The 72089-nt window shown below is 42.7% G+C and overlaps 2 protein-coding genes across 6 annotated transcripts in view; both read left to right on the forward strand.

Annotated features, from left to right (window-relative positions):
* Nucleotides 1-2512: 2512 nt before the first annotated feature.
* Nucleotides 2513-40565, forward strand: Acmsd (aminocarboxymuconate semialdehyde decarboxylase). The gene is made up of 10 exons (XM_031381046.1): nt 2513-2587; nt 11875-11919; nt 13196-13292; nt 17100-17149; nt 18752-18988; nt 24432-24525; nt 28767-28862; nt 31127-31299; nt 39289-39387; nt 39685-40565. Exons 1-10 carry the CDS (start codon nt 2531-2533, stop codon nt 39745-39747), a joined length of 1011 nt encoding a protein of 336 aa, XP_031236906.1. The 5' UTR covers nt 2513-2530; the 3' UTR covers nt 39748-40565.
* Nucleotides 40566-47250: 6685 nt separating this feature from the next.
* Ccnt2 (cyclin T2) overlaps nt 47251-72089 on the forward strand; it is a 34748-nt gene continuing 9909 nt past the window's right edge. Inside the window, exons 1-5 of one of the 5 annotated variants that reach the window (XR_004121843.1) lie at nt 47251-47481; nt 48185-48266; nt 66475-66603; nt 68203-68263; nt 70287-70349. Coding sequence is in view for 3 of the 5 variants with exons in the window: in XM_031381026.1 (XP_031236886.1) it covers nt 47324-47481; nt 48185-48266; nt 66475-66603; nt 68203-68263; nt 70287-70349 (493 nt within the window). In the remaining 2 variants the exon portion in view is untranslated. The other 4 variants (XM_031381026.1, XM_031381032.1, XM_031381037.1 and 1 more) reach the window with 4 other exon arrangements.

Raw genomic sequence — 72089 nt, forward strand, 5'->3', positions numbered from 1 at the left:
CAGAATAACATGAATGGGGGAGAGAGGGAGAGGCTGGGATGTGTGCAGAGGCCATGAATTCCATCCAAACCATGTAAATGGGGCCTGGTACTACAGGCTATTGGTCCCAGCCCTCAGAAAGAGGAAAGAGGGGGACCAGGAGTTCAAGGTGATACTCCAGTATTCAAGGACAGCCTAGAATACACCAGACCCTGAAGAGAGAGAGAAAGAAAGAAAGAAAGAAAGAAAGAAAGGAAGGAAGAAAGGGAGGAAGAAAGAAAGGAAGGAAGAAAGGAAGGAAGGAAGAAAGAAAGGAAAGACTGTATAAAATGGATTTTAATAATTTCTATTAATTATTAATATGACCCAGGCAGCCCCCCCAATAACTGAGGCAGAGTCAGTCCTATGGATTTATTAATCAGCTCTTGCGCAATTACTGGGAGAATTTCCCCTAATCTATCTTTCTATATGCTAGAGTGTTAACTCCCCAGCTGTGCTCCACAAACACTTGCTGTTTAAGTCTCACCTGGGGTTACTTCTGTTCCAGCAGTCTGTCCTGGGGGTAGGGGGGGTGGCATTTCACTTGGGCACATGCTCCTGGTCCATCAAGTTTAATGGAGACCTCCTGTTCTCCCCCTCTTCCTCTTCCACTCCCCTTCACCCTCCTTCTCATGGTCCCTACCTGTGACCCCCAGCCTGGTAATTGAAACTCCACCAACCTCTATTCTCCCCAGTAATTGGCTATAGCAACCTTTATTTAACTGATAATTCAGGGAGCAAAGTTTACATAGTGTCACACCCACTCCAGTGGAGTCTGCTTGATGGCAGTCCCTGAGGCAAAAAGCATCAAGGAAACTGATCTCCTGGAGTCTCCTTTCTAGGATGAGAAAAAGTAAATACAGAATGAAGCAGTAAGGGCTGGTTCACTCCAGGCTCGTCTTGGCGACATGACCGTAAGCCCCACTTCATGCTCCAGTGGGCACTTGCCTGAACCACCCCACTTACCCTCCATGATGGTTGTTTCCTGTCTCTAATGCACAGGCTGTATACAAAGACCTATTATTACAGGAAGCACATCCCCTTTTCTTATTCACCCTTACAGACTCAGCAGATGACACAGATGAAAATGAAACTTCCCAGGTCTGGAGAGATGGCTCAGCAATTAGGAACACTTAGCTGCTCTTCCAGAGGCCCCAGGTTCAATTCCCAGCATACACACTGTAGCTCACAAGCATCTATAACTCTAGTTCCATGGGATCTAATGCCCCATAGCCATCCATAACTCCAGTTTCAATGCTTCTTTCTTTCTTTCTTTTTTTTTTTTCAAGACAGGGTTTCTCTGTATAGCCCTGGTTGTCCTAGAACTCACTTTGTAGACCAGGCTGGCCTCAAACTCAGAAATCCACCTGTTTCTGCCTCCCAAGTGCTGGGATTAAAGGTGTGTGCCACCAATGCCTGGCTCAATGCCCCTTTCTTATCTCTGGGGGCACCAGACATGCATGTAGTGCATAGACATACATGTAGGCAGAACATGTATGCATTTAAAATAATTTAGAAAGACAAGAAAAAAGAAACTTCCCTTACCATGTTTCCAACATGTTAAATTTCCATGAGCAAGCCAATTTTTAAATATGATTTAGCCGGGCATGGTGGTGCATGCCTTTAATCCCAGAACTTAAGAAGCAAAGGCAAGTGGATCTCTGTGAGTTCAAGGTCAAACCTAGTCTACAAAGTGAATTCCAGAATAGCCAGAGCTTTTACACAGAGAAAGCTTGTCTCAAAATAAATAAATAAATAAATTTAAAGACCTGAAAAAATAGCTAACTGGATCAAAAAACCAAACCAAAAAGGCAGTAAAGTGAGTTACTTTGGAATAATAAGACCTAATGTAAGAAGATATGAATTGGAGATAAATCATTTTTCTTTAAAACTCCCCTGAATTATTTTATGTCTAAATACATGCTAGTTGTTTTTCTAATAGAATGCATCTTAATAGATTTTAAATATCAAAACACAAAATTAGTCAATTTTCCTCCCTGGAGGCAGGGTCTCATGTACAGGCCAGCCCTGAACTTGCTATGGAGCCCAAAGTGGCCTTGAACTTCTGATCTGCCTGCCGCTGGTTGATGTGGTGCTGTGACTAGAGCCCAGAACTTCGTTCGTGTTAGGCGAGCCTTCTGCCAACTGAGCTACATCCCCATCTCCAAATTCGTCAAGGTTTGAGCTACTACTGAGTCAAGGCAGCATGCTGTACCTTTGACCTTCAAAGCTGAGTACACTCCTGTTTTCTCATTGAGATTTTTTTTTTTAATTTTGTGCTGAGTCCTGGTTACCAAAGAATGCTGGCCCAAAGCCAAGAGGACAAACAGAATCTTGAACTTCAACAGGGCAGTTGGCATGAACCAACTGGGCTGGCCAGGCCTCCTGACTGGTACCTGAAGCTAGACATAAAGGGGCAGAGGAGTCAATGAACTCTGATTTTTCATGACAGTCTCTCGATATCGGAATTTTCCTTTTTGTATATACACGTGTCTCCTCTGGTCCTGTGAAGATGAAAATTGACATCCACACTCATATTCTACCAAAGGAATGGCCCGATTTAGAAAAGGTAATAGTAACTTATGTATTGAATTCTTTCTGGACCTTTTCTAGGGTCTCCCAACATCTATGTTCAAAGATCTCTCTCTTCTTTGGAGATAGAATGGCATGGAGTTTTTTGCTGTTTGGGGGAGTGATTCTTAAATGACTTGGTAGCTCTAATTTCCTACTATTTAAAGATGACTTTTACATTACTCTCAACAGCACAATGGGTCATAGAAATAAGGGCCTTCTTGGAGCTCCTCTTTTTCCCTCACATGACACATCCTGTCAAATTCCTGGATGATTTAAGTCAAGCAGCTTTGCTGCCTTTTAAATAGTGTGCTCAGCTGCTGGAAGGCCACTGCCAACTACAGGATCAAAAGTCATGGTTGCAACTAAAAAACCATTTAAAAAAATAGAATGTGGTCGCTTTCCAGAAGGTTTAAAATAGGTTCTAGAAGCACCAGGAGATAGCTTTGTGAAATGTCTTTTCAGTCTATTTCAGGACTCTGTCTGAAACCTTTCCTGTCTGATCTTTAAGCAGTGAACCCTTGTCAGGGAGACCTGGGAAGCAGGTATCTTAGAAATATCTAGAATTGGTGACATGAAATATTTGTATAATGGGTGTCTATAAGAGTGCTCTCTGTAAAAAGAAATGAGGCAGGATGGACCTGTGGGCATGGCTCAGGATAGTGTTTGCCCAGTATGTGGGAAGCCCTGGATTTCATCTGAAGCACTGAGAGGGGCTGGGGGCGGGGGGTGGGGTGGGGGAGTATGTTCTGTGCTTCCCTAAGGATCAAAATTTCCCTTAAAGACTTATTGCTAAATGTGTGTGTGTGTGGAGAGAGAGAGAGAGAAAGAGAGAGAGAGAGAGAGAGAGAGAGAGAGAGAGAGAGAGAGAGAGAGAGAGGCAGAGAAGGAGAGAGAGAGAGAGAAAGAGAGAGAGAGAGAGAGAGAGAGAGAGAGAGAGAGAGAGAGAGAGAAATTTGTAAGAGCATACTGTGTACTCACAGAGGCCAGAGACATCAGATCCCTCGAACTGGAGTTGCAGGATGCTGGTAACTCAGGTCCTCTGGAAGAGCAGCACACACTTTGTTATCTCTTCATCCCACTCCCTTGAAAATTTTGAAACTTGGTGAGGAAGACAATTACATAGTGCATTCCAGACTGGGAAGGGAGGGAGGGAGGGAGGGAATGAGGGAGGCAAAGGTACTGAAAAAGGAAGGGGGAACATGGAGGAAACTTGTAACTACCTAGAAATTAATTTAGGTCAGTATCTGGTTTTACCCAATCTGTTATATTCTGAACTACTCTCTTATTACTAGTAATTTCTTAATTTAAGATGGGGAAAAAAAAATGAATGAACTCAAACACTAATGAAAAAGTGGTTCATTGTGCATGCAAATTTTCTTCACACTGTTAATCTTGTATAAAAATGCTAACCGCAGGCTTAGGGTGTACCTCAGGCAATGGGCATATGCCCATGCACCAGGCCCTGGGTTCAGTCCCCAGCACTGCATAAAAGGTCCATGCCTACTGTCCCAGCATACAGGAAGTGGAGGCAGGCGGATCAGATGTTCAAGGTCATCCTCCGTGATGTTAGAGTTTAAGGCTTATATGAGACCCTGTCTCAAAGGAGAAAGAAAAACACTTTTGATCTCAAGCATTTCTTTGTCCACTGGTAAATGAGCTGGGCTGCCTCTGAAAGCCTGCCCCATCATGGCCAATGGAAAAAGAGATCCTGGGGGCCTGTCTGCTAGGGAACTTCTTGTCCTGGTCACACCTTATAAAAGTGTAAACAACATTTCACGATATTAATGATTTTATGAGAGGCATATCCCAGCCTGACTTCTGTGGAAACCACAGGCAAAGTCCTTCTTACAATGCTGTTTTCAACAGCTTATAATGAACACTATAAGGCACATCTGATGAACACTACAGTGAATAGATTAAGTATGAATTACATTGCACTCCCTAAACTGACAGTTTTAGGAAAACATAGACACACATACACACACACACACACACACACACACACAAATTCATGACAGCCCCAGGTCTAGCAGAAGCAAGGAGTATTAAACTCCAAAGTCACAGTTTTTCATTTTGTTTGGACCTCTTAAAGCAAACAAATACAAAGCCACACAAAAAATGCCCAGGGCTCCCATGGTGGCCTTTGTCCCGAAGCTTCTCCGTGTGTCCCAGTCAGGACTCCTTTTTACCAAGATATTTTTATGCTACCCAAGATATAAACAGGCATGTAAATTAAACATTAAGACAATTCTTTAATATATATTAAGGATAAAAAGCCAGTTTTCATACTACTGAGATGAACATGTTTGTGTTTATATAAAGAATTAAGTCTTGGTTGAACATTTGACACTGCAGGACATAGTACATCATCAATACTTTTCAGAATTGATTTTATTCCTATAACTATCAGTGCTGAGAATGCTATAGCCCACATATATGTAGTACAGAATAGCAGAAGTATTATTAGGGACATTCCACAAAGAATTGAGAATTCTGTCTTAATCCCAAGGCAAAATTCTTTGAGCTGTTTTATGAAATTCAAGGCAGCAAATGAAACAGCAAATTTTTGTTTGTTTGTTTGTTTGTTCATTATTTTAAGACAGGGGTCTTTCATATAGCTCAGGCTGGGATCTCTAGGTAACCAAGGACTCCTGCTGTTGCCTCTTGAGTGCTGCAGTTTGAGGCATAAGCCAGCATGCTAGTTTATAAGGTACTGGGATTGAACTCGGGACTTTGTACATGCAAGGTAAGCAGTCTGCAAGCTGAGCTACATTCCCAGCCCTGGGATAGCAATACTTACAACAAACACTCTAACACAGAACAATCTAAAGGCACACTAATAGCATACTTACAGGTTGAAGAGTGACGGGCAGAAAATACTGGAAGTCTTTCTTTTCCATAATGAATCCATTACATTTCCCTAAGAGCCAGAAACTATATGTACAGTAGTCACTGCAATGGATTGATTCTCAGCGGAGGTGTTTCGGGAGGTGTTCCTTGGTGTTGCACGGTGTGACAGCCTGCACAGTGCAAAGTGCATAGGTTGTGTGTTCAGAACTTTCGGAGAAGTTGCACAATGCGACATGGGCACTGCCTGCCAGAACCACCATGGACTCGTTACATACGTACCTGACTCGGAATTAATTTTTGATCGCTGAATGTTCTGCTGTTACCAAACTTTTTTACAACACCCATTAAGTAACCACCACATGAGATCATGACCCACGGTTTAAGAGTGGCTTCTACATGATCCTCCTCACATTTACTTTCCTTGAGAGAGTGGCCAGCATGACACCCACCTACAGATTGTCATACCAAGAGAGTTCCACGATACATGGTCTCTGCCTTTCTGTCCAGATGGGAATCTTGAAAGGGCTTAGAAAGTTCTGTGGTCTAAATGTTATGTCCTCTCCTAATTCACATTGAAACCCAAGAATACACAGGTGGGGCTTCAGGAACCAATTAGAGCAAGAGGAACTGAACTGTTTTTATAAAACAGGCCAAAGGAAAGAACAGTCTCTTAACTAGAGTGTGGATCAGCTAGCTCCTTCATCTTGGATGTCCCAGCTCTCTGAAACTACAAGAAACAAAAGTCTGTGTCTATAAGCCTCCAGTGGATGGTATTGTATCAGAGTAGCCCTACAGGACTAAGACAGAATAAATCAAAGAGGAATTTTCAATTCCTGTCACATCCAGGCATACTACACAAAGAAGCCAATGTTTCATCCAATCTTTGCTCTTTTACTCTCTCTCTACCATCCCCCTTTCTCTCTCCATCAGCCCCCCTCCACACTGCCCTAAGACAGGGTCCCATTATGTAACCTGGGTTGGCCCCCGACTTATGATTCTCCTGCCCCAGTTTTCCTGAGTTGCTCATTACAGATGTGTGTGACCACTGCAGCCTACTGCTGCACTCGTACTGTGGGACTTAAACTTAAAACCAACCTCCGCATCTCCCTCCCATGAGTTTAAGCCGATGTCTCTGGGGGAATACACTCTCTGGCATCGTTGGAAAGAATGCTCATCTTCCTTCTAGGTCCCAGTAAGGTTCCCCGTTCTGAGCACAGAACACCATTTCCAGCTCAACCCTAAAATGAGGACCCTCCCTCTCTCCATCGTGAAGACCCAGAGGAGCCTAGAGTTAAGCCTTCTTTTTGCAGGGAGGAGAAAGCGTTCCGGAGTAGACTGCCACATTCTCACCTCCCTTCCCTTGCTTCCTACCCCACTAGACTTTCTCCAGCTGAGGCCAAGAACTGGGCATCTATAGCTGACAGTTTCCAAGGGTCCCGCCTGCTGGACCTGAAAGTCATTATTTAAACTCCCTGGAAAAACTAAGAGATAAAAAAGAAATTTGGAGCTACAGAGATGTGCATCCTGGAAACTTCCTAAGCATGCATCTTGGTGACTTTTTATGCCATCTCCCCCTCCTGGCACCAATTCCATTGAAAGAGTAGTCAGTTCCAGGAACCGGGCTTCTTACCTTGAAGTCTCACATGCTTGCAAGCAGACAGAGGACACTTAATGAGAATAAGAGCAACAGTAATAGTCCTAATACTTAGTACCTCTGGAGATTTAAAAAAAAAAAAATAGAGCTGAGGAGGTACCTCAGTCGAGGACCTGTGTTCAGTCTAGAGCCTATGTAACAATCCAGGTGTGGGGACATGTATTTGTAATCTAGCACAGGAAGGTAGAGACAGACTGATCCCTGAGGTCTCCTCGCCAGTCCCTTTAGTCTCGTTGATGAACCCCAGACTGATGGGAGATTCTGCCTCAAAAAACAAAGTGGATGGAACCTGAGGAGAAATGATACTCTACATATGCACCTGTCCATTCATACATGTATACCCACACATGAGCACACACAAGCCCAAACCACACACGTGCATACCCATGCATGAGCACACACAAACACAGAAAGGTCAACAGATGAGTGTAAAATGTCACAACATATGTAATTAATATCTACATTATTAACCAAGCTTGACAGATGAGGTCCTTGGTATTCAGAAATGAACCCAGAGCTTTGTGGTTCCCCACCCCCCACCCCCTGAACAGTCTCGTCCATCCAATGGAGAAAACCGGCCCAAGACATATCACTACTTTCTCTGTTCCAGTGTCCTCCCCGACACCAAGCTCCCCCCACCTTCTCTTGTTCATATAAACCCTTCATCATGGGGTCACAACCCACAGGTCAAGCAATCAGTCAGATCTTTAACATAGTAGAAGTTTCCCTGGGAGTGATGGTGGTTAGCCAGTTTTGAAATAAACCCCAATGGCCATGATTCTCTGAAGGATGGGAGTGAATTGAAGAGAGATATGCTTGTGTGATGCTGGGGTCGCTCTCTGTATTCCGTTATTTCTAGTCTATATCAAGTCTATGTTATCAGAGTAGAATGAGTTGAATTGTGTGTGTGGGGTGTGTGTGTGTGTGTGTGTGTGTGTGTGTAGTTTGCTCTTTTTTGTTTTTTTTTTTTTTTTTTTTTTTTTTTTTTTTTTTTTTTTTTTTTTTTTTTTTTTTTTTTTTTTTGTTTTTTTTGTTGTTTTTGTTGTTTTTGAGACAGCATCTCATCTATGCTAGACTGGCCTTGCACTTGCTATGTAGCTGAGGATAACTTCTGATTCTCCACAGTTCTGGAACCATTGGTTTATACCACCATGCCTAGTGTATGCAATGCTAGGGATGGAAGCCAGGTCACCCAGGTTACCTAATGCTAGACAAGCACTCTACCTACCGAACCACATCTTCTGCCCCTCCCCCCAGAGTGGGTATTAAAGTAGCATTGACTACAGCAGAATAATCTTTATTTCTCCAAATTGTTCTTACTAGGGAAAATATTTTAAAATGCCTGTCTCTGATCTTTCCTTACAGTTTCTTCAAACTTTCCAACAGGATAGTGAAAAGCATAAGCCATTGCTATTTTGTTTTGAGAATCTTAAGTGTTTGGGGAAGAACTAATATCTCCTCCTTTCAAACCTGTTTTTTCTTCTTAAATATTAATAGACACACCCCCACAACCTCCACTCCCTTGTGCAATGAAGGAAGAAAAGAGCAGAGTCAACATATCTGGGATGATGATTAACTAATAGTTACAAAGTAGTATTTGACAGATCTTTTGTTTGTCACGTGCTGGTGGTGATTTCAATCAGAGGTAAGGTCTGTGCCTTAGTCAGGGTTTCTATTCCTGCACAAACATCATGACCAAGAAGCAAGTTGGGGAGAAAAGGGTTTATTCATCTTACACTTCCACATTGCTGTTGATCACCAGAGGAAGTCAGGACTGGAACTCAAGCAGGTCAGGAAGCAGGAGCTGACGCAGAGGCCATGGAGAGATGTTCCTTACTGGCTTGCTTCCCTTGGCTTGCTCAGCCTGCCCTCTTATAGAACCCAAGACTTCCAGCCCAGGGATGGCACCACCCACAAGGGACCCTACCCCCTTGATCACTAATTGAGAAAATGCCCCACAGCTGGGTCTCATGAAGGCACCTCCCCAACTGAAGCTCCCTTCTCTGTGATAACTCCAGCCTGTGTCAAGTTGACACACAAAACCAGCCAGTACAGTCAGGATTCATCTTTTTTTTTTTTTAAATTCACTTTACATCCCTCTCACTGACCCTCCTCCCAGCCACCCCCTCCAACAATCCTTCCACCCCTTCTCTCCTCCCCTTGTCCTCTGAGAGGGTAGATATCCCTCAACCCTGGCACATCAAGTCTCTGTGGGGCTAGGCGCATCCTCTCCCACAGAGGCCAGACAAGGCAACCCAGCTAGAAAAGCATATCTCACAGATGGGCAACAACTTTTGGGATAGCCCCCATTCCAAGCAGCACATCTGCTACATATGTGTGGGGAGCTCTAGGTCCAGCCTTTGCTTGCTCTTTGGTTGGTGATTCAGTCTCTGAGGGCCCCCAAGGGCCTAGGTTAGTTGACCCAGTTGGTCTTTCTGTGGAATTCCTATTTCCTTCAGGGCCCTCAATCCTTTCTCCAGCTCTTCCATAAGAGTCCCCAAGCTCCATCCACTGTTCGGCTGTGAGTCTCCGCATCCCTCTGAGTCAGCTGCCAGGTGGAGCCTCTCAGAGGACAGTCATGCAAGACTCCTGTCTGCAAGCACAGCAGAGCATCATTCATAGTGTCAGGGATTGGTGCTTGCCCATAGGATGGGTCTCAATGTGGGCCAGTTATCGGTTGGCCATTCCCTCAGTCTCTGCTCCATCCCCTATGCCTGCATTTCTTGTAGACAGGATAAATTTTGGGTTGAAAGTTTTGTGGGTGGGTTGGTGTCCCTATCTCTCCCCTAGGGTTCCTGCCTGACTATTGGAAGTAGCCTCTTCAAGTTCCATATCCCCACTGCTATGAGTCTCAGTGAAGTCTCAGCCTCCTGTGACCCTTCTGAGTGAGATTCAAGCATCCTCACTTGGGCCTTCCTTCTTCTTTAGCTTCTTTGGGTCTGTGGAGTGTAACATGGTACCTGCATTTTATGTCTAATATTCACTTATCAATGAGTAGATACCATGCATATCCTTTGGGGTCTCTGTGACGTCACTCAGCATGATATTCTCAAGTTCCATCCAGTTGTCGCAAAATTCATGATGTCTTTGTTTCCAATAGCTGAGTATTATTCCATTGTGTAGATATACCACATTTTCTGTATTCATTCTTCAGTTTAGAGATATCTAAGTTGTTTCTGGTTTTTTGGCTATGACAAATAAAGCTGCTACGAACACAGTTGAGCAAGTGTCCTTGTGGGATGGTGGAGCATCTTTTGGGTATATACCCAGGAGTGGTCTAGCTGGATCTTGAGGTAGAACTATTTCACAGTTTTCTGTAAAACCAAGAAAGTAAATTCCAGTGACTAGAGGTGGGGTGACTCAGTGAAATGCTTGCTTTACAGGGGGGAGGTCTGAATTACATATTCATAACTTATGTTAAAAAGTAATCCTGCAATCCTTGAACTGGGGAGGCAAAGACAAGTGGGGCCCTGGGGCTCCTTACTTAGCAGAAATTCTGTCTCAAAAATCAAGGTGGATGGTGTCTAAGGGGCAACGGCTAAGGATTCCTCTGGCCTCCATCTACACATGCACCTCCACACACATGTGCACCCACAGAAACATACATGTACTTTGTTGTTGTTGTTGTTGTTGAGACAGGGTTTCTATGTAACTCTGGATATACTGGAACTCACTCTGTAGACCAGGCTGGCCTTGAACTCAGAGATTCACCTGCCTCTGCCTCCTGAGTGGATTAATGGCCAGAGCCACCACCAACAGGCTTCGTACGTACATGGCATTTTTACAACAGACCATCTGAGATGGAAAGACAACAGATTTGTGGGAACAGAACTAAATTGTTTCTGGAGAATCAGGACTCACTCTCTGCAGTTACCAATGATAGGATCTTGGCTCAGGAATCCATAGGGGAAAATGCTTTGGGTTAGTCTATAGAGTAACTTTTTCCAACAGTGATATGGTGAAGCCCATGGTGAAAGCTGCTTCAGGCTAGTCTATGGGGATTCCAGATGTGTGTCATGGTACCCAGCTTTTTAACATAAGTTCTCAGGTCAAACACAGGTCCTCTGGCTTATATTACCAGCTGAACTATCTCCTCATCCCATAATTTGATTCTAAACTATGATTCTAAGAAAATAGATCTTTTTCTTTTTTTTCATTACTCGGGAGTTCTATTGGGCACATGATGAAGGCGTGAAATCCCTCAAGAAGTTAAAATATCGTTTAATAGTTGAGCAAAGTAGCACATACCTGTAATCTCAAGTACTCAGAAGACTGAGACAGGAAGATGGATTCAGCCAGGAAGGAAAACATCTGAAACAACAAAATTAGCCTCCTCCTCTTCCTCTGCCTCCTTGCAAATCACACAGGGACTCATGAAGCCCTGCTGGTCTCAAACTCACTATATAGGCAGGAATGACTTTGAATTCTTGGCTCTCCTGCTTCCATCTCCTGGATCCTGGGATTAAAGATGTGAGCCACCATGCCCAACTTATTTGATACTGGGGTTAAAACCCAGGACTTTGTGCATGCTAGGCAAGCACCCTATCAACTGAGCTCCATCCCTAGTCCAGACATAGGAGTTTCTCTTTCCCTATAAATTTATCAATTTAACGGTAAATTGATTTAATGAAAATACTGGATAGGTATGGAGAAGAGAACACATAGGAAGATGATGTCTGATAGGACAGAGTTTGGGACCCTGAGTCTGGAAGATGCACCTTGGCTACAAGCCCCTCTTCTTTACTGATTAAGTCTAACTGTGATCCTCCTCATTGCAGAGGTTCGGCTATGGAGGCTGGGTTCAGCTCCAACAGCAAGGCAAGGTGAGTTTCTCTCAGCATATACCTGAGGGTGACCCAGAGGTGGTGTGCCTGGCTTAACTTCTTGTAGGCTGGGCATCCAAAAGAAATCAACTCTTTTACCCTGGCATTAATTTTGTGGTAGTCAAGGAAGCAACCATCTAGTTTCTAAGACACAGTGGGGAAATTGAGGCGACGTCAGACAGCAGTACCAGCGACATAAAAAACAGAATTGAATCTCTACTACAAAATCTCTTTTAACTTTTTTTATCTTGTTACGTTTGCCCTGGAACCAATTTTAGCATTTACTGCTCTGTCCCAGGGAAGTGACTCGGCCCTCTCTATTGATTACTATGTGTATTAAGATGAAACAAAGTAATTGATTTGTTAGGACAAATCAGATGATGATGTTGAATCAGTTGGACCTGCACTGTTACACAAACTTACTTCCACTGCCCATATATTGCTTCCCTAGAAAGCCAGAGTATGGTCTCTTTCAAAGCTCCTTTTCAGTCCTATCACATCACAGATGTACTTCCTACACATGGGTCACCCTCTGGGTCTCACTGCTGGTGGTTCGGGTCAGCATGACGATGAATCGGTAGTCACAAAGCTAGAAAGGGCCTACGTCTGTGTTCAGCTGCTCACACCCACACAGCAGAACCCTTCAGTACCAAACGTCAAAGGCAGGAGGCAGAAAGTCTGAGCTCCAGAAAGCAGTCAGATTTTTATCTCCAGGCTGAGTGGAGGGAAAAAAAAATCCCTAAAACTGTACGAGAGGAGAAACATGTTCCATAGCATTTAAGAAAAGATTAGTCCAGGTTGGGGACATGATTCCATCAGTAAATGCCTTGCTTTGCAAGCATGAAGAGCTGAGTTCAATTTCTCAGTACTCGTGTTAAAAAAGCAAAACCACACATGGTAATGCATGCCTGTGATCCCAGCATTCACGGTAGAGATTGGAGGTTCCCTGAGGACCTCTGACCCACCAACCTAAAGAGGGAGGGAGGGAGGTGGAGGGAGAGAGGGAGGAAGAGAAGGAGGGAGAGAGGGAAGGAAGGAAGGAAGGAAGGAAGGAAGGAAGGAAGGAAGGAAGGAAGGAAGGAAGGAAGGAAGGAGGGAAGGAAGGAAGGAAAAGAAAACCAATGGTAGACCGCAGCGGGGGAGGGGGGGATACTGAGATTGACTACACACATCCACATACATCACATGTATGTGCTTGCCACCTGAATGTTCACACTCAGGAACACGGGATTTATCCGGGCATGTGGCCTTGGCTGATGTGGCTTTTCTGACGCAGGGAGAAGCAAAGATGATAAAAGATGGCAAGGTCTTCAGAGTGATCCAACAGAACTGCTGGGACCCGGAAGTTCGTATCAGAGAGATGAACCAGAAAGGTACTCCCAAAACGCTCTCAATGCTTCCGGCTGACGGAAAGCAACACCTGTCCTTCCAGTGGTCATCGCTTGCTATTATTTATGGGATAGCAACTTCCGGTTCCCTTTTCCCTGCCAGCCCCGCTGTTACTGCTTCCTTAGAGAAAAGAGGGCGGTTCCAAGCCAAAGCTTTTAGAGCGTGGATTTGGAAGCTTTAAGTTCGTTTCAAAACAAAATGGTGTATCCTCAAAATGGCAAAGGTGCATTTTATTACTTAAAATATTTTTAGTTCAGGTCTGGAAATGGCTGGGTGGGCAAAACACTTGGCACACAACTGTGCAGATCTGAGTTAGATCTACAGACATCTATGAAGCCAGATGTAGCGGTGGAGGTGTCCATAATCGCGGCACTTCTGTAGTGAGATGGAAGGCAGGGGCAGGAGAACCCCAGAAGCTCACAGGCAGTTAGCCTGGAGCACTGCAATCGCTATGCACCAGAGGTGAGACGGCAACTGAGACAGAAAAAAAAAATCTTCAAAATCCCGTGGGCAGCCAGCAGCAAGGAACAAGAGGGAGGCGAGGACTGATACCTAAGGTTGTCCTTCGATCTTCTCCTGCATGCTGTAGCGCAAATGATTGATATACCTATGCGCATGTGCGCGCGTGCACACACACATACACACATATACATGCACACATGTACATGAGCATGTTTATACTCACGCACAGGCACACATACACATGCACACACACAAGTATGTATAAACACACTCATGGGTACACATACACATTCACATACACACAAGCATGTACACACACATACACGGGTACACATACACACACACATACTTACGCACACACACTCATGCAGAGGCACACACATACATGCACACACATACACATGCACACACACACATAGCAGAATTTTCCCTATCCAATTAATTTAAATATTAATACAAGAAGCCTGTGACTAGACAGGGGAAAGGGAGGCAGAGCTAAGAGTTGCAGAGACAGGGAGCAAACAGGGAGAAGGGAAGAAAGAAAATGGAGGATGAACAGGACAATTCAAATTCCGCGTGGCTTTAAATAGCCACAGGTAGCCATAATATCATATAGGGATAGAATAATTGGGATAACTTGTCTAATCTAGGTGGGCAGCTTGTATCATTATCAGTTGGCTCTGAAATTATTGGGGGGGGGCTTGTGAATTGAGAATTTATTTTATTTTATTCTTATTTTTATTTTTTGGTTTTTTTGGTTTTTTGAGACAGGGTTTCTCTGTGTAGCCCTGGCTGTCCTGGAACTCACTCTGTAGACCAGGCTGGCCTCAAACTCAGAAATCCACCTACCTCTTCCTCCCAAGTGCTGGGATTAAAGGCGTATGCCACCACTGCCCAGAGAGAACTTATTGATACATAAATCTGAGTGATTAATTATAAGCTTCTAGAGTTTTGATTTACTGGGTTACTGGAATCTGGGACTGCCAACCACAGGGGGTTTATGACTGAGAAGATACGAGCAGCTAGGAGACAGGAGAACCAGAGAAGGGAAGACTGCCAACTGGCAAGACCACTGGGCAGAGAGTCACTGGGTGCAGGGCAGGAAAATGCTGTTCACTTTAATATTTCCCGCAAAACACACACACACACACACACACACATCTCCTGTCAACTCCCTTCCTCCCTACAAGTCCCTTTCATGCCCTTTTCTTTTGTTTGTGATCCCCTGATTTTTTTTCTTTGGTATTTTCGAGACAGGGTTTCTCTGTATAGTTCTGGCTGTCCTGGAACTCACTCTGTAGACCAGGCTGGCCTCGAACTCAGAAATCCACCTGCCTCTGCCTCCCAAGTGCTGGGATTAAAGGTGTGCGCCACCACCGCCCAGCGTGATCCCCTGATTTTTAACCAGAGTCTTCTGTGTGAACACAGTTTTAAAAGATGCACAGGGATCTGATGGGCTCACTATTAGCTATTCAACTGAAGACAATAACTGTCCTTTCCCCAAATCAATCAGTGTTTCCCAATAGTCCAGCAGGTGTGGGTATGGACCAGAGAGCCCTACTGTAATGTCAGTCTGGAACCGCCTCTTGATAGCACCAGCCTGTGCAGTCAACAGGGCTTAATTAAGACTTTTGAGATAGGGTCTCATACATAGTCCAGACTGGCCTTGAACTCATTATGCATATAACTGAGGAAGACCTTGAAGTCTTATTTCTCCTGTATTCGCATCTGGAAGTACTACAATAGTAGGAACTAACCACCATGCCCAAGCAGAATTGTATTGTATTTCAAAGTCCAGGAAAAAAAAAAAAAAAGAGTTGCCCTGGCAGCACCCAAATCTGGAAGTTTAGAGTCTAGTGGCACGCGCTTTTGCCCAGCGGCTGCTTGATACCCAGTGGTTAAACACGTACCCAAGTAACACATTCAAATTCAGCTTCATAAAATCGGGAACCAACTCTGTGGGCCACTCTGCAGGACACCTATAGAGCCCTGGATCTCGGTACACTGGGGTTGTTTGGGGACGGGGCTTGGAGACAAATGTGCTTTCTACAATCTCTGATGAAGAACAATTCACTGTAAATGTGAAGAGAGAGCAAGGGCCCACCCTCTCAAGAGGAAGACAGTGACTTGGCTGACTGGTGTCAGAAATTGGTTGTTTACGCACAGAAGTGCGCATGTCTCCTTTGGGTTTTTTTTTTTTTTTGTTGTTGTTGTTTTGGTTTTGGTTTTGGTTTTTGTATATTTACCCCAAGTACTGTCTTTGATGTAATGCTCATGATGACCCACTTTACCCCCTGCACACAGGTCTAAGCACCTGACACAAATTTTTTTAAAGATTTATTTATTTATTTATTTCATGTATATGAGTACACTGTAGCTGACAGGTAGCTGTGAACCTACATCTGGTCGTTGGGAATTGACTTTTAGGACCTCTGTTCATTCCAGTCAACCCCGCTCACTCTGGTGGACCCCGCTCGCTCAATCCCTGCTTGCTCTGGCCCAAAGATTTATTTATGATTATAAATAATTACACTGTAGCTGACTTAAGACGCACCAGAAGAGGGCGTCAGATCTCATTGCAGATGGTTGTTAGCCACCATATGGTTGCTGGAATTTGAACTCAGGACCTTCAGAAGAGCAGTCAGTGTTCTTACCCACTGAGTCATCTCACCAGTCCCCACCTGACACAGATTAACTCATTTAGTTCCTACAAATGACCCCTGGAGGTAGGCTTTCTTCAGATCACAGATTTTAAGATTCTAGAATCCTAGACTCTGGAGCCAAGCCCTGGGGACTGAGGGCCATGAGACTTTAGCTAGACTAATTTAGAAGCCCAAATAAGGGACTTGAGAGATATACTTGACATGTATGACCTACAATGGAAAGCTTGGGAGGGGGGGGAAGGAGGGAGGGGAAGAAGAGAAATGGAGATCAGAAAAAAGATGAAGAAAAAATGACAATAGAGTAGAAGAGCTGGCTGGGCAGAGGAACGGGGAGAGTGATAAGAGGCAACTATGATCAAGATACAGTTCTGATGGTACGCATATAACATATGTATAATTAGCATATGCTACTTTTTTTAATGATGGAGAAATATCTTGCCTAAACAACGTTTTGCCACAAGGAGGGTAGAAGAAACCTTGGCAAATAGACTCAGGTCGTTTTTCTGGAATGTCCAATTTTCTCCTTGCTGTAGAGATGAAGATAGCGGAGAGGGAGAGCGTCTGAGGGAGGAGCAGTGAGGGAGAGACAGCAGGTTGAGCCTGAAGCTGCCGCTCTCACCCTGGGAAAGGCTCTTCCCCTGACAGGTGTCTTTCCTTGTCTTCTAGGAGTGACAGTGCAAGCTCTTTCCACGGTTCCTGTCATGTTTAGCTACTGGGTGAGTGTGAAACCTCCCTGGTCCATCTCCCTGGTGGTGAAGGCCCATATCCAGCTCCCCAGAAGGCGACAGATGACTTACACCTTCGAATTGGTCCCATCCATCCTCTCCCCTAATCGTCCTCCTCTTTCTTCCTTCGGTTGGTTGTTTCTGAGAGAAGCTCTCCTGTAGCCCAGGATGTCTTCCAACTTGCTTTGTAGCTAAGGATAACATTGAACTTCTGTTCCCCTGCCCCTGTCTTCCAAGTGCTAGGATCACAGATAGGTTGCACCATGCCCAGTTTATGCAGTGATGGGATTAGAACCCAGGGCTTCTTACATGCTAGGCAGGCACTCTGCCCACCTGTGATGGAGCCATATTCCAGCTTCATCGGTTCCTTTGGAGGTCAGTAGCGTATTCCCCCTGAGACCACCCCCCTTAGCCATGTCTTTGCTTCAGGACAGTAGCCTGTATGTGGCCATCAGGCCCACATCTAGATTCACCCCACGGATCAGTTGTAGACTAAGACCCCACCAGAGCACTTAGCATTACAATAGACGGCAAGGACAAACCTTAAACTTATGTCTCCTGAGGAAATGGACAAAAGAGAAGTCCTAGACACCTCGCCACAAGTCAACCGTTCTCAAGCACTGAGTGTCAGGGTTGATTCTGAGGCATGGGGTGGGGAGGTAACTTTTGGTACAGAGCTAAGAATGTGTTCGCCTGGTAGGTGTTGTGGTTGACATGTGATTTAGAAGAAATGCAACCACCGACCACTCCCCACATGATTTCACAAGTCGAGCGGGAGTCCCTGGGTCCTCTGTGCTTCTGATTAGATCACTCCATAAAATAAAATGTCTTGACACCTCAGTGTGGGGTCTGGAAAGATAAAGTGCTTGCTTTGCAAGAGCAAAGATCTGAGTTCAATCCCCAGAACCCACATAGAGAAGTAGGTATGGGAGCTGGAGAAATAGTTCCGTGGATAAAATAGATCAGTGGCTACTCAAGCGCGAGGACCTGAGTTCTGATTCCAGAACATACTTTAAAAAGGCGAGGCCTGGTCGCACTTAAGTCTGTAACTCTAGTACTGTAGACACTGGAACTACGGGGGCTCACTATAGCCTAGGGACAGGGGCACAGTGGGGTTGAGATAAGAAAGAGCTCAAGCTCATCTACCACAGGGTCAACCGGAGGGCGTGGGAGGACAGATGAAGACAGGACCTATACGGGAGTAAGGCTGGTATCCTTCAAGGAGCCAAGACAGAGCTATCTCGATGGTAGCTTTAGACACTGGGAAGGTCTCGAAGGCTTGTCTGCTGCTGATAGTGGCTCATCCTCGTTCCCAGTGTAAGCTAGAGTAGCCTAGTAGTTAGCGCATCCAGCTCAGAGATGCTTCTGGCCTCTGTTCTAATTAACCAGCAGCATCCCGGGAGTTCTCTTTGCTCTCACAGACTCTGGGTCTTCTGTGGCCAGCACCTCTCTCTCAGTCCGTGCCTCAGCTTCCTAAGGCATAAAATCATTACAAAGGGTGAATATTTTCAGCCAAGAGGCCGTGTTGTTTAGAACGAACGTCTAACCGGGTAGGTTTTGACTGGCATGGAACCTTTTCCTCTTCTCTCCAAGGCCAAACCCAAGGATACTTTGGAGCTGTGCCAGTTTTTAAACAATGACCTAGCTGCCACCGTTGCCAGATACCCTCGGAGGTTTGTGGGTTTGGGGACGTTGCCTATGCAAGCCCCGGAGCTGGCAGTCGAGGAGATGGAGCGTTGCGTGAAGGAGTTAGGATTTCCAGGAATCCAGATTGGCTCCCACATCAACACGTGGGACCTGAATGACCCGGAACTCTTCCCAATCTACACTGTGAGTATAAATGCTTTCGCTCTGCCCGTGTGCACCCGCACAGCCTTGGGCAGTGGAGAAACCAAGAAGGAAGCATTTCCCCAGGGAAAGGGGGCAAGAGACAACAGTGATTTTAGATGTTAGGTAGGAGATGTAGAAACCTACCAAAAATCCTCCCAAGAGTGGGCCATTCTACAGACGGGAAGATGAGACACTTCCAAGGCCTGCTCTGAGGTAACTCTGATGAAATCTCTCTCCTGCATCACATTTTACCCCGAAGCCTAAGTGCCATCCTCATCGCTAGCACTTTCCATAATCAAACACACACACATACACACACACACACACACACACACACACACACACACACTTACTTTTCTTTTTGCTATGGAAAAAACTAATATTTTTCAAAAAAAATGAAGTAACTTTGGAGAGACTGTAGAAATACAAATAGTATAAAAAGGGAAATAAACGTACCAGTCATCCAGCCAAAGACAGGAAACACTGTTAATATGTTATTTCATTAATAAAAAAAAACTCTACATATCTATATTTTAGCAAAACTGGAATTCTGTGACACATGTGATCTTATATCCTGAGAATTTACAAATTAACATTATGCATGTACATGTGTGTGGCATGCATAGTTCTATTCCTCACTGCATGTGTGTGGGCACACATGTGTACATACATGTGGATAACATCAGGCATCATCCTCGATAGCTCTCCACCTTATTTACTGAAGCAGAGCCTCTGGCTGAACTTCGAGTTTGCCTGTTTCAGCCAGTGCAGCCAGCTCACCCCAAGCATCCCCTGTCTCCACCTCCCTAGCACTGGGATTATAGGCAGGGTGCTACGCTTGTATGTAGGTTCTGAGAATATAAACTCTAGTCCTCACATGTGTGTGACAAGCATTTACACCACTGGACCAGCTCCCCAGCCTAATGAAGATTATCTGAATGGGTGATTATTTAAAAACTTCAGAATATTCCAGTGTACTGACATGTTTTTATCATCAGTCCCCAATTGACAACCTTAGGAAGAAGCTGGGCCTGGTGGTGCAGCCTTTAATCCCAGCACTCGGGCAGAGGCAGGTGGAACTTGAGTTCTAGGACAGCCAGGGCTACCCACAGAAACTGTGGCTTGAAAAGCCAAAAACCCAAAACATACAAGCAAACAAACAAAGGACCTTAGAAGCCAAAGGTGTATTTTGGCGGTACATAATAAAAATACATAATGAAATTGAGTATAAAGACACAGCCTGTAATCTCATCATTCAGGAGTCTGAGGCAAGAGGACAATGTTTGTGAATTCTCAGGATATGATATGATATGTGTCATAGAATTCGAGGCCAACCTGGACTACATAGTGAGTTTCAGACAGACCTGAGATACATAGAAAGATCCTGTCTCAAAACTCTCAAAATAAAGACAGATAAGAAGGAAGATGCAAAGAGAAGGGAGGAGGGGAAAACAAATATAGATTGGTTGACATATCAATAAATGGGTGGATGATATACAGATAGGCTATAAATAGGTGATAGATAAATGATAGATAAGTAGGTAGAGGTTTTATATGTATAGATAAGAATGCCAGGAAAAGTCAGAATTTGATAAGCTCAGATGGTGAGTATATGATTATATATTGCATTATTGCTTTTCATTTCTATATTTAAAATATTTCACATTAAAAAGTGTTTTCAAAGTGGCACTATCCAGTTCGGAAGTGCCCGGGTTCACATCCTGCCGTCTTCTCAACCACTCTCTCCCTTTCTCATCCTGTAACTGAACAAGCCATCCTAGGTAGCAGGATTTAAGATCCATGATTCCTCCCTCAGCTGCAGCTTTTACAAATCTCACAATTATAATGGCACAAGATGGTCTTCTATTATTTCCATCATAATGCAGAAACCTTTAATACTGACTTAAGTAGATATTTGCAGACTTGCCAGGCGTTCGGCTCCCTGTAACTTATCCATTTAATATTCATGGGGCTCTAATTACATGCAAAAAAATATCCTTGTCTGCATCTGTGGCAACTGCCCACTCTGTGGGGGATTGCCTATGAGACTTAATATTCTTCTCAGTACTGAACTCTCCGAACGCATCGGCTGCAGGGGCTCAGATGATGTAGAGAATGCTTTCTGAAAATACCAGTGAGCTTTGAACAAGGATTTATTTACTCATGCATCCGAGTTGCTTCAGCACACTGTGAGAGAGTCTTCGGCTACAAGTCATTTTTATTATTCACCGGAAGTGGATTTATAAATTCCTAGGGGCTTAGAAAGCAATCGCAGCTGCCGGAGTGCACATAGACATTTTCATTTGAGTGATGAGCCCCACCTATCCATCACTCCAATTAGATTATTTGAGAGCACGCCAGTCTCTGAGGGATTTAGGAGTACGTCCTGACTCCAGTTGACCTGCAGTGTCCCTGTACCGACAATCTATTTGTTTGGTTAGCAAGGCTGGCTTGCTTCGCTCTTCTCCAGTTTGCGTCAGTGACGCGCTCAAACAAATGGCAAGAGTTCCTGACAGCCAAGTTCATGCTGTCATTTCAAGATAGTCCTTGCACTCCGCAGCATCCAAATGCCACGCCCCACCCCCACCCCTGGCTCTAGACCTCTCTCCTAAGTGAATAAGCCTAGAAACAGACACTCAGGTACAAAATGACTCCATTGCTGTATGAGAAAAACAGAAAGAACATTGGCACCTGGCCATCTGACTCTTCCACACATCAGCTGCCAAGACCTGACTAAGTTATTTAGGTTCTGTCTTCTCTATAGAGAGGCAAGCATGAACACGTGTCTCTGAACATGTGTGACACAGAGAGTGCATGTCTCATAAACGATCAAACCTGTTAGCAGCCGTAAAACTCCTCTGTGGGTGTGAAGACCAGATGTTGGCCTTCAATGTCTTCCTCAACTGCTCTCCACTTGATCCTTACATTTTCTCTTATGTGTTCTATGTGTTCTGCCTGCATGTATGACTATACCACACGTGGTGTACAGTGTCCTCAAAGGCCAGAAGAAGCCTTCAGGTCCCCTGGGATTGGAGTTACAGACCACGTTGAGCCATCCTGAGGGAGCTCAAATCCAATGCTGGCCCTCTGGAAGAGCAGCCACAGTAGCTCTTAGCCAACAGAGCCATCTCAACAGTCCTTTCACCTTGTTTTTTGAGACAGAGTAGTATCTCACTGAACTTGGAGCTTGCCGATTCCACTAAACTGGGTGGCAAATGGATCCAGGGTTCCTCCTGTCTCTAACTCTCAAGCACTATGGTTGCATTTACATGATGATACCATCCCCAGCTTTTACATGAGGTCTAGGGATTCGAACTCTGATCCTCATGCTTGCGTGGCCAGCCCTTTACGACCTGAGCCATGTCTTCAGCCTAATTGCCGTAGAATTCTTATGGCAACATTGGTGTTAAGCTCTTCGTGACTGTTAGAGTTATGATCTTGAGAGTATAAGTGGTTTTGTATTCTCTCCCACGCCCCGCCTGAAGAAGGAAATTGTTTTTCAGGTTAATGTGAATTTAATCAAGTCTTATCCTAATGAGGGGTCAGATCTCACCAGATACCATGATCAGATACCTTGGTGAAGCCTACGTCATTCCAAGGAGTCAGTATTTTCTTTCCAACTTGCATTCATGATCAGCAAGCAGTTAGCTTCTGTACCTTCAGAGGCTTATGTCTCTGTTCTCCTCAGCCCACTGAGTTGGAGATCTCCAGTTTTCCCTTGGCCTGTCACATCTAGGACCCCCAGTTATCCAAAACTGTGTTTAAAAAATGCTTATCCCCGCAAGTCACACTCCATCAGCTGGGTGAGCACAGCTATTTCCATGTGAAGGCAGGATGAGTCACTTGTACCCCAATATACTTACAAAGAAAATGTCCTGATGAGTGCTAGTTTGGAACTTTGGTAAGCACTGACATTCATAACTATTGCGATAGTTTTCCTTCTGTCGCTGATGAAACACCCTGACCAAAGCAACTTGGGGGAAACCACCCACACAGTGCACTTGGCCTTCCCACATCAATCACTGATCAAGAAAAGGCTCCCACAGACTTCCCTGCAATCCGATGGACAGTTTCTCTCCTGAGGTTTTCTCTTCCCATATAATTCTAGCTTGTGTCGAGTTGATAAAACAAGCAAACACACAAACACACCTCACCAGTACAACTACTGAGGGGGACTGACGCAGACATCTTGCCGATTAAAGTTCATCCTGTCCACATGGTCTTTCGGTTCCCCTCAAGCCTCTGAGACAGGCTAACCCATAGTATGCATCTTAGTACTTTCGCAGCTCAGGCATGGAGAGTCCTCTCTTCAGTGAGTTCCTTTCACTGCTGGGAGACTGTCCAGAGAGCCACTGAGCTCCAGGGACAGCGAGCGTCCCCACACACCCAGAAACCCCATTGGTGCTGTGTCCAAGGTCTTCATGACGTAGATCAGGCCTGCCTACCTCATTCTAGCTGAAAGGAACTAATCCCTGGCTCATCATTTTCCCGCAGAGATTCCTTTGTTTGTTTGTTTGTTTGTTTTGGAGATAATGTCTTTCTGTGTCCTCCTGACTGACCTGAAATTCCCTATGTAACTCAGCTGGCTTTGAACTTGCGTTGACAGGTGTACATTTCATGCTTAGCTCTCACTTCTTCACTTTCTATAGCTCTAGGTTTCTAAGAGGGGAGGAGGGAGCCCCCTTGCCCTGACCCCAAAGATAGTTAGTATCCCAGTCCCCCAGAAAGAGTAAACTGTGCAGGCGCCAGTGGGAAATTTTTCCCTGCATTTGAAATATCAGATTAGACTTTAAGCATTTTGCTCTTTATCAAAATGTTTGGGTGGCGGGAGGTGGGTAGCGGGGGGGGGGGGGTGCTTACAGATCTTTCAGGCAGTAAAGTATTTACCTTGGAAGTACAAGACCTTGAATTCAATCTCTAGAATCCATGCTTTAAAAAAAAAAAAAGGCTGGGCATGGTGGTATGTACTTACAAACCCAGAAATGGGAAACAGAGATGGGTAGATTCCTGGTGCTCAGTGGTCACACAACCTAGACAAACTAGTGAGCTTCAGGCTAATGAGAGACCCTGTCTCAAAAAAAAAAAAAACAAAGTGACCAGCCCTTGCACACAACATGCAAAGCTATCCTATGGTCTCTACGCATGTGAGTGTGCATATACAAACACATACACACACACTTACACACAAACATGCACATACACACACACACATAATGAGTGGTGGATTTCCTGTCATTTTTTTTCACCAAACAAACAATATGCTAAATTCATCAACCTATGGTTAATCTTTTTTTTTTCAAGCAATAAATTGGTCAAGGAATCTTGTATACAGAACAAGAAGGAACTTCGACAGTAGTTAAGCTTATTTACTCAGATCAATATAGAAGCAGATGTAGAAGAGCAGTCTCCCACAAATAACTTCTTTCTCATTCCTCTCTTGAAGGCGGCCGAGAGACTGAACTGTTCCCTGTTCGTGCATCCCTGGGATATGCAGATGGATGGACGAATGGCCAAATACTGGCTGCCTTGGCTCGTAGGTTTGTGCTGGACTGGGGTTGGGAACACAGCACCAACTCTTGGGTTTTTCCTGTTATCCATGGAATTCTATTCTGCCAGGGGAAAGAATTATGATTAGACTGAGAGTAATAGCAGCTACCATTGATTGGGTATATGTCTTTCAGGCCTCTTCCAGATAGCTTGGCTACTCTGAACCTCTTCTAGGCAGCTCGGCCTGTCTGAGAGAGTCTCTCAGCAGTCTCTATTATTTATATATGTTTAGGGGAGGGGCCTAGCGTATATGGTCAGTTTCAGGGACTTCCTGAGTTTACCCAGTTTGCCTGTAGGATGAACTGTTTTCCCTTCCTTTAGAACATCTTGTGTCCAAATGAGCTTCTTTTCAAAATGGAATGTTTCACCTCTCTTTTAATATCATGCATCTTTTTTTTAAGATCTACTTTTTTTTTTTTTTTTTTTTTTGGTTTTCCAAGACAGGGTTTCTCTGTGTGGCCCTGGCTGTCCTGGAATTCATGCTGTAGACCGGGCTGGACTCGAACTCAGAAATCTGCTTGTCTCTGCCTCCTATGTGCTGGGATTAAAGGCATGTGCCACCATTGCCTGGCTAATAACATGCATCTTAATAAGCTTTTCTGCAGGTTTCACCTAAAATATTCCACTTAAAATATCTTGGGTCTTAAGAAGCTTTCCCTCCAAGATGAAGGTTTTATCTATAATGAATTTGCTGCAAACAAATGACAACAACACACACTGGTGAGGCTACAACAAAAACAACCACAAAACACACACATACATGCGCATACACTGTTGTGTTTTATAAAAAGATAGCCAGGATATGTTTGATAGAACATGGTGTGGTGAGGTGGGAAGGGTGCCTCAGTGGGCCTATGCTGAGAGGCATTTCTTCCCCCTGAGGTACCAGCTAGATGATGGGTTTAGTATAGAATAGAGCTTATTTAGGGCATGGGAAGGGGAGTTGAGAAGAGAGTAGAGACAGACAGACAGAGATAGAGAAAACAGAGGAGGAAAGAAGAGACTGGCCAGGAACATGTTGAGGGTGGAGGCGAAGAAGAGAGCGGGAAAAGGGGTCAGAGAGAGAAGGGGCAGAGAGAGTAAGAGAGCCAGAAATGGGCAAACAGCCCCCTTTATAGGAAGTCAGGCCTACTTGGCTAATTACAGGGTGGAGTCTAGAAGGAATGTAACACACACACACACATACACACACACACACACACACACACACATGGGTGAAGCTATCATTCAACTGATTAGTGGAAAGCTGACTCACAGAGAACCAGAAGCCGATGGTTTTTGTCTATCACCCTGTCTATCAGCAGCTCTGCTGGAGAAACCACCCTCCAGTGGATACAATCCACCATGCTCTTGGGATTCCCAAGGAGGCAAATCTGTACTTGGAGAGCAGTGAGGGGCAGAAGGAGCCTACAGTGAAGTCCTCATTGACAATCGGGAGCTCTAGGTCAGTCACGTGGCTCTGTATTCCCAAGTAGCTCCTTGGGGTTAAAGCGTGAGACATGAACCAACTGCTGCTCCCAGGAGCAGGAAACACTTAAAGTAATTCACATCCACCCAATAATATTTCATCCTTAGCTCCCAACCTAACACTTAGTGAACTATACCTAGGCGCCCTCAAAATAACTCATTGCCAGGAGCCAACCATCACTACTGTATCAACTGACACCGTGTCCACTCCAAGGTGTAGTCGAGGGGAAGGTTTTTATTATAGATGTGAGGGAGAGAACAATGTAGATGTGAATTCAGGTAGCTATGAGCCAGAGGCATCTGGAAGAATCCAGAACAGAGAAAGTAAAATACTGGACATGGCTGGCATACTGGACTTAGCCATGAGAGGAAAGGGGAGTGTAGGGGAGAGCGGAAGATGAAGACAAAGAGAGGGCAAATGAGGGACTAAGACTAAGCTGAAATAGAGTGAGAATGAGAAGCTATGGAGAGGAGCTTCTGAGCTGGAGAAAGACTAGAAAAAGAGGCAGGAGGGGAAGGGCTAGGACGCCAGCAAGGACTCTGAAATGTGTAATAGGTGCTTGCGACACTGACGGCTCTGGAGGCGCTCTGGTATGCTAAGGGATACCAAGGATAGCCCTTTGTCCCTTCTGCCCGTGGTAGAGGAGAGACCCGCTTCACAGGTTCCTGACGAGTGTTGACAACCTCCCTAAGTTCACAGAGGAGGAAATTTAGAGCACCAACTAATGTGTGCTGAACACCTCCAATGTGAAGTCATACCCGGGAGCTTTACTAACATAGTTATTTACAAAACTGCACAAAAGCCCTACAAGACAGGAAGAAATGGCTGTGTGGTGATGTGACACAGGCTGGAACCAAACGGCTTGCTCAAGGCCAAGAGGCAGAAAATGGCAAGAGCCTGCCCAGAAGCGTAACTCAAGACACATCCAAAACTGAAAGGAGAGAGGCTGGGTGGGCACTTAGCTCAGGGGTAGAGTGCCTGCCTAGCAAGCACAGGGACCTGGGTTTGATCCTTGATACTGAAAAGAAAACCGATGGCAAGTAAATGTTACCGGTAGTCAGGGCCGGGCCAGATGCTTCCAGCTTCTTGGCCTCTTATCCAAAGAGCTCAAAGTAAGGACTCATATAGATTTGCAAAATAACTGTATGAGGAGTGAAGGAATAGCGCAAGATGGTAAATTAATTAGCTCGAGTTTATCTTCTTGCTGTGAGTGAGGCTGCATTGAAACCACAGAACGGGACTGATCCATGGTGCGTGGAAAGAAAAGGTTAATTATAAACTCGAAGCTGGCATGTGACAATCTCTAGGGTAGTGGAGAATAATCAGGGGCATTGTGTGTGTGGTGGGTGGGGGAGTTCCAAAGCTGCCATGGCTCTCTCTCAGGAGGCAGGGAGAAGGGACTACTAACGGGCAACTGTCAGTGCTATCTCTTAGGAGCAGAGAGAAAAAGAGTGGGACTGGGTGATAGGGGAATGGCCAGTTTTTTTTTTTTGTTTTGTTTTGTTTTGTTTTTTTGTATTTTTGAGACATGGTTTCTCTGTGTAGCCCTGGCTGTCCTGGAACTTACTCTGTAGACCAGGCTGGCCTCGAACTCAGAAATCCGCCTGCCTCTGCCTCCCAAGTGCTGGGATTAACGGCGTGTGCTACCACCAGTTTTAAAGGGAGCAGGTAGCTGCAAGGTTGAGGGGAGGAAGAACTTGTAAGCTGGAAAGGCCTAGGAGCTTAGGGCCAGAAGAGCCCAGAGGCTTTGAAACTCACCAGAGCTACAAGTTAAAAAGGACTGAAGGTGCCTGGAGGTCAGTGTAGGTTTTGATAGTAACTAGATGCCTCATTTGCCTGAGGTTGAAAGAAATAAGGGACTTGGCTCTTGGGGCCAGAGAGGAGTACAGGCTCTGAGCAATGGGAGCTTTTATTTGTCTACCTGCGATCCCTCTTTGTCAGCCTGAGCTGAGCTAGACTCATCTTGAGACGTAGTCAGGGGCACTGCCTTTGGGGGTTTGGGACCTAACACTTACTGCTAATGTCCCTTCCTGTAATGCATTTTATTTTAATTATGTACCTGCCCATCTTAAGATGATAAACAGAGGATTCTCCCTAATAGGTTACCTAAAGACACAGTTTTGTATGTGTACTTCAAACCAGCTCAGGCCAGACGGCCCTTCTGTTCTTCCTAGCTGGATATGCTGAGAATGCACTTGAATAGAAATAGTCTAAATTTGATTGTAACCAGGGCTAGGGAAGCTTACATCATTCGAAGATGTCAGTCGATGGAATCTGATGCTGGTAGGGGGCCTAGTTCTGAGGTTGCTAGGTTCACTGTTTGAAGAGATGTGTGTGTGTGTGTGTGTGTGTGTGTGTGTGTGTGTGTGTGTAAGGCATGTGCAAGCAAAGGCTTTGGATACCAAGTTTATTATTACAAGGGCAGGTGTGCATGACCCCAACCAAATAGGAGTTCCAAGCTAAGCTACCTCCAATGCTTGCATGCCTCATCAGGACCAAAGCCAGGCTCTTTGTCAATTTGATCTCTTAGACTGCTCTCCCTGAAATAGTAAATAGGGACCTTCAGATGATATTTCTTAGCTAACCAATGCCCTACCTACATTTGAATCATTTCTGGAGCAGAGGGGCCCCATGTTATATATCACTGAGAATTCCCCCAACCTCAGCTGCTGTTCCGCAGCTACTCCTGTCACTAAAATGTTGTCACTAAACTTCTTGCTTACAATACTAAGTCCTGAATCATGTAACTGTCTCCTCTTTTAGGAATGCCATCGGAGACCACCATGGCCATTTGCTCCATGATCATGGGCGGAGTGTTTGAGAAGTTTCCCAAACTCAAAGTGTGCTTTGCCCACGGAGGTGAGACCCTATTGCCTCTGGGCCTCCCTCAACTCACGGGAGAAACGGGGGTCCTAGTCAGGTCGACAAGGCGTAGGCGAAGAAATGACAACAGAGACGACACATGAAGTATAAGATCTAAATGTATTTCTTAGAAATGGCATCAGACTTTTACAGTCATTGCAAAAGAGAGATGGTAAATCTAGCAGCTCAATAGTTGAGGTACATCTGAGGCTATCTGAAATATACTGGGTCTAAAGCAGCAGCTATCTCTTCTGAAGTGGTGCTGTATCCCCTGGGCCCAGAGTGCTTGGGCCCGGGGGAATGCGGATGCATGAATCTGAGTCCTAGCCCATCTAAGTTCTAGTGCTAGTCTTTCTGCGAGTCCAAGTCTTTCTTCTTCTCCCAGTCCTTCTGCTAGACTGAAGTCACATAGACAAGCGACCCCCACACCAAGGTCAGCAGGGTCTGGTAGCTAGGTGTGAAGCAGGAGGAAGAGGGGTGGAGCCCTCCCTGTTGAGGTATTCTTATGCTAATTCTCTGGTTCTTGCTGGAGGCAGGCAGAGGGGAGTCCCAACCTAACCCTTTCAGCTAAAGTCCTAGAGTGTGGGAAACCCTTCAATTACTCTCTTATGTATGTAAAACATTAAACAAGGATAGTTGGAAACATTGTGTTGGCCAGGAGACAATGCCCAATCTTAACCATTTACAGATCATTTCTTGGAGTAGCTTTATGCCTAATTATGAGGCCGTGTTGACGATTGGAAAGACTAATCTGGAACACGTCTGAGTTAGGGGATACCAGCAACTGTCTGAAATCCAGGAGGCACAGAACTCCTTTTGAAGTCTTATTGCCTCTTATCCTTTATCAGGATTTTATCCCCGATATTTTGGATGTGACTGGAGTAGACGAGTGTGCGTAGCACCCTATTTGTGACTTAAGGCTACATCTTCTCATGGTTGGAGGCTAGCAACCTAAATGCATAGTACCGATGGGGTTGGTTTCTGGTGAGGCCACCTTCTCCCTATGTTCTCATGTGGCTCTTCCCTGTGAATGCATGGGTGAGGAGAGGACAGAGGACAGTACTTGAAGAAGAGAGATGGTTCTGGTCTTTTCTTTTGTGTGCATGGTTAGCATGCTTATTTGTATATTTGTGTGTGTATATGTGTGTGTAGGCCAAGGACAATGTTGGGTATTGTTTCCCGGTACCATCTGCCTTTTTGTTTTTGTTTTTTTAAACAGGGTCTTTCAGCTGGGTGGTGGTGGTGTCACATGCCCTTGATCCCAGCTCACACAGTTATTTTCTTACTGTGAGGCTGAATTGAAACCATAGAACTGGATTGATCCATAGTGTATGAAAAGAATAAGCTACTTGTACACTTGAAGCTGCCATGTGGCTATCTCTAGGGTAGCAGAGAGAGAATAACCAGAGGCATTTTGGAGAGTGCAAAGCTGCCATGGCTACCTCAGAAGGCAGAGGCAAGCAGGTTTCTGAGTTTGAGGTCAGAGCAGGACAGTCAGGGCTATAAAGAGAAACTCTGTCATGGGGTTGGGGGTGGGGCAAGAAGTTGCAGGGAGGGGACCTATTTGGCTAGACTGATGGATTGACTAGTAAGCCTGAGGATCCTTCTGTCTCCACCTCCCCAGAGCTGGGATTACACCTGTGTGCCTGATGTCTTTTTACATACATTTGGCATTCAAAGTCAGGTCCTTAAGGTTTCACTGCATGGCGGCTCACTTTACCAAGTGAACTATCTCTCCATTGATTTGTTTATTTGCTTGCTTGCTTGCTTGGTTTTAGTGCTACTGAGCATTGAATCTAGAGCCTGACACATGTGCTCATTGCCAAGCTTTTCAATCTCTTTTCAATCTTTAAAAAAAAATACTATTGTTGCTAGGTGTTGGTGGTGCATGCCTTTAATCCCAGCACTTGGGAAACAGAAGCAGGCAGACCTCTGTGAGTTGGAGGCCAGCCTGAATCCCAAAGCTAGCTCCAAGACAGTTAGGGCTATACAGAAAGACCCTGTCTTAAAACAAAGATCTATACACATAGTTGTTATTTATGTGTCTCTGTGTGTGTGTCTGCATGCTACATGTGTGTAGGTGCCTTCTGAAACCTAAAGGTGGGTGTCAGATCTACTGGAGCTAGTAACAGGCAGTTGTGAGCCACCCTTCATGGATGCTGGAAACAGGTCTCCCGAGAGTTTCCCAGGCTGATCTTAAACCCATCTCTAGCCCAAGCAGTGTTTGAACTTGCAATCCTCCTGCCTCTGCTCCTTTGCAGGTGGTGCTTTCCCCTTCACCATAGGAAGAATTGCCCATGGATTCAACATGCGCCCAGATCTCTGTGCCCAGGACAATTCATCTGACCCCAGAAAATACCTTGGCTCCTTCTACACAGACTCCCTGGTTCACGATCCTCTGTCTCTCAAGCTATTGACAGATGTCATAGGGAAGGTAAGCTGGGTGGTTTGTGGAGAGCAGAAGGTGAGACGGGCCACTTGACAAGGTAGATACTTTTGAGGGGAAAGGAAAGTATGAGGTAATAAAATGTCAGAAATACACACTCTTGGCCCTTGGTATGTATCCAAAGGAAATACTGAAACCCTCAGATGCCCAATGATTTTACATTTTGTTTCTTTTCTAGAAGTATTCCTCAACTCCATCACAGATGTGCTTTGGACTTTTTCCTTATAATTTCTCATGGATTACAATTACTCTCTGGCCTTGAGTAGCTTTAAACAACCTGGGTTTGTTGGATGGGTGTAATACTTTTCCCTTTTTATTTTATTTTAAAAATATTTTCATACAATACATTTTGATCATTTTCTCTTCCCCCAGCCTCTTCTGGATCCTCCCCACCTCCCTATCCAACCAATTTTAAATTTTCTTTCTTGCTAAAAAAAAAAAAAAAAAAAAAAAAAAAAAAAAAAAAAAGCCATAAAAATACAAAAATGAAAATTAAAACAACCAAAAAGATTTTGAGAAATCCTCAACAATACATTTTCTTATTTATTTCTCTGATTCTACAAAGAATTTCTGCAAGAGTACTTAATCCCACATGTCTTCATCCATGTATGTGTGTGTGTGTGTGTGCATGCATGTGTGTGTGCACATGTGTGTGTGTATGTGTGTGTGCACGTGTGTATATGTCTATGTGTGTCTGTGTGTAGGTGCTTAGAGATCAGAAGACTACCTCTGGTGTCAGTCCTTGCAAGCTACCTATTTAGAGACAGTTTTATTACTGCTGCATACACCAGGCTAACCCACCATCTTCCCATAATTCTCCTGTCTCTACTTCCCATCTCTTGCTATAGATGTGCTGGGATCATAGATATGAGCTTCCAAATCTGGCTTTACAAAGATTCTAGAAATCCAAACTCAGATAATGAAAAGGTTCTTTATCATCAAAGGTTTTAATATTTCCAGGTCTATTGAGGCAGTAGAATATGGCATGTTAATAGAAATATTTCTAACATGACTAAATACAAAAAGGGTTTCCTGCCTGATTCTCACCAAACTTAACACTTACATTTATTTTATGTCTCAAAATAACTTGGACAAATAATGTATTCCAGTTCCCTGCAGTGTCCAAAAGAGGGAACCCCTGTTTAGATGCCTGTAAGCCTCCTCAGAGGCTCTAACTCTCACTTTAGGAGGAAATTGACAATGAGAGAGTAAGTCCTAGTTTTAGGACTGGTTAGTTAGTTCAGTGATGTTCTAGTTTCATTTCTGCCAGTGTGGTAAAATGCCCTGACAAAAGGGTAGCCTAGAGGAGAAAGGGGTTTCTTTCAGCTTATAGTTCCAGGGTACAGCCCATCATTGTGGAGACATCAAGGCAGGAGCTTGACGCAACTGGTGACATTACAGCCAGTTCAGCACCTTCTACCTTATACTTTCTGTCTCATACTCACTTCCAAGTGCCTCAGTGTAGAGGTCTGTGCCACCACAGCTGGCTCTCACAAAATCTTTACATGGGGACTTTCTCAAATACAGGAGATGTGAAATGTCACATTAACATATTCAGACATATATCTTTGGAAACTGGTCTATAATCTTAGTAGATTCCCAGGAAACAGACTCTTTAAAGTTCAATTTTTGGGCATCCAGCAGCAAATGTGATGAGAACCCAACATACCATAACAGGCTATGTATCCCAGGGAGCTCAGGCCAATACACAACAGAGCAACTGTCTGTGCAAGGCCACGCTTAAGCTTCTCAGCCTAGGACTCTTCCTATGGTTCATAGCACATAGGCAAACTGCAGCTATAAGAACATAGGTGAAGTAGTTACTTTTCTTTTTGTTGTAAAACGTCTGACAAAAGCAAATTAAGGAAGAAAAGAGTTACTTGGGTTCACAGTTCAAGGGTTTAGTCTATCGTAACAGGGAAGATGAATTCTGGTGGCCAGCTTGCTTTTTCCACTTTATTCACCTCATGGAATGGTGCTGTCCACAATCAGGGTGAATCCTCTTACGTCAGTGAGCCCACTCTAGAAAGTTCCTTACAGACGTGTGTGGGGAGGGAGTCTAGATGCTTTCAGTTGATGATCAGTATTAAACACCGTGATCAGTGACAGAAGCAGCCATTTTTCAAAGCATTTTTAACTCAGCTATTTAATACACATCTATCAAGTAGAGATCTCTTCCTGCAGAACCACACAAACCTTGAGGAAGCCCTTCCCCCCACTTCCCCCCATGCTCTCTTTCCCCTCAAAACAAAAACTCCAAATTAAAGAGACTTTCACTTCTACTCTCATGCTTACTTTCCTGTACTTAATATTTCAGAACTAATTACATCAGCATTACTACTTTCATACACTCAAACATTTTTTAAATGCTGGGTTTTTAAATATATATATGTATGTATATATATATACATATACACACACATACATATATATACATACATATATACATACATATACATATATACACATACATACATACATATATATATACATATATACATATATATACACACACACACACACACATACCTATACATATGGGATATGATTATGTGCACATGAGTGCAGTGTGCATAGAGGCTAGAAAAAAAAGAGTCAGATCAGGTCCCCAGGAGCTGAAGTTAGGTGCTGGGAACTGAACTCAGGTCCTTGGAATAAGCAAACATGCGTATAACCACTTAGCCATCTCTCCAGCCATATTCCCATTAAAGAAGTTGTTCCTTCAACTCACTTACACATTTGCTTATGTAGGTTTCAAGTTGATAAGTTTGTGTGTCAAAGTTATATTCCAACCATCTCAAAAGATTTCTCAAAAGTCCAGTACAAAGAATTATTCTTGGCAGAGTCAGCTCATAGGAAAAAAAATGGCTAAATAATTATTAACTGGATTTTAAAATGGAAGAATCTAAGGACAATGAATTTTTTTAAAGATTTATTTATTATTATACATAAGTACACTGTAGCTGTCTTCAGACACACCAGGAGAGGGAGTCAGATCTCATTACAGATGGTTGTGAGCCACCATGTGGTTGCTGGGATTTGAACTCAGGACTTTGGAATAGCAGTCAGTGCTCTTAACAGCTGAGCCATCTCTCCAGCCCCAGAACAATGAATTTAAAAAACAAATACAAAAACAAAAACAAACAAAACAAAAACAAAAAAAACCTCTAAAGAAGTAAAGATGGAAGCTTAGGCCTAGACCAGTTTCAAGATCAGTAAATTTATAAAATCACTAGGAAGCTGGAGATGATCAAAAGTGACTATGGTGTTTGAATAAGAATGACCCCATTGGCCGGGCGGTGGTGGGCACGCCTTTAATCCCAGCACTCGGGAGGCAGAGGCAGGCGGATTTCTGAGTTCGAGGCCAGCCTGGTCTACAGAGTGAGTTCCAGGACAGCCAGAGCTACACAGAGAAACCCTGTCTTTTTTTTTTTTTTTAAAGATTTATTTATTGTTATATGTAAGTACACTGTCGCTGTCTTCAGACACCCCAGAAGAGGGCATCAGATCTCATTTTGGATGGTTGTGAGCCACCATGTGGTTGCTGGGATTTGAACTCAGGAACTTAGGAAGAGCAGTCAGTATTAACCGCTGAGCCATCTCTCTAGCCCGAGAAACCCTGTCTTAAAAAACCAGGGGAAAAAAAAAAAGCCCCATTGACTCATATATTTGAATGTTTAGTCACTAGGAGTGGAACTATTTGAATGGATTAGGATTGGAAGTGTGTCACTGGTGGTAGGCTTTGAGGTTTCAAAAGCCACACAAAGCACCCCCCTCCCTCTCTCTCTTTGCTTGTGGATCAGGGTGCATCTCTCAGCTATAGTATCAGTGCCATGCCTGTCTAATTTCAACCATGTTGATAATGACCTAAACCTCTGAAAAATGTAACCAACCTCCCAATTAAATGATTTCTTTTTTAAGTGTTGGTCATAGTGTCTATTCACAGCAATAGGACAATGACTAAGACAGTTACCAATAAAGGTATGCCAAGAGATAATAGGTAAGAAAAGCTTAAAAACCAGATAATTACAAGTAGAGATATAACTTCTATGGAAAGGGGTTGATAGCAAGTCTATATAATAATTTAAAATTTTCAAACCATGAGTTTGATGTTCTGAGGTAGCATTAAAATAATTTCAAGGGACTGAGAAGATGAGATGGTTCAGTAGGTAAAGCCTTGGCAATGCATGTCTGGGTACCTGAGTTTAAATCCCCAGATGGATATGTAGTATGAGCATCTTTAATCTCAATGCTCTTAGAAGCTCAAGGGTCAGCTAGCCTTGTATATGTAGCAGGAAACAAAAAACCCTGGCTGAAACAAGATGGAAGGCAAGGACAGACACATAACATTGTCCTCTGAAAATACATACACACACACACACACACACAAAAGGAAACCAAGGAAATAGCTTAATCAGGAGGGATGCATTACAGAAGACTAGAAGACTGGTTCTCATTTCCAATTCGTTTGCTTTCTCCATATTAAAACAGAACAGACTGCTTCTTAAAGCATATTTATATTTGAGAATGCCATCATGCTGGGAAGGGAAGGATTCCTAATTAGAAAATTAATGCTTGGATTTCATCTTCATGCTAATGTAGCTGACGAGTGTACTATAAGCGTGGGACTCTAAAATCATGTTGTATTTTGGAAATGTAAACAGCTTTAGCAAGAAGAGATGAACCCCTGGTGAATACCAAGCAGAGAGTTAGAACCAGATCAGCTGTTGGCACAGATGTGAGGAGACATAACTTTACATCTTTAGGGCTTCTACAGCAGGTAAATTTGCTTGGCTTCATATATAAAGGCTTGGCTTCATATATAAGTCTAAAAATAGACGGCCTTCGAAACTGTGGGGTGTGTGTGTGTGTGTGTTAGGCATCATGTGTTCTGTTCTATCACTCTCCACCTTATTCCTTTTAAGATGATCTCTCACTTAATCTGGAGCTAGGCTGTCAGCTAGCAACATTCTTCCTTCTTTGTCCCTCACAGCACTGGGATTATACTGGGAATTTGAACTCAGTTCCCCATGATTAGACAACAAGCATTTTCTGAACTTTCTCTCTAACCATCAGATATACATACATGCCGTGGACCGGGATTTCTTACGGGGTTCCTTGTTCCGCAGGACTAGGGGTTCTGGCCAGGTGGGCACGAGATTCGGCTTTGACAAACAGACTAGACACGAGTGGTGTAAGGTCTGAGTGTATTTCTTTAAAAATGACATGAGGCTTTTACAATCATTGTAAAAGAGAAATGAAAAATCTGGCAGCTCAACAGTTGAGGTACATCTGAGGCTATCTGAAACATACTGGGTCTAAAGCAGCAGCTATCTCCTCTGAACTGGTGCTGCATCCCCCGGGCCCAAGTGCTCTGGGCCCAGGGGACTGCGAGAGATACATGAATCTGAGTCTTAGCCCATCTAAGTTCTAGTGCTAGTCCTGCACGTGAGTCCAAGTCCTTCTTCCCCCAGTCCTAGTGCTAGACTGAAGTCATGTAGGCAAGCGACCCCCACACACTAAGGTCAGTAGGGTCTGGTAGCTAGGTGTGAAGCAGGAGGAAGAGGGGTGGAGCCCTGTTGAGGTATTCTTATGCTAATTCTCTGGTTCTTGCTGGAGGCAGGCAGAAGGGAATCCGGACCTAACACTTTCAGTTGCAAATCTAAGATAGCCTGCCTTTTGTTGACTAAGAATGAGAATTTCACCTGATCTTGTCCTGGGATAATTCTCTCATTCTGTAAGCTTTAATGCCCTACCCCCAATGCTGGAGGCTAATAGTTTGAATGGCTTAACGTTCCAAGCCAGGGTTTGACTAGGACATTGGAACATTGGTGAAGGTCAGAAAGCAATATCTAATTTTAACCATTTACAAATCATTTCTTGGGGTACCTTTATGCCTAATTATGAGGCCGTGTTGATGATTGGAGAGACTAATCTGGAACACGTCTGAGTTAGGGGATACCAGCAACTAGTCTGAAATCCAGGAGGCACAGATCTCCTTTTGGATTCTTATTGGATTTTATCCCCGATATTATGGATGTGACTGGAGTAGACGAGTGTGCGTAGCACATACATATACATACACATACATATACACGAGACAAGGTCTCTCTGTGTAGACCAGCCTGACCTCAAATGATCCATCTGCCTCTGCCTCCCTAATGCTAGGATTAAAGACATGCCACCCATGCCTAGGTCAGATTTTTACTATCAACTGAAGTATTTACAGATAGTGTATGTGTGTGTGTGTGTGGGGGGGTGTTTGGTAAATATATATTTTATATATACAAATACATAAGACATGTGATTTTTTTATACATGTGTGTAAATGGTATAATGTTTCTATCAGGTTAAACATTCTATTCAAACATATCTCTATGGTGAAACATCACAAATCATTTCTCCTGGCTTTTTAAAATATATAACACATTATTACTACAGTCATCACACAGTGTAACTGCATACCAGATCTCTTGGGGTTCTCTAGTTGGTGTGTTTGCTGTTGTTTTTGGAGACAGGGTCTCACTTTGTAGCCCAGGTTAGCTGGAATTTAGTATATGACCCAGGCTGCTTTTGAACTCCTGATCTGCTCAGCTCTGAAGTCAGGGATTACAGACATGCACCTCCAGTCGGCATACATCAGAACTTCCATTAGTCAATCTCTCTCTCTCTCTCTCTCTCTCTCTCTCCCCCCGTCTCTCCGTCTCTCTCTCCCCCACACACACAGACACACAGACACACACAATCATCTTGAACTATCAGAGTTCAAGATGAATAGACCATTGCAACCAGTGGAATCAACCTATTAAAGTCAGTGAACGATGAAAAGCTTGCTGTGACTGGAAGACACTGTGACTCATTTTGAGAGTTCTAGCAGAAAGGACACCACCACACTTCATTTGGGGAAACTCAAGAGAAATTAACAAAGGGATTGTTTACAAAGTTATGAGGAGTTACACCACCATTTAACCCAAAACATTTTTTTCCAACTCTATTTTCTCGAAGGCTACTTGTAATATGTCACTATAAGAAAGGTAGAACGTTTCATTTCATCTGAATATATCCATTTTATTGAATAAATACCTAATTTTTATATTTCAGTATTTGTATTTCATACTTGATTCCCTGAATTCATATTTAAAAGAGCCAGGGGTGATGGCACACACCTGTAATCCAAGCACTAGGAGGGCAGAGATGGGTGGGCCTAAGGATGTCAGATGTACATATTTAATGAACTCCAAACCAGTGAGAGACCCTGTCTCAAAAACCAAGATGGATGGCACCTGGGAGTGACAGTACAGGTTGTATTCTGGCCTCCATACTTGTACACAAGCACACTCGGAGGAGCAGGAGTAGACCTAGATTTGCAATTTTTAGAAGACCTAACAGTGACATCTGCTGGAACAAGAAGATAGCAAAACAGAAACTGACCCTTGAAATCTTTACAATTGTAGACTAGTTCTGTTTCTAGTAAATTAGGGAAAACTGTTGTTTTATTAAACTAGTATACATGGTAGGTAAGTTAAGGGTGTGGAAGGCTCTTTAATGTTTTCACATTTACAAGTAAAATGGTATTTTCTCAGGACCAAAGGAGCTGAAGGGTTTGCAGTCTCTTAGAACGAACAACAATATGAACTAACTAGTACCCTCAGAGCTCCCAGGGACTAAACCACCAACCAAGGAGTACACATGTTGGGACTGATTACTCTGGCAGCATGTGTATAGTAGAGGATTGCAAAATCGGTCATCAATGAGAGGAGAGGCCCTTGGCCCTGTGAAGGTTCTATGCCCCAGTGTAGGGGAATGCCAGGGCCAGTAAGTGGGAGAGGGTGGAGTGGCAAGCAGGAGGGGGAGGGAACAGGGGTTTGTTCTTGTTGTTTTTTTTTTGTTTTTTGGAGGGGAAACTGAGAAAGGAGAAATCATATGACATGTAAATAAAGAAAATATCTAATAAAAAATGGTATTTTCTCCTTTTAGGATAAAGTCATTCTAGGAACTGATTACCCTTTTCCACTGGGTGAGCAAGAGCCTGGGAAGCTAATAGAGTCCATGGCAGAATTTGACCCAGAAACAAAGGTACACACCTTGACCTCCAGTCTTCTTACTGAGCTTAGTACACGCTTCATTTCCTAAAACTATGACTCCATTTTCTGAAATAGCTAGACTTAATTAAAAGAAATGCTTTAATATCTTAAAATAAGCGCAGTAAAACTGGATGTATAAATCCTCTGTCCTCACAAGTGTGTGTACACATGCATATTCATACACGCGCACAATAAGTGTAAAAAAATCAACGATATCTAATAAGTGCTTTATCAAAGCAATCATGCTTTTAAATGGTTTCTCTCTGTGTCTCTCTGTGTCTCTCTTCAGGGTAAACTTACAGCTGACAATGCCTTGGCTTTTTTGGGTCTTGAGAGAAAACTATTTGAATGACAGAATTGACCACAAAAAAAAAAAAAAAAAATTCAAGAAGCTACGTCACTTCTGTCTTTGAACATGAGCCATACACACATCTATCTTGAATTATGTTACCCCCAAAATGGAATATCCCCTCAGGATGAAGCAAGAAGATCAGCAATTCAAGTCCCAGACCAGCCTGGGCTGCTTGAGGCTGTCTAAAACAAGGGTGGGGTAATATTTTCAATATTCTACCTTATTAATAACAAAATGTTTCATAAGGTCTTTATTCTGAAATGTAATATTCTGAGAAGCAGTACATTACTATATATGCAAGTCAAAATATTTAATTTTAAAGAGATCAAAAATTAATATATAATTAATGATTTAAGTAGAAAAAATCCAACACCAGCTTTATTCTAGAAGGCTCAGGGTCTCTATTTTGACCGGATATGGGAATTGTACCCAAATGATGTTTTCCAGTTGTAACCCTTTCTGGAAGCCTAGTCGTTCAATGGTAACGTTTTACCTTTGTAAAGTACACACAGGATATGCACAAGCTCAAGGGATCTAAAAGCCAGTTAAGAAAGCAAGGTAAATGCTTCTGGAATAAATGCTGACTTATCCAACACCAAATGATTTGCATATGTAGTAATGTACTACAAACTCATTTTACTCTCCCACAGTTGGGTACATCTTGTGACCTGAGTCTGGGAGTAAAAAGATGCTGGGCAGTGGTGGCGCACATCTTTGATCCCAGCACTTCAGAGGCAGAGGCAGGTGGATTTCTGAGTTCGAGGCCAGCCTAGTCTACAGAGTGAGTTGCAGGACAGCCAGAGCTGCATAGAGAAACCCTGTTTCGAAAAACCAAAAAAAAATTAAAAAATTAAAAAATAAAGTTGAACAAAGCAACACTTGGAATCGTGTGTTACCATTTTTCTCCTTCCCTTTACTCCTTTCCAAATATCCCCGATTGGAGCTCTGTACACATAACCTCCTTCTTACTTACTTCTGCCTTCCTGTGATAAAAAGACCACACGAGGATGAATGGACGGACATTCCAGTCCCTTACGTGGGGGGTCTGGGAGTGAAGACTCACTCATGGCACTGAGGAAGGGCGGCAGGGAGGGAAAGAATGCCTGCGGCCATTTCTCCTTTTTCCTTTTTTCAGTCTGGAACCCAGCTCAGATGCTGGTGTCACTCACATACAAGGAAGGCTGCCGTCACAGACACACCCAGAATAACCATCACAAGCCCATTCCTTGTCAACATGACACTCACACACATCTTCTTACACCATAAGATTCGATCCCTCCCCCACCCCCAGTGCCCCAAAGCTCTAGTACAGTTTCTCTCGAGAGTGGGCCAAACACTTAGCTATCTATCTATCTATCTATCTATTTATTTATACATTAGCTATTTATTTATTTATTAGCTCTGCTAATATCACATTATATAGTCCCAAGATACAATAACATAAACATTCCCAAAGAACCCAGGAAAGATCTACCCAAAGCAATATCGAAACCCACCAGGGCAAATATTAAATCCTGTAGCTATATGTCCAGCACCCAAAACTCATAGTGTTGTGCCCAATAGGCTTGAGTAACTTGGCCCTTTATGGTCATACCATTTGCGACCTACCCAGCCTCTCTCTTGGGCTAGCTCTATTTTGTTGATGCTTTCCTCGGGAGCTATCCCACCTTCCAGACATGGTCAACACTATGGAGTCTCCGCTGCATCCATGCTTCATGCACTGCCTTCCAAGGAGCTGCCTGCAGGGATGCCAACGATATTACACATTGTCTAACCTCCTAGACTTCCCTTCAAAATCTGCATGGAGGCTTCTGTTGTGAGAGCCTGTGTAAGAAAGCTGTGAGCTTACTGTGAACTATGGATGGGCAGAGTGCAGAACATTCTTACCACAAGGTAGCCTTCTAGAAGGAATCGTATAAACTACTGTGAGTAAAGGCGTGAGTAAGCAAGGATATGAAGGCAATGCTCTGGCATGTCCACATTATCAAACACCTGGAGGCCCGGGCTACCCCCACAGACTAGACTTTTTTTTTTTAATAAGGCAGTTTCAAGTATCCTAGCCTGACCTTGAACTGAGCTCGTGATGTAGCCAAGTGTGTCCTTGAGCTTCTGATTCCTGTTAAACCTGAAATGTTCAAGAAGACCGAATCCACGATTGTCCAGTTAAAGTAAGCTTTACTTAATACTGGCCAGGAAGCTGGCCACTGGCCAGGTCCATACTCACGATTTCCAGAGAACAGCAGGCAATTAGGTCAGTTAGATGCCTATAAAGGTCAAACCCAGGAGGCTAAGTACTTTCTGCCTTTGTCCAATCAAGAGCAAGCGTACTTCCTGCCTACTGTGATAAAGTACACCTTGTGCAGTTGGGGCAACCAACCTTGTTCACTGAACTGCAAACATGTGGTTTGTCATCTTACATGAACAACGGCCCCCAGCATTCCAGGAAGTCATCTGTCTGTGAGCAAGTGGGGCTTCCAGGTTAACTTTAGCCTTTAACCTGCTGCCCACCCTACCCCACTAGTGCTAGGATTATAGGCTTACCACCATTCACAGTTTGTTTTTGTGCAGTGCTGGAGACGGAACCCAGGACTTCAGGGCTTCCTCATTGCACTGTCTCCCAATAGAGCACCAGCACCCCACCCCATGGGTTGTTTTTAAGAGCTAAATTTCTTCAAACACCTTGCATTCTTTAAGTTTAAACATACTCCTTTTCTAAAGTAATTTGTTTAAATTACTTTTCAAACCATTCTTCAGTTCATTGCTCCCAGTCCTCCCTATAAAACTAGTTTAAAGCAGCCAGGAATGCCTTCTCCAGAGCTGGAATAATGGGCTGCCTTGAATTCTCCTGCTCAAGATTACCTAGTCTATTACCAATAAACCTAGCTTCCCATAGTCTTAGGGCATGGACAGGATGTAAGCAACAGAACACAAATGGCCTCTAGTCCAGTTCTTAATAGAAATCTTATTCCCATCTAAAGGCTCACTGGTTCTCAGCTCAAAGTTCTGTCTGCATAATCCTTGGGTTCTACAGCTAGCTTCTCTACATCTTCCTACAAATCAGCTCTTTTTAATTACAGTCAGCTATAATTCCACTCTCCCCCACACCAACTTTCTCTACCAGTTACTCTTCCACCACTGTAATCAAATACCATAGAAACAAGTTGAGACACAGGCTTCTTCCAGTTCAGTACCACAGATTTCAGCCCAGCATCACAGGTATGATATTGTGGGGAACAGTAGTTCATGCCACGGGGTCCAGAAAGCAGAGTGCACCTGTGGTAGAGGGTTTTCTTCTTTCCACTTGATGGGGTGGTTCCACTTGTACTCAGGAGGGGTCTCTCCCCAGGAAACTTCTCTCTGGAGAGGCATCACAGACACACCCAGACGGGTGTTGTACTAATCTACCAGGCTCCTCTTAATCTATCCAAGTGACAGTCAAGACCAACCATACAACCGTTTCATTATCACAAGTGGCCTGATTATTCAGGTGTTACAGTAGTGTTAAAGGTTCATTAAGAGAAATGGGATAGAATTTCTGGCCTAAATAGAGTCCTACAATCCCAACTGGGCTGGAATCAGAGCCCCTTCTGAACAGTGGGCTCATTTTGCATGCTAAAGGGATAGAAGAAATAATTACACCTTTAATGATAATGTGTACTTTTCTTTCCCAGACTCTCTGCCCTCTGCACAGTTGCCTAAGGACCACACAACCTCATTAACCCTATCTACTTTTCTAAGTTCTCAGTCAAAAAAGCATACACTTTTCCCTTTTCTTTTTGCTTCTAATAATTGCCAGATCCTAGATTCTAATACATGCTTATACGTACACGCACAGGCACGCACGCGCGCGCGCACACACACACACACACACACGCACACACACACACACACACACACACACTTCCTCCTCCTTTCTGTTAGCTAACAGCATGGCTTTTTCTTTCTCCTCTCCTTTCTTTTTCCTCTTCCTCCAGCTAGAGGCCAAGCTTTATAGCTTGCTGGCCCTGGGATTTTCTTCTTTCTTTTTAAACTCTAATAAAGCTGTCCTTGAACTTTGTTCTGAGCCTTTTAGTTTTTTATTAGTGATACTAAGAAGCCTGGAAAGGGATTGCAATTCCCCAGGTAACATGGAGCACCCCAGTGGAATACTCCAAAACTTCCAGCAACATAGTCAATGCTCATATTCATCTTGACAAGAACGCTTTTCCCATGCGCCAGAGAGGCAGGAATGTTCTAGACACTGGGGTCTAGCCATAAACTAAAGGGGTAAGATTTCTTTTCTGCAATTTGAGAAGAAAGAAACATTAAGGAGGAAGGAGAATATGGCATAAGAGGAGGAATAGGAGGAAGACAGAGGGAATGACTACTACTAGATACCTTCAAGACATTAAAGATGTGATGGCAACTAGGAGACAGATGGGGAGTAAAGTGTTCAGACCAGAGAAAGGCTCTCTAAAGAAGATTTTGAGACTAAATGAGATTGGCTGACCATGAAGAGACTTCCTGCATGGCAATTGTACAAAGGGTGAGATTGTAGCTGGAGAGTATGGACAAGCAAGCGTGGAAGGAGATGAAGCCAGAAATGTGGCCTGGTCAGTAGATTGTAGTGAAACATTTATATTGAATTTCACAGGAAGCTGTCACATTTTGTTTGTAGCAGATAAATATATATATATATATATATACATATATATGTGCATATATATATGTGTGTGTGTGTCTATGTACTTTCGAGACAGGGTTTCTCTGTATAGCCCTGGCTGTCCTGGAACTCACTCTGTAGACCAGGCTGGCCTTGAACTCAGAAATCCGCCTGCCTCTGCCTCCCAAGTGTTGGGATTAAAGGCATGTGCCACCACTGCCCAGCAAGGTAAGTATATATTTAAGCCTTGTGGCAGGAGAGATCAAGGCAAGAAAGACTACTGGGGACGGACATGAGAAGGGAGAGAGTCTTACAGTGGCAAGATCATGTGAAGCCAATTATCAAAGTGCTATGGAAAGCCAAGGTCAGTTATAGTTTCATGTATCAAAAAGGAATGCAGGCTAGGGTTGGAAAGATGGCTCAAAAGTTACAAGCATTTTCAGCTTTTGGAGGACCCAAGGTTTAGACCCCAGCACCCATTATATAGCAGCTCAGGACTGAGGCTCCAGGAAATCTGACACTATTGTGGGCACCATGCCTATATGTGGTATACATTCATACATGCAGACACTCAAACATACAATAAAAAAAAATGTTAAAAATTTAAAGAATGAATGAAGGTTCAATGCTTAGTGGATAAAAGTGACTGCCACCAAGATTGATGAACTTAGTTCAATCTCCACAGTCCATGTGGTAAGTGAGAAGAGAGTCCCTCAAGTCGACTTCCAACCTCTACATATGTGCTTTGGCATGCCCAAAGCAACATGCACAATTGAAGAAAACAAGAAGGACATATCTGCTTACAGTGTGTTTCTTTTGTATTGTATTACATAAGACCCTTTATACAATGTTGAAAGGAACCAACAGAGAGGGCACAGCCTTGCCTTATCCTGAATCTTACATGGAAGCCACCCTAACATCAAGCGCCATGCTGGCTCTTGTCTTCTGTAGATGTTATAAAGCTGGAAAAGCTCTCCTCCATTTCTACTTTTCTCTTTTTTATCATTAGGACTGGGTGTTGTAGAAAGGCACTTATAGAATGTTACTTTAAATCAATCTAGGATCATCTACGTAACATGAGAGATCTTGTTATATCTATAACAAGGCATTACTTAGGTGGCTGTTCACAATGACCACCTACAATAATCATAATTGTATGTCCTTTCACACACATAACCAGCTACAAAAATCACTTGCATAGTATAATAGGGCAGGCAGTAGACTGAGGGCAGGAACCCCAAAATCCTGACAAATAAAAGCCTCAAGTTTTAATCACAAACACACTACCCTTTTTATTTATTTTCATTTTTAGGAATTTTCAGAGAGGGTCATTTTCTTTACATTAGTTGATTGTGCATGAATGTGTACATGCATGTGTGCCACTGAGTACATGTGAAGGTAAGAGGACAATTTGTAGCATTTGGTTCTTTCGCTCTACCATATGGGTGGTGGCTGAACTCAAGTTGTCCGGCTTGGCAGCAACTGCCTTTCACTGGTTGGCCAGCTAACAGCTCTCACTGGCTTTTTGGAAGCCAGTTTCGATACCTTACTGCAGTCTTCAGAAAACACTTAAAAACTAACGAGTAATTCGGTCATATACAATAGGCATTAACTCGGAGGGAGATAACATGTCACCAACTGAGTGGTACTTCCTAATGAAAAGATGGAATTAAATCATGTTATAAAAGACCTTACTTTTATAACATGGCACATTGTTTTACTTTATAAAATCCTAAACATTTTTTTTCTTAGTTGGCTTCCCTTGCACTCAGTTGGTAGACTGTTGGCGAAGCATGCCTGAGGCTCTCCGCTGCAAACTCCGGCACTTCAACCAAGATGTCGAACACCAGCCTATAATCCCTGAACTCTGTCTGTTTCAGGACAACCCGAGTTACAACGTTCTGCTTCTCCCCAACCATCTCCAAAACCCAACCCGCAGAAACCACAGAGCTTTAAAACCATACGCCCCATCTGGACGGAAGCCCTAGAGAGTCATGACCTCTAATTATTAACTTCATATTGTTTGACAAGTAACTTAATAAGAACGATATCTGCAGGGTGATGCCACTGGCCTGTAATCCCAGCACTTCCCAGGGGAAAGCAAGAGGACTGTAAATTCAAGGTCATTCTCGGCTTCAAGAGTGACTACAAAGCCAGCCTGGGACACATGGCACATTGTTTTAAAATAACCCATACCTCTTGAATGGCTTTAGGTTTAAAGTTAACGTTTTAAAGGCGCATGCCCCCCAACATCTACTAGCGATTTAAAAACAAAAAACAAAAAACCCACATTAGACACTGTTAGATCACTGTTAGAATTAGCGTTATTTCTTTCCTAGCTAACTCCAACCAGAGCCGACCTCCGGAGGGTAGCCATTCGTGGGCACAAGGGTCGAAACAGCTAAGAAAATACACCCATAAACATGTAAGAAAATGGAGGCTACAGCATGAAGCCGAGACTTAGAAAAGCCTTTCCTGACTTCAACGCACCCGCAAACTCACAGACCGCAAAATAAAACGTTTAGTTGAGAGATAACGACCAAGCCCGGTTGGGCAGCCGCGTGAGCTCTTCCCTGCTCGCCCCGCCCCTTCTCCTTAGCCCCTTCATGCAGACCCAGCATGCACCGCGCCGACCTTTTCTTTTCCAGTGACCCCCTACTTTACGGCGCCTCCCAATGACAAGCGGCGCGGAGCATTGTGGTCCCGCGGGCCAAGAAAGAGAGAAGAGGAGGGAGGCCGGAAAGAGAAAGGAAAAGACCAGTGCGAGCCGGGGGGCGGGTCCCTGCGCGTGCGCATGGGTAGCAGCAGACCCGGAAAAGGCGTGGCCCGCCCTACGGAGAGCGCATTGGGGCGGGGCCTCGATGGCTTGGCGCGGAGTCCCCGAGGCGGGCGGGGAGGGGGCGGGCTAAGGGTGCGGGCGGAGGAGGAAGTGTCATGGCGTCGGGCCGTGGAGCTTCTTCTCGCTGGTTCTTTACTCGGGAACAGCTGGAGAACACGCCGAGCCGCCGCTGCGGAGTGGAAGCGGATGAAGAGCTGTCGCATCGCCAGCAGGCGGCCAACCTCATCCAGGACATGGGGCAACGTCTCAATGTGTATCCTTTTTCTAGTTGCGGCCCTGCGTCCCACACGCCCCGGTCGCGCTCGCCGGGTGACCGGGCCTAGTGTCCCGGGAACATGGCGCCGCTCCCTCTGCCGTCTTTTGATCTCGGGAAAGATACCCTGAAAGCTAGGGGCCCGAGCTGTCGCGGCGAGCCCGAGAAAGCGGAGATGTGCGGGGGAAGGCGGGCCGGGAGCCCGCGTTGTGTAACCTGTGTCTGGAAGCGCGTGATTAATGGAAATAGGCATAGCAGTGCTTCCCTGGCGAGAGAGGAATCCGGGATGAGCAAAGCCAAGGGGCGGCCCCTTCCACTTCTTCGGAAGTCAGAAAAGGCCTTGAGACGTAGAGAGGTCCCAGATGTTCCACGGAAAGTGCTACCTTGCCGGCTCCGAGGGCGGCTCTGTTGCGTCGTGGGAACGCACGGAGATGTTTCATGTTCTTTGGGTGTGTGGCGCGCGCCTTTCGAGTACTTTATTTCTACTGTACTAAGCTGTAGCCATTGCAAATCATCTCTGGGCTCTCTCTACGTAGTGTATTAGAATAATTTGGCATCCAGACTGATTTCTCCCCGCAGACTTTCTACATCCATTCAGGTTGAGGATTGGATTTTGAGTAAACGGAAAGGGGGTTTTCCATTCAAGTTGATTTAGTTTTTGGAAATATTTTGCTCAGATTATTTTCTAAACGTTGCATCCCAGCTCTCAGCTTACAATAAACACTGCGATTGTTTATATGCACAGGTTTTATATGCACCATTCTTTCACCAAATTCAACAGAAATGTAAGTACTGTTTTATTGTTTTAGTCGCCGAATGTTCAAATGAATAGGTAATGTAGAAAAAAGTTAGTTGATCGTTGTTTTTACTATTAAATTGAGTGTTCTGCGTTTACCATAAGTGTGAGTTATGAAATAAACGTTTTGCCTCAAATGTAGAGGTGTGTGTGTGTGAGAGAGAATTTTACTAATTAAACTGTAAAGCATAATGTCAGCCCTTTGTTATTGGATTTGTTTGGGGGGCTGTGTAGGTCTGGCTGTCCTGGTCCTAAATATGTAGACCAGGCTGGCCTTGAACTAAAAAAGAGATACCTACTTCTGTCTCCCCAGTTCTTGGGATTGAAAAATGTGCCACCTAGCCTGGTGGAGAAAAATTTCAGTAATCACAACAGGATTGGTCAAGTCTAGTCCTTGGGGAGGATACATTTAATTGTATAGGATTTATTGTTTCAAATGGTATGAATTGAGTCTCGAGTAGTTACATTGCATTGAAGTCATACTTTGAAAAGGCAGGTGTTTAGAGGAATCCTGCAGTGGAGTTAATTACAGTGTGAAGAAGTTATCAAAGGAGGCCAAGCATTGCATTACTTGTCTCCTTATGTTTTCTGGCTACACCAGTGTCAGTACACCGAGCTCCCCAATCAAATGTTCTGTTAGTTTTGGTTGCTTTAAGCCCGTCAGATAGTCTTGTACTGGTCTTGAATATAACATGTACATCTTGACAGCTAGGTAGTTATTTTAATAAATAAGTTAGTCTGTTTACTTTGAGACTATATCACCGCGCAATGCTAGGTGGCCTCAACTTCTTGCCTGCCTCAGCCCTTCTGAGTGCTGGTGTGTGGCCACCATACGTGACTTCTAACCATTTTAAAGCTATCAAAGTTATGGGTCGATGTCTGCTCTTTTCTGAATAGCATGTAATGCATTCTCTAGTCCCCATTCTTGTGAGTATTATTTATAAATGTTTAGCCCCCTTAATTTCTCGCCTCCTTATAATTTGCCTTTTATTAGAATTTTGATAGTGTTATTCTGAAAGGCACATGTAGAACTAGGCCACGTAAGGACTTAACGTTCTTTGTGGATAGTTTGTGGAGTTTAGGTTCACAATTGGTAAGGAAACAGTTTTAGAAAAGTTTCTTACATTTTTGCTTTTGAAGTGGCAGAAATTTTATGATTTAGATTAATTCCAGCTTTAAGTTTAGTTGATCCTAAGTCTAACCTGGTTTATCAAATTTGCAAATTGTTTTTGTCTGTGACGGTGATTTTTTTTTTTATTATTGAGTGTGGGCTTTTGCGGTCCCTTTTCTGTTCTCTTTTAATCTGTTTTGAGTCTTGCTCTTTCCGGATTATTTTGTATCACTCTTAGGTCAATAGTGATAATGTAGAGAAGAAAAGAACTTTCCGTTAATGCTTATGCTAGGAGAACTGAGTTTTTACTTCAGTTCTCTAAAAGTAGCAGTGAATTAGTGAGCAGTAAGTAAACTTGGCTTTTTCAGAGTAGCCTGGATAATGCTGGTAGAAACCAAGTCAAAATCATTGTGGAAATTCTTTATAGAGCTGTAGTTGTCCTATTTTTGTGAATGGGTTTGCTTTTCTATTTTCAGTATAAGATCTGGCCACAGGCCTTGCTTTTTGAGCCCTTCCTTTATTTGTTTTTGTGGCCTGGTTTGTTTGCTTTAAGCAAACATCCTTCTCAATGGTAGAATCTGTCTCTTCAAATTTGCCTAGCTAGTCCAGGACCCCTGCGTTCTTGCTTCCACCCCGTACAGTTGTCTGATAGTTCTTACTACCTTCCGTGTGAAGGGGCGCTTGAACATGTAGTCTTTTCTAGCAGGATTACTGAAATATCTGTTTGGGGAAACAGCATCATCCCTCTTTCATGGCCTGTTTTTGCAGCTTGAAAGCGGTGTTAGATACTTGTATCAGTAGCATAGACTCAGTAGTCCTTTCACACACATGATCCTTCAGTGATGGGCTCAGATTGAACATCAGTCAATGTTTGAATTCATATTTTCCTGCGTTCTTGAGAATAGTTTTTCTCAGAAGGTTATAGTCAGGTGTCATTTGATAAATTAAACCCAACAGAATAAGAAGCTGAGATGCTAGAACAAACTGTGAGATCTTAAACTGTCATGCATCCATGATGCTAAGGTATCATACCTTCAGCATTCGGTGCTTCGTTTTAGTGTCTCAGATTGACAGATTTAAAAGTAAAGAAGCATTTCTGTGCGTATTTATTTAAGAGGTGGGGTCAATCTTAGCCTGTGTCTGTCACCAAGTAACTGTTTTTCAGTTGTCAGTTTTCTTGGAGAGTCCAGTCATTCTAAGACATAAGTGACTGTATATAGCTTCAGAATAAAACTATCTTTAGGACTGGTAAATAAAGAATATCTTTCTTGGATCAAGCTTAAGAGAAGTCTAGTGAGCTGGTGAGATGGCTTAGCAGGTAAAAGTGCCTACCGCCAAGCCTGATAGCCTGAATTTGATCTGTGGGACACACACAGTAGAAGAGTCTCAATCAATCTCTCTCTCTCCATCTCTCCACCTCCTTTCCCCCATCTCTCTCAAACACAAAAATAAATGTAAATGCATGCTTTTAAGAAAAAGAGGCCATGAGTTTGAGGGTTGATGGTGGTAGATGGGAGGTAGTGGAGGGAGAAAGGGGAAGAAAGAATTATAAACTCAAAAAAAGAAAAAAGAAAAAATGCTTTTTTTCTTTTCTTGCTTTGTTTAGGTTTTTGGGACAGGGTTTCTCTATGTAGCCCTGGCTATCCAGAAACCCACTATTTAGGCCAGACTAGCTTAGAACTCATAGAGATCTGTCTACCCATGCATCCCAAATTCTGGGACTAAAGGTGTGTGCCACCATACCTGCCATTTATTTTTATGTGCATTCTCTGTGAGGGTGTCAGATTACCTAGAACTGAAATTGACAGTTGTGAGCCGCCATGGGTGCTGGGAATTGACCCAGGTCCTAGGGAAGAGCAGTCAGCGCTCTTAACCACTGAGCTATCTCTCCAGCCCCATAGTGTGTTTCTTAGAACTATTACTGCCTTTCTAGAGCTCCTGCAGTCAGACCTACCTGTAATATGCAACCTTTAAGGCATTATAGTTCTTCCTGTATGAGCACCCAAGAGAACATTACTGAGTTAGGTGGGGTAAGTACTTAGAACCAGTAATCTTCAGGGTTGAATGTTTTGACTTATGAGACTACCTCAGTTTCATAGTTTATTCATATATACCATTTACACATGTTCATTTGCTCTCCAGCTACACAAATCTGCTTGTGCTTTTGTATTTGGGGCCCTACACTCACACTAGCCTTGAACCCTTGATGGTCGTCCTAAACCCACAGTCCTCCTACCTCAGTCTCCTGTTATGCTATAATTGTGTTTTTACTTTCTTGCGTACAATAGTGGCTTCATTTTTAATGAGTTCACTGGAGGTGTGAAGACAAGAGTCTTCCCACACTCGCTCCCTCCTCGTTGGTTTGGAAGAAGACTGGCTTTCTTCAGGGAGCGCTGCTTTTCCTTCTCTCCAGTCCTCTGTTGGGTTATAAGAGTGGGGTGTTTTATTTGGGACTTTCCTCGCTGTTACGTCACTAGTATCTGGAGAGGTTCTCACAGAGGAGGTTCTCAGCCTTTGACTGTCGTGGCTCACGGGTCTAGTGACTGTGTCATCTTCCATTTTCTTGATAAATACACTTTCCACATAGATGCACTTAAAACAGGTGTTTTTAACTTCCTAATGCCTGAGATCCTTTACTACATACAGTTCCTCATGTTGTGGTCCCCTCCCCCCAACAATAAAGTTTATTTTTATTGCTACTTCATAACTAATTTTGCTACTGGTGTGGATTGCAATGTAAATATCTGTTTCTGAATGGTCCTAGGGAGCCCCTGTGAAAGAGTCATTGGACCCCCAAAAGGCTTGTGACCCACGGGTGGAGAACCGCTGATTGAAAGTAGTTCAGTATTGTAGGCGTGTGGTAAATGAAACAGTAGAGTAGGATTAAGATAAGTCTTCCCTGTCTTATAGTACCAGCTGCTAACCATTTGAGGGCCTCCTTTCTGGAATATTTTTGGCATGTATAAGCGTGCTCATGTGTGTCTTGCATTACAGAAGTTTCCCTTTTCCCCATAGTTCTTATATGTAGCACACAGCATTAACATGGGAACACAGATTTGGATTTTAATTCCTAGATAAGGTGTGGTATAGTTACTTTTTGCAGTAGTAAGGATTCAGCCCAGGGCCTAAACATACACTAGACGTGTTTTCTACAACTGGGCTACCTCCAAAGCAAGGAGGTATTAATTTGTAAAGTGGCATCAGAAGGCATAGTGTACAGTGAATGAATCAATCTTTCTCAGTCAGAGTCAATTTTGTCCTCCAGGAGACCTTTGTTGTTGCTGGAGGTGAGTGGGTGTGGGGATATTACTGGTCTTGAGTTCATAGAAGCTAGGAATGCTTTTCAACTGTCGAAAAGCACAAAGGACTGCAGCTCAGCTGTTCCTCCCCTGCTGGGGGAGATTTCACCAGTCCTAAGATTGAGGAACTCTGGATTAACCTAAAAAATTTCGTGAAGGACAGCAGATGACAATTAAAGTTCTGTTATCTCTACTAAAGTAATTGCAGATTCAGCTCATTTCTTAAAATAAATGCCTTTTTCTCCAAGGACCTTAATAAAACTTATGTACATGATTTCTGTTTTTAAATAAAGGGCTCTGGGGACAGTTTTGGTATTTCTAAAATTTTAAGTTTAAATTTAGTGTTAACACTAAACACTGCCTTCGAGTGAACTACTAATCTGTTACTTAGTTGGAGCTTGCTCTACATTTCTCAGATCTTGTTAGTAAGGCATTCTTTCTTTGTCTTTTTATTGTAAACTTGTTAATTTGTAAATTTTGTTATTGGTTTAATTTTGTTTTCATTATTTCCTGCAGTTAAGGTTATTTGATGATTTCGTGGGAGAGGAGGAGGTGGTGGTTGAGTCAGGGCCTCTGTAGCCCCCAGTTGTTTTGTAACTCCTCTGTAGACCAGACTGGCCTCAGAGATCCACCTGCCTCTGCTGGGATTTGTACCCCACACATCCAGCCTAAAGAGTGACTTCTTTAAATTCTTAGATTTCTTGTTGTATGCTCTGAAACTCTCATTTGATATGGGTATCCTCATTCTCTATTTTCATGCAAAAAAGATAGGAATTATGAAGGTTAAATTCCTTTTTTGAAGTCACACAGCTACATTGACAAAAACAAGTCTAACTCAGACAGGACTTCCGTCTCTGTGCTACTGGGGCCTCTTTGTATTTCTGGAATTTCCCACTAAAAGCACTGTGTGAAAGAAAGGCAATTGTTGGGGAAGGGTGATTCCTTTGCTACCTCCACCAATATCAGCAGCTGGCTCCTTGGGGCTGTATCCTGACTAATATAGTTAGGGTTTAGGGGAAAGCATCTTCCACCTTGACAAGCCTCACCCGGGCTGCCTGTGCCTGTGGATGCTCAAGGCTGGTGGCCTCTGTTGTGCCTTTTCTTCTGTGATTCTAGCTGTCCCTATATGCTGTCAGACTTCACAGGAGTCAGAGCAGTGTGTGTATAGATGTGTCTCATTGCTTAGGTAGTTTTCTCTTGAAGAAGCTGACTGACTCATTTAATAAATGAGGGTCTGGACTCGTTTTTATTGATGTGTTTTTCTCTAGACAGCTAGTAAGGTGTTCATAACCTAGTGATTGTATGGTAACATCTCTGGATCCTTATGGTCCTTCCTCATCCCATCTAGCTTACGTTCTTTTGTGTTCTTACCATTCTTAGGTATTCATTAGTTTGGAAGTGTGCTAGTTACTTTCCCATTGTGACCACAGTAGCTGACAGAAACAACTGAAGGAAGGGAAGATCTCATCCACAGAAGTAGAGCAGGCCAGTTTACAGGAGCCAGAGCTGCTGGAAGACTGTGTACATTGTTTTGAGCTGGGAAGCAAGAAAGCTTGGCAAGAACCATAGTGTGTCTCTGTCTAGCCTTCCCAGTTGTACCAGTGTGACCTCCTTCCACTTGCTAAAGGGTCTGTAACTGCCCAAAGCACCAAAGGAACATTCAGTATTCACACTGTGACAGGAAACGGGTTGTAATTTGAATTTTGTGATAAAATCTGAATAGGTGTTTTGTGCATATTGATGTGAATGCATTGCAGCTATTACCTTATTCATCTCCAGAGCCTTGCTTCATTCCCTCAGGTTGAAAGGCTGCCACTAGCAGCTTCGTGGGCCTGTGGCAACCTTCATTCTGTTTTCTCTTTGGTTGGGGGATTGTGTGTTGTGTTGTTTGTTTAAAACTGGAGCTTCCCCCTTTCTCCTATCTCATTGCCCATGTCTGCTGCTTACTCTAACAAAAGGAAGTACACAACAGTTCATTCTTTTTGTCCAGCTTTTTTCCACTTAGCATAATGCTTATTGAGTTCATGTCTTAGCATATGTCAGAACTTCCCTTTTAAGCCTGAATAATGTCCTCTTACATGTTTTCATCTATCAGTGGGTACTTGAGTTGTTGCTGCCTCTCACCTACGAGGGTCACAAGCAGTCATTCAAGACTTTGCTTTAAATCCTTCTGAATAGTGCTAAAAGTACAATTGCTGAGTCATCTAAACTATTTTCATATACGGAGAGGAGGCTGGTGGTTTGGGATTTTGTTGTTGTTTTCTAAATGATTTGTTTTTATTTTATGTACATTGGTGTTTTGCCTGTATGCATGTCTGTGTGAGTGTGTCAGAGCCCCTGGAACTGGAGCTATAGAGAGACAGTTGTGAGCTACCATGTGGGTGCTCGGAATTGAACCCTGGTCCTCTGAAAGAGCAGACAGTGCTATTAACCACTGAGCCATCTTTCCAGCTTGTTTGGTTTTTGTTCTAGGTTGTGTTTTGTTTTTAAGCAAGGTCTCACTACATAGCCAATACTTGCCTGACACTAACTGCAGCCCAGGCAAGCTTTTCCAGTGCTTCTGCCTCAGCCTCTGCTTTGAGTTTTTGAGTGGCCTCCCACATCACTTTGTACAGCAGCTGTGCTGTTTGCATCTTCATGATCAAGTTATAGGGTTTCCAGTTTCCACGTCCTTGTCTACACTGCACCTGTCATTCTGCCGTGTGAGTGTTGCCATCTAGCTGTTTTGAGTGACATTTGCTTGAGCTTAGCATCTTTCCATGTGCTTGTTGGACACTTACGAGTATTATTTGGAGAACTGTTTCTTCTGGTTTTCTGTCAGGCTTTTAATTTAATTGTTGGGTTTTATGATTGCTCTGGATGTTGGTTTCTATTGGGTGTGTGCTTTGCTGTTTTCTGTGGCTTTTGCTATTTTGAGCAGGGTCTTAATATAGAACCCTGACTGTCTGAGAACTCACTGTCTAGACCAGTCTAGCCTCAAATTTAAGAGATCCACCTGTCCCCAAATGTTGGGATTTAAAGACACCATGAGTATAGTGGCATGTGACACCATGCTAGGCTGTCTTTTTTAATTTTTGGTGCACAGAAGTTATCATTGCAAAATTCAGTGTTCTAAAACGTTTCTTGTTTTCATCCAAAAATTTATAGTTGTAGTTCCTAAGCTTATTAAATGTTGTACAATATAAGGTATGATTCCAAGTTAATTCTTTACCAAGTAGATGTCTTGCACCATTTACTGATTTTTTTTTTTTTTAAGTAGTTCTTTTCAGTGTGATTTGTGTTGGCATAGCTTTCCAAGTTTATAGGAAGCTAAGCACCCTGGTCACTCACTGTTGTGAGTTTATAGTGGCTGTATAGGAACTAATAAGCACCCTGATTACTCATTGTTCTGAGGCTCAGCTTTCCTGCCCTTTAGTGAGAATGTGCTGCCAAGTGATTTCACAGAGCTTTTTCTTTCTGTTGGCTCTTCCTTCATTGTTGTCTTCTTCCTCTCTTGGCCTTCCCAGACAGTTGTGCCTTGCTCCCAGAGGTTTCCTGGGTGTAGATTTCTGGGAGGGCATGAGGGTCAGTCTCAAAGCTATGGGGCTCTTTATTCACCAGCAAGACCCTGCCTTTCCAGTAAACACCTGTCAGCTCTGTTGAGGTGTTCCTGTAATCAGACCTGTCTGTCACACATACCCTCCTTTGGTTTCTTGCTACACAAATGCCCAGCATTGTGTCTTGCAGAGCAAACGTGTTCTGCATTTGTATTTGGGGTTTTCCCAGCATGCCTTGTTGTGCGCATTGGTTATAAGTATAGGACCTCTCTTTGGTTTTGCTAGTTTATTGTTATTCTGTGGGGCTTGGTAGAATTTTCAAGTCAAGAAAGGATTTTTGTTGATTCCTTTAATAATATCCCCAAGACCATGATAATTCTACTCAGCACTACAATAGGCTATCCTTTACATTTATTTAAATGATATTAATCCTTTAGGAATGTGGAACGTTGGTGTGCAAGAGTCCTTTTGACAGTGGGTCCCCTGTCTAGTGTGGCTCACCCTCAGCCTACCTTCCGACTAGTAGGTTTGTAGTCATGCTCTGCTATGCCTGGCTAATTTTAACTTTAGCAGATTGGGTCACTTGAAGTTTGTTCTGTCACACAGGGCTGATCCATCTGGAGAATCGCTTATTAATAAGTATTACAAGTTATATCACAGCTTAATTGATTTCCTCAAAGTGATTCTAAAAACAACTCTTAAGATACTTCCTTCAAAGCCTTGTGTCTTTAAAATAGATAGGGTTCTCTTATCTGCCTAATCACAGGAGTGCCTGGATTTCAGACATGTGTAGGGTTTCCTTTTTTCTTTTATGTACATTGGTGTTTTGCCTGCATGTATGTCTGTGTAATAGTGACAGATATTGGAGTTACAGACGGTTGTGAGCATCCAGGTGGGTGCTGGGAATTGAACCTGGGTCCTCTGGAAGAGCAGAGAATGCTGTTAACCACTGAGCATCTATCTCCTCAGCCCCCGAGATGTGTTTTACACCATGTTTTCATGGTGGCTTAAGGCATTTGTCCTAGAATTAAGTTATTCCTGTTGGAGCTGGGGGACAGTGCTAGAGATTGAACCCAGGACCTCGTGAATTCAAAACAGCTGTTCTGCTGAGCAGCACCCCAGCTAAAAACTGATTCTTAACTCTGTTTTGTATAAAATAGCTATAGCAGAGTACTTGAGACCGGATAGTTTATAATGTACAGAAATAATAGGCTCACAGATCTGCAGGCTTGGTAGCCTTAAATGAAGACTCTAACTTCTAGCGAGGGTCCTAGTGTCTTGTGAAGAAGAGCGCAAAGCCTGTTTCCCTCTGTATACTGACTTTCAAGGCAGCTTTAGAACAAGAGTTAGATTGATAATGGCTTATAAGTGATTAAAGTAGTTTCCTAAGTGAAAACCCAGTTATTGCATCATCTTCTACATGTGTACCATGTTTTAGAGGATGGGGGTGACTTGGGGAACTAACAACTCATATATGGAGGCATTAACCTGATTTTTACACTTAAGGTTCAGATTGTAAAGCTGATACAGTATGGCCATGTTTAGAGAGGAATTTGTAGCTTTCTCTGAAGGCTGTGGCATTATTACTTGTTCATTGTTATGTTTTAAATATGAAGTCATTGTGTAGAGTGTATGCTAATAGTAAAGATATATAAAGCTGGTCACTTGCGCTTAGTAACAGTGCATTATTCGTTTACATGACATCAGGACCAATCAGTGTTTTACAAATTGAGTTCATACCAATGTAACAAGCAATGATGGAATCTGCCACTTTCTTCGTAAATACGGAAGACATAAACAGTGCTGTCCCCTAAGGGACATGTATCCTAGTGGGAGAGAAGAAATCTACCTAGAGCGTATCTTAGAGTCTGATGGGAAACAGCTAGGAGCAAGTAGTTTGAGCTGTTTTTACTGGTGAGTGTTTGCTGCATCTTCCTGGATGGAAGCAGAGAAGTCATGATAGGCGCTAAGCAGAAGTGGTGTAGAAGAAGTGTAGTAATTGCACTAGGAAGCTGATTTGTAATGAATCTTAATTTCAGAACTTCAGAATGACATAATTCCTGCTAAGCACAATTTTGTTTTAATAGGCCTGTATTTTATCTTGTTGAGATAGTAACACCTAAATTGAGATACAGTGTTGCTATAAAATGCTGAATTTTAGAGCTCTAATATGGCAGAAATATAAGTATATTACATTTAACACATTTTATACTAGTTTTAGTTTATTTCAATAAAGTACATCTGAATTAATTTTACTTTTAAGAGATTTCCAAGTTTTTGTAGTTTGTGGCTGAGTTTTTCTGGTCTGCTTTAGGCTACAGATACTGGTATATCAGTCAAAAAAAAAACTATTGGGGCCCAGCTATAGTAATTTGCCAAATTTAAAACTAAAAACTCCTTTAGAAGTTTTTAAATGGGATTATTGCTTTCTGCTTAAATCTGAAAATAGTGAAAACTGATGACAGTTCATGCTTAAAAACACTTTGGGGGCTGAGATAGGGGCAGGGAAAAGAACTTGTGATCATTTGGGGGCAGTCATTAAATGTTCAAGAATTCAGAGAGCCTGCCTTTCTCCAGAGTGCCATTAGTGTTTATTTTCTTGAAGAGAGCTGTTGAAGAGATCTGTTATTTTGTGTTAGCTGCTTTTGTGTTTCCTTAATTTTTTTAAGGTTTATTGATTTATTTTATGTGTGTGAGTACACTGCAGCTGTACAGGTCACGTGAGCCATCATGTGGCTGCTGGGAATTGAACTCAGGATGGCCCCGCTCGCTCTGGCCTAATGCACTGTAGCTGTCTTCAGACAGCACCAGAAGAGGGCATTAGATCTCAATACCGGTGGTTGTGAGCCACCACGTGGTTGCTGGGATCCAAATTCAAGACCTTCAGAAGAGCAGTGAGTGCTCTTACCCACTGAGCCATGCCAGCCCATGTTTCCTTATTTTTAATGACAAAGTCTTACTGTGTATCTCTGGCTGCCCTGGAACTCACAAGGTATGCTGGAACTAAAGGCATGTACTGCCACACCCAGCTAACCTTAGTTGCTTTTAAAAATATCTTAGTTGAGAGATGATTTGCAGACCATAGACTTCATCCATTTAGAGCTCATAATTCAACTACTATCACAACACTCCAATTTACAGTATTTTCCCACTCTAAAGAAACTTTGGCCTGTAGCAAGCAAGTTCACCAATGCCTTCCCCTTTTACAGGTTTAATAAGTCCTGAAGTTAACTTGTCTCCATAAATTTGCATGTTTTTATACTAATGGAATTATTAATGATAAGATCTTGAACATAGCATAATTTTTAAAGATATGTGGTGCTGCACGTTGATGTCATTCCTTCCCACTGTGGAATCTTTCTTGTCATGTGCCTGCACCACTTGAACATCTGGTGCTTCTGCTGATCATCCTTAGGAGCAGAGCTGCATTCACATGAAGTTTTTGTGGAAGCTCAGGCGTGTGTGTTCGTTTTAGACTTCGATGCTTTAGATGGCTTTTTGAAGCACATTTGAACTAATTGTCAAGCTGTTTTCTAAAAAGTAGTCAACATTATTTTATCTTCCCATAAATACTGTTTGAGAGTTCCAGTAGTCCCGCATTGCGTGTGTGTCTGTGTTTGTGTGTGTGTGTGTATGTGTGTCTGTGTAGTTTTATATAAACAGTCTGTGTTGTGATTTTTCACTTTCTTGACAATATTTGTAACATAAATACCCTGTTTATTATTTTTGGTTTGTTCTGTGCTTGTGATAATGCCACATTGGTGTTAAACTGGAGAAAGCCTTTGCCTAATCTAGGATCATTAATAGTTGGGTTGTTTTTTTTTTTAAGAATGTATTTTGCTAGTTAAAACAAAATATTTATTTGCTGCAGGGTTTCATATGTCCATACTCCTTTTGAATTCACTATGTAATCAATCAAAGGTAACCATGAACCCTTGGTCCTCTTGCCTTACCTCCCAAGTGCTGGGACTAGAGACATGGACTACCATATCTGGCTTTTATGGCTGCTATATTATATAAGAATGTTACAGATTGAGCTCTTGATTTAGACCTTTGACACTTTCAGTTAATGATTGTTTACAGTGTAAAGTAGGCGTTTTCCTACTTTTATACATGTGAATATTCACAGTTGTCCCAGTACAGTGTGTTATGCCTGCTCTTATTATCTCCATAAACTTTGAGGTATTCTACACAAGGGTGGTAAAGTCTCTCCACTTCTGAGAACGTTGTACTCTAGTGAGGCTCAGCCAGAATCTCAGCGTGTATATGTGTTATGAGTACTAATGCAGCCTTACAGTAAGTAGGCTTGGAATTCATAGAGTGTGAGGTCCCCCCCCCTTTATTGTTTTTCTTGGTCTTTAAGTTCCATATGAATTTTAGAGTCAGCTAGCAGTTAGGCTTGTGGAGTCCTTGCTGTTGTATCGTAGTATACCACTAGAAGTGTGTCCTTAAGTAAGGCTTGTGTAGAATCCTTGAAAGCCTGTGCATTAAAACTTTTATGCATAGCATAGTGTCCGAGCATTTTGTTGTTGTTTTAAGATTTATTTACTTTGTGTATGAGTGTTTTTGTCTGTATATATGTATATACAGCACAATTGTCTGGAGGCCACAAGAGAGCATCAGGTCCGCTGTGTGACAGACTACTATACACTACTGTGTGGATTCTGGGAATTGCAGCCAGGCCCCTGGAAGGGCACCCAGTGTTCTTACAGTGCTGAGCCATCTCTCCATCTCCAGTCTTTGTGGTTTTCCTCCCTAACTGTGGACTTCTCCAGCTTTTCCTAAAGTGTACACATCCCCATAAGTACTTCCCAGTGTTTAGCTGTGATTAGAGCTAGGTGAGTATTTAGTAATGAAGCCACCTTAAAAGACACTTAAAAATTAGTCTCAGTTGAGGGTAGCCAAGATGTATATAGGGCAGTTAGTTAAAAGGACAGGAGAAGTGTCTCCCCACTCTGGGAGCATAAAAATACAGCACAGTCAGTTGGAGTGAGCCTGCTAGTTTCTCAGCCAGCATGGACACATAGGCTCTTTGGGACTTTTTTCTCAGTCAGCCCATTTATTTAATTAGGGCAGTCATGCTCATCAAGACTATTAAATCGTCAGGCAGTGGTGGCGCACGTCTTTAATCCCAGCACTTGGGAGGCGGAGGCAGGCGGATTTCTCAGTTCGAGGTCATCCTGGTCTACGGAGTTAGTTCCAGGACAGCTAGGGCTACACAGAGAAACCCTGTCTCGGGGAAAGAAAAAAAAAAGACTATTAAATCAATGAGAACCAAATAGAGTCATTTGAAACTTAACTGAACTGATTGCATCCATCTTCAACAACTTAGTAATTAATTACCCCACCCTTCTATTAATTCAGTTGACTTTGCTTCCAACCATCAGGGTTGAAGCCAGCATTGGAGAGAAGAAGGTCAACAGTAAGAGGGTGTCATGGCAAAGAGGGGAGAGTGGCCAGAAATGGGCAGGAGGAGAGCATATGGAGAAAGGAGTCAGAGTAAGAGGTAGGAGTGAAAACAAAGAAAGGAATAGTCCAGGGGGAGAGAAGAATATAAGTGTGAATCATTGAAGTGAGGTCGAATGCCATGATTTCAGTGCTTAAATATTCTTAGGTCTACAACAAAACCTTTGAAGGAAGAAATGCACAAGAGAGGACATTTTAAACAAGCTTTTAAAATTTAAGACCAGAACTAACAATGCACCACTGTTTGATTTCCCATAGTAATATCTCTGTCCTCTTCCTATGGAGTACCATCCAAAATGCCATGCATGTATTAGTTGGTTGTATTTTTACCACAGCTATGTAAACAGGTGTTGTTTCCTGGATCACAGAATAATTTGCCTGTGCTACTTAGATAATAGTACAGTGAAACAGTCTGGCTACTTGGCTACGGTTGGCCTCTTCATTACTTCTGCTCTCATCACCAGCATTTGTGTGTTAGATTTCTGCAAAAATTTGTCTTAATTTGAGAATGTAACATTCAAAACAGTGAGAGGAGCTGGATGTGTGACGGTGCACGGTCCTTCCCTAATCCCAGGCCTTAGAAGGCAGAAGCAGGCACATCTCTGAGTTTAAGGCCAGCCTGGTCTACTTGAATTCCAGGACAGCCAAAACTACATAGTGAAACCCTGTCTTGAATGAATGAACGAATGAATGAATGGTCAACTTTCCTCTACTTTCCTTTAGCTGAAGTAGTTTGAGAAGGTCTTTTGAACCAGATTTTAGAACACTGAAGTAGTGCATGTGCCTCTCCCCAGTGAACTGAATCTGTTTCTGTTTTGTCACAGAAACCAAACTATCTGTACTTTTCTAATAATGGTATTAGTTCTTTGGCTTTATATCATGCTTACATGTGCCAGAAAATGCCAGCAGCTTTCAAACTCAGCTTTGAATATAACAGAGCTGCTAGTAATGCTTTGCCCAAACCCTCAGGAATTCTTTTAAGGTGATCAGAAAAGACAGTCTCCATACAGAATGCAGTAGTACCTGGTATAATCAAAGTCAGCCTTGAACTTAAAGCTCAGATGGGTTTGTTTGGAGCCCTAATGGAGTAAGATGTTTGTAGGCTGTTAGAGGTACGAGGTGGAGTTAGTGGGTTTCCAGGAACTGAGCAGGAAGAGTGCTGGACTTAGTGCTGGACTTAGTGCTGGACTTAGTGCTGGACTGCAGAAGACAAGATTGAAGCCGTTTGTGGGGACCAGGACTCCCATGAGAGAGAAAGAGTGTGGGTAACCCAACCAGGAGTCTCCCAGTGATTGCTGCCTAACTCCTTGTATGCTTCTTGTTTTAAAAGTAAGGTAACACTTGGGAATCCAATTGAAACTGCCTTACCTTCTAAGGAGAAAAGTTATGTAATTTGAACATTGTAATTTTTTATTTTTAATATTGAGACTTGCTATTGCTAGGAATTGTTAGCTGAGAAATTTGATAGAGACTTCAATAAATGCCTTTGGGACAAGTAGGAGAACTATAGTTAAGTAAATTTAAGTCTGCCTTTTTTTTATTTGAGTCTCTTGTTTTCCTCTTGAGAGTGTTAGTAGTTGAAGGCTAGATTAACAAGTTGTTCACCTTCTAGACTGTGAGCAAGATGATAAATGAAGGGTTGTGGGGAAGTACTTACTTTTGTTTTGTTGAAGACTTCTTGAATTTCTCCCATAGTTGATGGCTCTCAGATTTCCAGAGTGGCATCTGGAGTGCTTGGAATTTGATATTGGTGCCTTTGGGTATCATTAGCCACTAGCAAACACTAAACATCAGCTACTCAGTGATAGATAGTGGGAATTCACATGAATGATTCAGTCTGCTCTCTAACTGATTGCAGACTTGATTTACTTGAGGCATTCTTGATCATTTGAAATTCTTTAACATTACCATCGTAACATTTTTTTCTGGCTGATAATGAGTATTAATTCAGCTTTCTGTTACTGTAAAAAGGTTTAGGATTTATGTTCCTGCTGCCATTGCTTTGGGATTCTGACAAAGGAAATAAATCCAAAGTACAGCAAACTACTCATCAATTGGAAGGAAAAGGCCAGAGTCCCCTTGGGGACTTCCTCCAGTGACCTAAAAATTTGTTGTGCTACCTAGGCCTTTAGAACATGAACCTTTGAGAGATATTGAACATTCAAACTGTGTTCGATGTGGTAGTACACCCCTGGAATCCCTTCACTAAGAAGGTGGGGGGTATCTCTTGAATTAGAGGCTAGCTGAGATACATAGTGAGATGTCTCAAAAGTTCTACTATAGAAAGAGAATTTCTCAAAATATTTCTATTCTACTTACTCTCATGCAAATGAAGTTAAACTGGAAAAGTTTCCTTCAGATCCGTAGTCCAATGAGGATTTTCACTACTCTCAGATATCTTCTCCTAAAGGCATAAATCTGTTAATGATAGAGTGTGTGCCTCTTTCCTCCCCTTCCCTATGACGTCATTTCTGTGTCGTGAATGACCCTCCAATAACAGAGCAGTTGTTTGTTTGCCTTTTGAACAATAGGTCCCTGCACCGTAGCATTTATGCCATGGGCGGGCCAATCTGGGCCTCCCTCAACCCGTGGCAGGAACCAGGTCCTAGTCAGGTAAGACAAGGCATTGGCGAAGAAATGACAAACAGACATAGCACGAGGGAGTGCAGATTCTGAAGGCAATGTGTACAAAGTAGAAATCAGGCTTATATGGTATACAGAGAACAGGGCAAACTACAGAAGTCACATAAGCAGGAGATGGTTACATCAAGGTCATTCTTCGGACTGGGTTGTCCTGGTAGCCCCAAGATAAACTCTCAGGGTCTGTCTGAGGCAAGTAGCTGAAGGTCGTATTCTAGCATTCCTTGGCTTTAACATAAGTAATTAGTGATGGGAGCCCTACAACTTCTAACTTCTCACTGGCAATAAAACAGTTTTTCTTTTTGTGAGACTGCTCTGATAAAAAGTGCCTAACTGCTATCTCTAACTCTTGAGACACCCTGTCTGGTAAGACAGCTTCATAGTAAAAATTCCAAGCTAATTACAGCTAGGAAATCTATTATAATTATTGAAACACTGTGGAGGCCAGGAAATAATGTTCAATCACAGTGTTGCTATAACAAAATATTTCTTAGGGCACCTTTATGCCTGAATAAAGAAAGCATGCAGATCTCTCCAACAGACTTAGCAGAGATCAATCTGGAACACGTCTAAGTTAGGAGATGCCAGCAACTGACTGAAATACCCAGGAGACAAACTCCCTTTGGAGTCATAATGCCTCTTGTCCATGATCAGGTTTTTTTTTTTTTTTTTTTTTTTTAGATTTGTTTATTATATGTAAGTACACTGTAGCTGTCAGACACACCAGAAGAGGGCGTCAGATCTCATTATGGGTGGTTGTGAGCCACCATGTAGTTGCTGGGATTTGAACTCATGACCATCCGAAGAGCAGTCGGTGCTCTTCCCCGTTGAGCCATCTCACCAGCCCGCATGATCAGGTTTTAACCCTGATACTCTAGACCTACTGGGGTAGACGAGTGAGTGCAGCACATTTAGAAATCACAATTTTAAATGCAGGAATTTTGTGTGTATGTGTGTGTTTAAACTTTTGTTTTTCTAAATGTTCTCTGTATGAATGTTTTATGTGCATGTATGCCTGTGTGGCAGTATGCATAACTGGTACCCTCGGGTTAGAAGGTGGCATCAGAACTGGAGTAACAAATGGTTGTGGGCCATGGTGTGGGTGTTGGGGATTGAACCTGAATATTCTACAAGAATAACCAGTGACTCCCAGTGACTCATCTCCAGCTCCTTTGTGCAGATTCTTAAACATTTGAAGTTATAGTTTGTTTCATTTCTGAGTCAATATTTACTTGGTTTACTATTGACTCCAGCAGTAGATAATTGTTGAAATCCGGTGTCTCTTTCATAGACAATGTATGTGTAATTAGTGCTGTTCGTACTTAATACCCCAAGAACTTACCTTACTATATTTAGAGAGAGATGTGATTTTCCAGACATCCTCTTAGAAAAGGTTCTAGTCTCCTAGTCTTTATTTCTCCTGGATTTTTTTGTTTGTTTATTTGTTTGTTTAGCTGCTTTTATTATTGTAGTGGAGTAGTGAAGATTCTAGGTAGCCTGTCCATTTTCATAATTCTCTTTGTGTTGTGCAGTCTTTTACTTCTCCATAAATAACATGACTCTTAAGACAGGCAGAGTTTGTTAGAGTAGTAAGTACTCAGAAGTAATGGCTGAGCTGAAAGCAGAGGCAGTGTGCTCTGCTTGGCTGGTGTCTTAACACTTTTTTAAAGCTATGGCATCACTTTATTATTTTTTTCCTTTGTCTCCACTGTGTACACACTAATACTAAAGTTTTCTTATTTAACCAAGATCATTTTTTTTTCTTTCTCTCGCTGTTATATTTGCAAAATAAATACTTTGAATATTGGCTGGCCCTGTGGTACTGAGTCAGGAGAACTTCTTAACGTCAGTGTTGATAAAGTTGATACACCGTGTGCCCCACTGCTAGAGTATGCTGGGGGTGGGGGTGGGGGATGAATTAGATCGGTGCTGGGGATAGACAGTTCATTGGCAAAGCATGTATTTAAACATGTGCAAATCTCTGGTTCTATCCCCAGCACCAAAAAATTAGGAAAGCTTTTTTTACATCAGTCTTCATGCTATAATGATATATTCCTTCTTTTACCTTCCCCATCCCAAGGTGTAGAGACTTTTCCCAAAATGTATTCCTTCTAAATGACCGATTTTTAAAAATCTCTCCTACAGATAATATCACCTACTGCATTGTTTCTGGCTGCAAAAGTGGAAGAACAGGCTCGAAAGCTTGAACATGTTATCAAAGTAGCACACGCTTGTCTTCATCCCCTAGAGCCTCTGCTGGACACTAAATGTGATGTATGTAAACACAGGGGGTTTTCATTTTCTTTCCCAATTTGAAACCAAAAGCTGTCTGACAGGAATGCTCCGTGTATAGTTTGAATTTGTATGTCATCCCAAACTGGAAAAGATTTTGAATCATTCTACTTTGATTGACAGTTATTTTGAAATATTTTCGAATTCGCTGACTTACCCCAGAGTGCACCTGCAGTGGGAAGGATGGGCCTTCCGACCTGAGCTGTATGTAGGGAGGTGTGCTCACGTCTTAAGATGTGCTTAAGTTGAAACTCTTAGCACAGGAAGGAAGAGAGACTGTGGTTCACTCTCCTAAGTTCTGTGACATTCTGAGATGAGGGCTACAAGTGAGGGCTTTTGCACTTATTTTTAGCAATATAGGTAAGTCATTTAATTGGAAATTTTTACCCACTTAGTGACTATCACGTTATTTGATTTATGTCAAGTTTAAAGTCCTAAGTTTAGGCTCTGATAGAAGATTGATACATTCAACATTGATGCTGGTTTTTTTAATGAACAAAATATCAGTGTGTACATTAAATAATAAAAAATGGTTCTCATAGTTCCTGTTAATAAAATAAACTTATTTATTCTAGTATTCATGCTAGTCTTTTAAAAATCAGCTCAGTGACAATAAAGGTGATTTCACTTTCTGGACTGTGTTGTTAGAACAATAGCATATGTGTACATGCATTTAGAGCAGATATACCAGGGTCTAGCTCTACGTGTAGTCTAGGCTAACCTCAAACTCAGTCTTTCTGCCTCTGCCTGCCAAGGATATAGGCACCATACCCAGCTTATATGTGAGGTATTGCTTCCTTCTCACCTGGGTCAGTTGTTAGAGTCCTGAGACTGCAGTGGCAGGACATCTTCTGTGTGCTTTCTTCTGAGAACTTTGTGAAAGTTTCCCGAATTTTAGGGGAAACATACTGTGATACTTGAGGTCTCTATGGTGAATGGATGGTATTGATCTAAAGGTTTAAGATTTGCCTTTTCTAGGGAATTTAATTCCAAAAGTAACTCATAGACATGAGTTGCTAAGTTTTCTCTTAAAAGGCAAGTTTGATTTAAGTGTTCTTCCATGGCTTGGTGCTCCTGTACCTGGTATCTAGAAGCAGCAGTGCCTATGAACTTGTCCTGTGTAGACTGTGGCTCCTTATTCAGCTAAGTCACCCTGTTTCCTATTACTGTTTTATTTGTTCCTTTGCCTTGTTTACATCTGTATTTAAAAGTGGTTCCATTTAGACGTATCCCAGGAGCAACAGTGCTCCATCTATTGCCTCAGTTTCTTTTCCTCATATTTGTCTTAGAAACAGCCATAATTTTCTATCTTTATAGTATATATATTTGAGACAGGGTCTCTCCAAATAGTCCCAGTTGTACTGGATCTCTCTCTGTAGACCAGGCTGGCCTCAAACTCATAGAGATCTGCCTGCCTCTGCCTCCTGAGTGCTGGGATTAAAGGTGTATGCCATCACGCCAACTCTCTTTGCCTCTTATTTGTAAGCAACTGTTGTTCTGTAGTCTGTGAGGTCTAACAGTCCAGAACTCTCTTTAGTGTTGTATTTATTCTAAACATCTAATACCATTTTTATCTGGCAGGCTTATCTTCAGCAGACCCAAGAACTGGTTTTACTTGAAACCATAATGCTACAAACACTGGGTATGTGTGCTTATATCATTTTGTGTTCACTAATGCAGTATCCTAAACAAAAATTTCTAGAATAGCTTCTTACTGAAAGTTTTTTGAAACTACTTTGGAATGAAATAGTACTGCTTGTTCTTTCTAAGTAGCCCTTTTTCCGAAATTTCTTTTGGCATAGCTTAGTTGTGTGGTGCCCATGGCTTCAGTGTCGCAGGTTTCACGGTGGCAGCTCTGCTTCATCGTGATTGCACAGTGATGTACAATAGTTCTTATACAGAGGTAGTGGTGTGTACACAGAATTTCTGCAGTCCTTGTTATTCAAACATGATGTTGTAATTATTTGAGTGAACTTTGATAATAAGCAAACTAGTTAAGAATGCTAGACTTATCTAAAGTTAAGTGACCTTAGAGAAGAGCCTAGCAAGTCAAGGTCAAATAAATACAAGCTCCAAGGAGATCAGAATTTAAATCTACAGGTTTCTGATCACCTCTGTAAACTTGAGACAGTTTCCTTACCAGTTACACTTCCATCTTGCACATGTGGAATAAAGACTGCTTTATATAGCAAAATTTTCTTTGTAGTTCAATTATTCCATTCTATTCAAATGTTGAATAGAAGTATAAATACGCCAGGCAGTGGTGGCACACACCTTTAATCCCATTACTTGTGAGGCAGAGGCAGTCGGATTTCTGTGTTCGAGGCCAGCCTGGTCTACAGAGTGAGTTCCAGGACAGCCAAGGCTACACAGAAAAACCCTGTCTCGGGAAAAAAACAAAAACAAAAAAACAAAAATATTTAAATACAAGCAGGAATGGTGGTGCATGCCTTTATTCCTAGCACTCGGGAGGCAAAAACAGACGGCTCTCTTGAGTTTGAGGGTAGCCAGGTCTGCATAGTGACCCTGTCTCAGAAAAACAGACACACACACACACACAGCTACAAGTGCTGGCAAGTTTTTATTATAAAGGTAGTTTATTTAAAACACATGTATTAAGTTTTATTAAAGGCACAAAATGAAAGTATATTGCTTCTGAGTCCACCTATTTGTCATTATTGTCTTAATTACAACATTTACATGAATTTATGAAAACTTACAGACATTGAAGAGTAATATGTTACATTATAAAACATAAATTTATCATTATGGTATGAAGGCATTACATAGGAGGAGCTGTAGATGGCAGTCAGGTAGAACCGTCTGTTTCTGTGCTCTGGAGGCTGTGTTCTGTCCCTAGACAACTGACAGTAATAGTCAGTGGGTAATATGTATGCTTTATGACACACTATTACACATGGAGAATGAATGCCTAATATTTAAGTATACATAAAAAAAAATCTCTTTAGTTGAAATGTTACTTTGCTAGTTAATCACGGGAGAGATATAAATAAAATACACCTTTATAAACTCCAATGGTTCATCTGTTAGACTTTTACTTGGCATTCTAAAAATACTAGATAATAAAATGTGAGAGCTGATTGGATAGTCATTGAAAGCTTCCCAACACTTCCTTGGGTGTTTGAAGATGTTTAGAAACCATGTGTAGCGTCGCTCGCTGTGCATATGACTCATTAGGAGATGGAGCTGCAGCCCTTTGATTTCACAGTACAGTTAAGACAATAGTAGTCATTAAACTTTGGTGCTGCTGTTGGCAGCAGGTATGTTTATGAAAAATACATTTTCTCATCTTCTGAAGCAAAGATTTTTTTTTTTAATGTTAAAGAGATAATACATAAACTTTAGCCATGGTAATAATTATTTGATGATTTGAACATAAGCCCAGGTGAATTAAAATTCTAAATTTTAGATCAAGTTATCCTTGTTTAAATAATTGTCTGTTTTCCTGTTGAGAAATAAGAAAGTAGTTACTGTTTATTCTGGAGGGTAACACATAGGTCAGCAATAAAAAGCTTTAGTGTTGGCTTTGGAGCTCTCTCACTCCTGATGAGCATAGAGCCATCTGTGACTGTGTGGCCAGCCGCGCTGCTCAAGCAAGTACTATACTGGTAAGTAGTTGGGAAAAAAAGTGCTTTTCATTTCAGGTTTTGAGATCACCATTGAACACCCACACACAGATGTGGTGAAATGCACCCAGTTAGTAAGAGGTGAGTGCTCCCTCAGCCATCTGGGATGAGTGCTGGTGCTTTCCTCCTTCTAGGATTGGTATGGACATTGTGTATTCTAGCCTTCCTTATGTTGGGTTTCAGAAAAAGTGCAGATGTCATTTTGAAATAGTATTCAGTATCCTAGTCATCTATTTCTGTCTGTGTTTTCCAAGTGGATTTGCTTGCATTTGTGTGGTAATGGAGAAAACTAACAACTCTCATAGCCCGCTATGGTGCCATTAGACCTTATTATGAGCAAGAGCCCTTCCCACAGGCTGCTGCTGTTGCTTCTCTAGTTCCCATTTGACTCATTTGGATTGCTTATGGTGCATCGTAGCTTCTGGGGTCTGCTTCTGTGCTTTTGATCCTTTTGAAAATAAAATCCTATGGTTTTGGTCTCTTGCTTACAGGGCTTTGGGTGTGTGTGTGTGTGTGTGTGTGTGTGTGTGTGTGTGTGTGTGTGTGTGTGTGTGTTCGTTTGTTCCTCTGACTTGGCTTTGAGGTGGCTGTACTTCCTCCCTTTAAAGATTTTCTTTTATCTTTACTCTCTTTGTTTCTTTTACTCTGTTACAACTTTGAACTAACAAGAACACTTTATGTTCCTTCTTGTATTGAGTTTAGATCCAGCCTTTAGTAAACATGACACCACAGTTGAGTGTTTTTATTATTGTATGGGGTTTTGTTTGGGTGGTGTGGGGGAGGGGTAGGTATGATTTGTGCAAAGCCTTCACCTCCCACTCCAGATGAGACAGTTGCTACTTTGCTGCACAATTGGCTGTTGTCATTTTACCAGGGACCTTTCACTCTGATCTCTCCTTCCCTCCCCACCAGGAAAGAATACCATACTTAAGTCACACTGCCTCCAAGACCTCTGGTGCTCTGACAGTCTTCCTTAGCACAGCTCTGCCAGACCCAATCCCTTTTGTTAACTCTTCCCTTGATGATCACATGGGGCAGCAGGGATCACAGGTGCCAAGAGTGAAAACTAGGAGGGGAAGAACTTTGGGGCTTGGGAGTGGGACTTGGGGCTGCCAAGCTAGTGATTTTTTATCAGAAAGGGAGGGGGTTGGTCAGGTGTCTGTTGGGAAGAGCATGGGGTAGGGGAAGGGAAACTGTTTTAGTGTCTTATGAAACTAGTTAAAGATTGCTTTCCTGTTGGGGATCAGTGTTGGAAGCATTCCCCCTAGAATATTCCTCTTTCTAGGTTTTATCTCTAATTGGAGTCTATAAGTTAAAAAAATTAGTACAGTGGAGTTTCCTATATTCTGTTAATATATAACAATATATAGTAACATGATAAAGAACTGAGATTATGTTCTTAGAAGTTTGGGGTGGGAGTTGTTTTGCTCAATTTTGAAGGAAATATTTAAGCCAGCCTAACTAAAATGACAAGATTAAGTTTGGCAGGCAATTCTTCATATTTTGTATTAGACTTCAAAAATCTTTTTTTCTTCTTGTTTTTGTTTTTTGTTTTTTTGTTGTTGTTTTTTAATCCAGGAGAATGCTTTATTTCAACTCTTAGCTGACTAGATGCTTAACTTAGTACAAGTGTAGCCCTGTAACTGGCTAGCTAAAGCAGATCGGCTTGTTTCTCAGATCTATGGGGGATAGCAAGAAACATGTGAGTGAATGTGGTTGAAGATTTTCAGTAGTATAGAAAATGATGGCGCTCTTGTGATATTTGTAAGTAGTAAGTAAAATTTACTTTTTGTGTACAAATCTTTGATGTTGTATTGAGAG

Source organism: Mastomys coucha, unplaced genomic scaffold (genome assembly GCF_008632895.1).
Source record: "Mastomys coucha isolate ucsf_1 unplaced genomic scaffold, UCSF_Mcou_1 pScaffold1, whole genome shotgun sequence".
NCBI lineage: Eukaryota > Metazoa > Chordata > Mammalia > Rodentia > Muridae > Mastomys > Mastomys coucha.

What these genes read in the sequence shown, in the direction of transcription:
- Acmsd (XM_031381046.1), top strand. Translation starts at nt 2,531, where the DNA reads ATGAAAATTGACATCCACACTCATATTCTACCAAAGGAATGGCCCGAT. An exon ending in CAGAGAGATGAACCAGAAAG is followed by an intron (nt 13,293 to 17,099) that starts GTACTCCCAAAA and finishes CTTGTCTTCTAG; the next exon opens with GAGTGACAGTGCAAGCTCTT. An exon ending in AGTGTGCTTTGCCCACGGAG is followed by an intron (nt 28,863 to 31,126) that starts GTGAGACCCTAT and finishes GCTCCTTTGCAG; the next exon opens with GTGGTGCTTTCCCCTTCACC.